Consider the following 72,089-nt stretch of genomic DNA (forward strand, 5'->3'; position numbering starts at 1 on the left):
TTTGATGGATAGAGTTGGGTTTAATAGCCTGGGGGGATAAAATAGGAGTTCATGATATCTACCATTGACATTGGAGGTTCCTAGAGCGGTGATATTTGCTTGCTGGGGCCTTAACTCTTTGCTCCAATTTTATGAATGAATATTATAGACTTTGTGGATAAAAGGCTGGCGTTCAAGAGACAACTTTGAGATTGCTGGGTGATAGTACTACTGGATGCATTGCTTTTCAAGGGCAATTCTCTCTTAAAAACTCTCAGGAGAAGGTATATATGTTTGGACTGCTCAACCTCCGGTGCTTGAAGCTTAATCGTGAGCTGCATAAATTTCTTCAGGAGTGGGGAGGGCGAGAAAGGTGAAAAGAAAGTGGCTGTTTTGGGGTGGAGCGGGGAGCTGAGTTTTCTTCCTATGGCTCGTCCTTGAGTTTTTTGTCTACTTTTTCCCCAGAGATGAGCAACTTTTGTGGACTTGTGCAGTTTGCTAGTAAAGAAGACATAAAGTGGAAATGGCTTAGCTTTTGCTCATTCATGGGGAACTATGGAGCAACAGGAAGTGTGTCTTACCTTCCTGGTCTGGGAGAGGACTGGCCTGGGAGCCCCCAAGGTATTTGGGAAAGCAAATACTCTCCGTAGTTACCACTGGAACAGTCAGCGGAGAGTAGCTGTAAAATCAGCCATACCTGCTTTTAGAAGATTGTGTGTGCACGCGCATGCGCCTACAGGTGTGCTGACAATTCTGTGAAAATATTCAGGGTATCTTCTCATGACTGACTTATTCCCAGTTACCTTATCCTTTGATTTCAAAGAGATACGTTTTTATATTTTGAAAATATTTTGCTATATCTATGTTTTTAACAGGTTAAATTTACTTGACAATAAGTGACCTATTAATATAGAATGTGAATATTTACCACAGCAAGCAATTGGAACATATTTTGTTCAGCATAAAGGAGCAAGGCGATTATTACTGAGGAAAATCTTCTTAAGCAACTTTTGTCATTGCCTTCTCTCTGGTAGGAAATTGGAGCAAATTTGCCTTGATTAACACACTTAAAAAGAAGAATTACAACTCATACCCCCAACATTCACCTACAGAATGAATTCATCATGAAATTGTGCTCATTGCCTTGGAAATATGAATTAAGATGGGTGGATGGACGAGAGTTGCATATCAGATAATTCAGTCCTAAGAAGAATGATTTTAAGGGGTTTAATACACCACTGGTTGGAAACCAGAATATTGTATCTGTCCAGCAAAGAGTTTGAACCAGTAGCCAAAGACCACATGACTTTTAAGAATCTTCTAAACCTTTTAATCTGGTTACTCAGCCATTTGAATGTGGTGTTTGTGTAGACAGCGAATCCACTGTACCAACTAGGGCTGGTTAGTATACCCACTTTAGTTGTGAGCCTATTCCTTATTTAAAAGCTATGAAGAAAGAATTGTATATTATAATGTTGATTAAAAAGAACGTTCCTCATTTGTTGGCAACAATATCTCTAATTATGACGCTTCAAAGAAGTGATACAAGATGAGAGCTCATTGGACCCTGATATAAAGGTTCCAATATAAACCTTATATAAACTGCAGAATTTGTTTTCACTTCTTTTCAAGGGACCTCTGAAAGCACTTCTTAGAAAGTATCTTCTATCTAGGAGACAGATTTTAGGCCAAATCCCATTCTAATAAACAACTGTTGCATTTTTACATGGATTTATGTTTCATAAGTAGTATTTTACATAAGAGAGCATTATCACTGTGTCTTAGATGTTATTTTAAAAACAGTTTAGTACAAACTTTTCCCATTATTTAGTCAATAAATATTTACTAAAATTTGCTATATGCTCATCACAAAGAATGCAATACTAAATTTTCAGAGAAAAATATCAATGATAAAAAACCTTTGGGCGAAAGATATGGCTCAGTGGGGGAATTGTTCATGTGCAAGCCTAGAAAAACAAAAATTATAAACAATATCCTTCTGAAGCCCAGCACGTGGGTACATCCTTGCAATCTCAGTGCCTAGGCAGTTGAGGCAGAAGATATGGTGCCTGAGGTCACTCCAGGTTACATACTGACTTTGAAACCCCCTCACAAGAACAAAACTAAAACCAAAATGTTGGAAGACCTAAAACTTTGGGCCAGCTTGCAGTGCAAACTTTTTTAAATCTTAAGTGTAACTTTCACTGTGGGAATAGAGAAGGAGGGCCACATGTTTTGTGGTGAATCAGAGGATAATACTCATTGCTAGAGACTGGATGCCTAAGGAGAATTTAATCCTACTACATAAGCCTTTATAAGGTCTGTTGCTTATACATTGTTTTCAATAATTCTTTGTGTCTTCTTGTCCTAATTAAATCAAGAGTTTTATCTTCTAGAGTTAGCTGGCTACAAGAAATGGAATCTCCTGTCATTTGGTTCTTGATCAGTGCCTGAGTAATTGGATAGAGCCTCGTGTTGGAGGCATCGACTCCCTTCTCTCCCTTGGATGCAAACTCCAAGAACGCATCCTCTGACATTAGTGGTGAGATTTGCCACAGTTGAATTAGCGGCACTTGAAATTGTAGACGCTCACTGGAAACAAATTCACTAATACCACAAGAGGCGACTTAGCTGTAAAGCCTTGTGGTTGTGTTGCCAAGCAGAGAAGACAGTGCCATCATCCCTCCATGCATTCAGGAGTTCACAGGAAAAGCAGTGTTCTGCCTTTGCGGGAGAGCCTCTGAGGCAGCCTTTGTCTGTTTCCTGAGAGGTGCTCCTGGCAGCCAGAAGCCTCACAAATCCAGGCTTTGGAATTCACAAGGGAAGATGAGGTCTGCTCTCTTGCGGCTCATCTGGGGGTTCTGTGGAAATTCTCCTTAAGACAAGTTACAGGCCTCTCAGGCCACCCAAGAGCAGCCAATCCACAGTACTTGTGTGGTACTAACACTGCGTTCCAGGTATGGTCGAAAGAGTTGTGTCGCTGTGATTTTTAATTAAAGACATTTAGGGTTTTAGCTTTGAGTGGCTGTTTTGTACACATATAATCAAGGAAGAGGAATATCAGGGGGTATATTTGACCATTTTCTGTCTTGTAGTGCCCCAAATCGCAGTTTTGGTCTTTACAACCCCCCCTTGCTTGCTTATATAAAATAAAGAAACAAGTACTTGGGTAATTAGAAAGGCTCAAAACAATTGCTTTGAAATTTGTAAGATCAAACCAATCTGACCTAGAGGGTGCTGGGAAGGGTGAACTAGTTCAAATTTGCAGAGTGCTTGGCACAGCAACTGTCCCATACAGAATAATTGATACAACACACTAGACTTAAACGTGCCAACCAGCTAGGCCCAATATCTTCCCAACTTGTTCTAGCTTATTTTTTATTATTTATTTGGATCTATGAGACTTAATAAAGTGTCTCTTTTATTGTTTTAGTATCAATATTTTATCATGTCTTTTCTCAATAAATACAAATTGGATCTCCTGCGGATGAGTTTCTGATGCTCAGCATCTTAAAAAATGGAAACAGTTAAAGGAAAAAGTTATACAGCCCTAATTTGTAAAGGAAAAAAATGAAATTGGATGGTTTTCAGTCCATTTGTCAGTAATATATGAGATATTGGATATGACTGATGCTTTGTATATGCTTACTTTAGAGAAAAATAAAAGTTTAATAAGGTTGTTTATAGGACAACCCAATCAAAATTTCAACTTTCGAAAAACTGACATGGTGGGTAATAGCCATAAAGTTGCCTTGCTGTGGAAACGCTATTCAATATGGAAATAAGACTGTTATTGTCTGGGTGGAAACACCGTAGTCCAGACTACAGGAGAGACTGTGAATTTCTTGCCTTGTTGTTGAAGAGAGCATGGTAATGGAGGAACTATATGGAGTGGCATTTTACTGGGAAAGGGGCAGTTAGAAGTGGACGGGAGTCAGTTACATCCAGAGTCTTTGAAAAATCGAAACTGATGCTGATTTCAAGGCCCCGGACTCTTTCCAGTGGCCGTTACCTTCCTCTGGGATGCTTCCATCCATTGGTAACTCTCAGCCTTTTGCTAAGGCTCAGTCATTGTGCTTGAATGTGACTTGAATGTGAACATATAGTGTGTGATTTTATGTTAGAGATTAAACTAAGAATATACACATATATATAATATACACTCTATTAGATACTTTTCTCTTTTTTGCTTCAGAAGAACTCTGTATGCTGAACTTTATTAATGTTCTCATTTTAGAGACAAAAACCTAAAAAAAATAAAGGGGTGCACAATTTTCTCAAGGCCACACATTTAAGGGAGTGCAGAAATCAGAAATGAAAACCGAGCCTCTCTAGTTTATCAATTCATGCATTAAACTGATGCCCCTCTTCTGGCCCACACAATATGAAATAACCAAGCATGATGAAAACCCAAATACATGAGTGAAAACAAGATTGCTTCTCTTTCCCCTTACATGCAAACACCAGCACCAGCAAATGTTTCTGAGATATACATTTATTTGGAAGAACACAGATTGAGAGAACTTGGTAGTACTGCATCTGGGGTGAATCTGACAGCGCTTCTTAGAAACGTTCATATTCTGTAAGAGAAATATAAAACAATGTATAAGTAAGATGTTATGTTGGGCTAGTGAGATGGCTTAGGAGGCAAAGGGGCATGCCACCGAGACTGACCATCTGAATTTGATCCCTGGGACCCAGAGGACAAAGGGATAAGGCCAACTCCCACGATTGTCTTTTGACCTCTATATGCATGTTACAGCTTATATGCCACCCTACTCAGCAAATAAAATGTAGGATTTTTTTTTTACAAGGATTAGCTATTGTTTGTAAAATCCCAATAAGAAAAGTGGTGCTGAACGCAGCCAGCATCTGGAAGCTAAGTTGCTGTGTCCATGATGTTCTGTGGCTGACAGAATATTTATTCTCAGAGGTAACTCTTGTAAATTGCATTTTGCCCCTTCAGTTGTGGTGAGCTTATGATGGAGAGGGGGTGGAGAGGACAACCTGGAATTCAGGATGCTTGGGAAGCTGGTTGCCTAGGAAACGGAGAGGAGCAGCAGAATGCCCACCAAAACCACCTGTCAACAAGAGGGGATTTTTTCTGTTCTGATCCAAGTTGTTTTTCTAATTTATTCCCTGGGTCTCCTGTGGTATCCAATTAGGACTATTTACCCTCAATGGCATTTTGTGCCAAATCGAGCCACATTATCTAGGAGAGGGTACAAAACTATTCATAAGCATCGTGTCAACTAAATATTTGGAAGGAAGATGATAGTACAGTTAAAAGGGGTTTATAAAGTTGTAATAAATATGAGAATATTTTAAATATTTATCATAAAGTATTTAAATTTTTTAAATGCTGTTTCTATGTGTACATGATGTGTATGCATGGGTGCGTGTACAGACATGTGTACCCATACTTACACACGCAGAGGTTGGAGGAAGATATAAGCTGTTTTCTTTTTTTTTAAATTTAATTTAAAAAAAAGAGAAAACAATCCTCTTTCATTTTACATACCAACCCCAGTTCCCACTCTCGCCCCTCCTCCATTCCCTTCACCTTCCCCCCCCCCCACCCACCCCTTCTGCTCCTCAGAGAGGGTAAGGCACATTGCCTTGAGGAAGGTCCAAGGCCCTCCCTACTGTGTCTAGACTATCCAAAGATAATGGGTTCCAAAAAGCCAGTACAAGCAGTAGGATTAAATCCTGGTGCCGCTCCCAGTGGCCCCTCAGCCTTCCCCAGCCATACAACTGTCACCCACATCCAGAGGATCTAGTTTGGTCCTATGCTGGTTCCTTCCCTGTCAGGTCAGAGTTGGTGAGCTCCCATTAGCTCAGGTAGTCTGTTTCAGTGGGTGTCCCCATTATGGTCTTGACCTCTTTACTCATATTCTCACTCTTCCCACTCTTCTACTGAATTTTGGGATCTCAGTCCAGTGCTCCTCTGTGGGTCTCTGCCTGTGTTTCCATCAGTTGCTGGAGAAAGATTCTATGTTGACATTTAAGATAGTCATCAATCTGACTACAGGGCAAGGCCAATTCGGGCACCCTCCCCACTATTGCTTAGGGTCTTAGCTGGGATCACCCTTGGGGATTTCTGGGAATTCTTCTAGTGCCAGGTTTCTCGCTAGCCCCAGAATGACTCCCTCAATCAAAATATCCCTTTTCTTGCTCTCCGTCTCTGTCCTTCCCCCATCTCGACTATCCCGTTCCCTCAAGTTTTCCTCCCCTCTCCTCTTGTAAGCTGTTTTCTTCTAACTCCCTCCACCATATTCATTGAGCCTTAAACTCACCCTTGAAGGTGGGCTGGCTGAACCTAGAGTTCCCAAGATCCACCCATCTCTGCCCTCCAATACTTAAAGTACAGGCAGGAATGCAGCCACACCTGACTTTGATTCAAGTTGTCTGGCTTGCACGGTGAGCACTCTTGGCAACTGAACCATCTTTTCCAGCCGCACATAAAGGCAACTCTTGATCATAACTTAGCTGTGCCTAAATTTATGGTCACAACACTTACTTCTGTTTCTAACACGGAAGTTTCATTTGCCGTTACCCACTTTTCTCTGCTCTTACTCTACTTACAAGAGATACTTTGGTGTACAGTAATTATCTTCAAGAATAACACTTAGAAACTCATAAATACTTGATGAAAATGGTATCTAATTTCTCAATCCTTTAAAAATATAGACATTTAATTTTTAATTTTAAATATATTATCTATGCCCATACATATTTTATAGCTATGCATATTTAATAAGATCCCAACATATGCAATTTCAGTACCGAGCCTAAGACCAGGGTAATTTCTTTTAGTTAAATTTATAATTAGATGGAATCAATCCATATTTTCTCGTCTTATTTTGTTTGAGTGCCCCGTTCCTGCTTTTTTCATCTCCGCTTCACCGCATTTTCTACCGTCACTACCTCCTGCCCCTGCTCTTTACCCATGGGCAACCCACGTGGCAAGGTATGTGACCACTGTACTCACAGAGCCATGAACACCTACAAATATGCCTGCACATCCATGTATTCTAATAGCAAAGCATATGGAACAGTCTCAAACTCACGGGTTGCTCCTTTCTGTTGACATCTACAGCCCACGTATTCCAGTGTCAGCGATCCTTCCTTCCTCTCGTCCTTAGTGAATTTCTGCTTGATTTGTATTTGCTTCCCTGTCTTTTCCACACTCGTCCTTCTAGGTTTGATTTCTCTCCTCTGTGCCAGAAACTGTACACCAATGATCCATGCCGCAGAGTAGAGTCTGGTGTCATCCAGATGGATTAGTGGCCGCTTTCTGCTGTTTCCTAATTTGTCTCTACAGACAAACTTGATAGTTTTCTCAGGTAACTTAGGGTACGTGAGAAGGAAATACTTTGGTTTTTATTCTACCGACATTAGCTTCTGAGATCTATGCCATCTCCAACAAGGGCAGATTGCCTCCCTGGAGCTATTTTTTTTTTTTACCCTTCACTGTCAGAGTAAAGTTAATAGTCAGACAATAGTGTTCTATACAGAGCCTGTAGAATTAATATTATGAATGAGAATATTTGAAGTCTTGTGGTTTGCTGGATGCGTGGCTCCCCACAGACTAGGGAGGTTTCTTTCTCATGGTCGACTCCCAGTGCCACCAACATCCTACTCTCCTCGTAAAGGAGAACATTGATCCTATCAGAGCGTAGAGAGTCATCTGTGCTCAACCAAATGGCATACTCCCATCACCCTAAGCTTAGAGGCTATTCTGGAGTCAAAGCCCTTTGACTTTCCAGCAGATGGAATAAAAAGGGAGACAGCCCCAAGGACTCAGTGGTTTGGGGCCCTTTCTTCTCTGCTCTGCCTCAGTTTCCCCCACTAAGTCTTTATAGATCATTGGTCTGTATTCAAATGACTGCTGTTGGAGCAGGCTCTTGATTCTGATCATCGGTGGAAAGAAAAGTAGTTTGCAATTAAACAATTTGTTAATCCTTGGAATTTTGTGACTTCTTCTTTTGGGAGCAACGCAGAAGGCTCCATTCCTAACCAACTGTGACTGCTGTGACAGACGGCGCTGCCTGGCTGGGTTTTCCCCACCCAGCTGAGGGCGGGACAGCCAAGGAAGATGTGCTTTATTGTGAAGGGTGTTATTTACCTAGCAGGGAGCTTGTCAAGGAGTTTCAAAGATGCCATATCCAGAAAGGTTCAGATCTTAGACCTCGGTGACTAATGACCTTTGCTCCCCATTTCAGGAGGAAAATTCTGAAATGGTCCTAAAAGAGGAGAGGTAAAATCCTGACAGCCGTTTATAGGTGGTCTCTGAACTAACCCCCAGGAGACATGCTTGTGAGGAGAAACCAAGCAAAAAGAAAATAAAATGAGGCTAATGTAGAGAAGACAGCAGGGTGTTTATTTGCAGCTCATTCAGGTGTGCTCTGAAGGTCAGTGAGCTACAACAGCATTACCAGGTAATCCCTGAGCAGCTCCACCCCTTAGAAAGCCCAGCAAGACCACACATTATATGCATCTGTACACACACACATGCACACACGCACGCACGCGCAAGCACACATGCAAGCACTCATACACATGCACACAGCCATCTTATGGTTCCACCTTCAAGGCTCCCAGAAAAACAGTTTCTGTGGCTGATGGATGGAGTCCAGGTGATCTTCGAAGAAGATTAATTGTCACAGACCTACTAACAACACTGATATAGGAGGCCTGTGAATGCAATAGTGAAAGCTTCTTCCCCTCCTATTGCGTGAATATAGGAATCCCAGGGCTCCTTTGCTTCCAAACTGGACAGTGAATCAAACAACAACAGCAACAGCTCCTGTTCTGGATGCCATGGAGTTTCTCGAGAGAACTTCCCTAGTGAATGACCAAGCTACTAAGATGTACACCTTCCCTCTAAACAGGTAACAACACTCATGGTTGTGTTGTCATTTCTGTGGCTGGAGCACACAGCAGCTAACATATATTATTACTTTAGAATGGTACACTCCCGCTTTACAAATTGGGATCATTTTGGAGCATCTCAGAAGAGTTGTCCGATTTGTATGATTCATACTCTGAAACATACTGTAGTCTATATAGTTGTTTCGATTGCTTAAATATTATACGTTCATAAAAGAAACAGTCATTCAGGCATTTTTATTCGTTTGCTTTTGTTACAGAAAGCATGCAAGAGCAATCTAATTGTTTACTGTTGCTTTATTCAAATTTTCCTATTTTTAAGTTAAAGAGTAAACTGTCAAAATTATATTTAGGAAAAAATAATACTTTTCAATGATGGCTCAAAACCAGAGTTACATGTATCTTAAGATTAACTAATGAATGGATTATTTTTTTATCAGGTAGATGTACCTGTAATAAATGTAGCTAGATTTAATGTTTCCATAGTTCCAGTTTTTTTAAGGTCTTCAATGGTAGCATGTGTAATATATTCTTTGATTTTCATTTAAAGCAGTTATTGACTTAACATATCTATCTTATGTGCTGTATATATAATTGAAAAGAAAAATCTTTCTAATCCTAGATGTCTGCTTATTTAAAACAAAAAGGCTAATATGAATTGTGAATGGGAATGATTACAGAATAGGTACAGAATAATGCTAGAGACATTTAATGAGAATTTTAGGAGAAAACATTAAGAGAAGCTATGGTTTACCTGGGCTTGAGGATGAGAACAAAAATTCATCCCAGAAATGATAGAGTAACGATTCAACAAAGCAAAATAGAATCACAACAGATTTGAGGGAAATTTATACAGACAGTGAGGAAATGGGTGTAAGGATGTAGCTCGGAGACAGAGTGTGTGTCTAGCCAAAGGCCCTGGGTTCAATTCTAAGCCCTGAAAAAACAAAAGAAAAGAAGAGGTAAGAAAAATTTGATCATAATAAGACCATTGCAAAATAAGTAAAGATGTATGTATACCTTGTAAAGAAAGACATACGTCAGAAAAAGAACTAGGTATATATGGGGAGATCATGCCAATGAGGAGTTAAGAGGCTAAGCAAAAACTTGAAATAGACTCAGGTAGAGCAGATTTTAAGAGAAAATGTACTTATTAAAACTATATGTAATATTTTCATTTATTTTGTAGAACCAAATTCATAATCTAAAAATAATGTTATATTTGATCACATCACATATATTAAAACTGCAAAGAGAACTTTCCCTAAGGAGTTTCTAAAACTTAGTTTTACAAATGAATGGCATACATCATGGACATTCATTATCAAATATTAAAGAAATAATTTTCTTAGAAATTTTGAGGTGCCAATTATTGATCTCATAAGTACTGAAAAGCAAAGCCTCATATGAACTCAGGTAGAAACACTGGGCAACATGTTGTTGGCCCTAGGAATGCCTCTATATTATTGAAATAACAATAATTCCTATTAAAATTGATTATTAGAATTCTGTAATACAAGCAGTCAACAGTTTATAGTAATGGTCTTGTTTACCTCATAGGGTGAATGAGGTATGGCTTTCAAGCCATAGTACTTCTAAGAGCCATAAAATCAGTGTTGTCTTTTCAAATATAAAGATTAAATCTTGAACAGATTTTTCTTTTAAAAAAAAATCCTGATTTTTTAAAAAAATCCTGAAGAAAATGAATGTCAAAAAGAGAGTACGCCTTTGTAAGGTCAGATGGCTGAGTTGAAAGTTGACCTCGTTAGTCAGTTTAATGTCTTAGCCTCTCCTGCACCTACACTCTGTATGGCCTCAGCACCTAGTCTAACTGCTCCCAGGACAGTCTGTATCTTTGCAGATCTTTTAGACCTTCCCCACCTCTTCCAGCCCCCTTTCTCATGCATTTTCTTTCATTTCTGAGCCTTCCCTCTTAGCAATCTTTTTCTCCTCTCTCCCTGAGGCTTTCTCTTACCCATCATGAGCTCCCTATTTAAACTGTTATGTGCTGTTGAGATACTTAATCTTGAAAGAAGCCTTGTCGAATTCCACAGAGGCATTGTTTCCAACAGCTGCTGGTTTGCAAAGAACTAATCCCAGAGCTGGTGACTTATCGCACACAGTTCTACGAGTGAAAACTTAGGCATGGCTTTCTCCTGGTTTGCTCAAGAGCCCGTTTCCTTCTGGTGTCTGGAGTAGGAGATCCAAGTTGCCTTTCCTCACATGCCTGGGGTCTTCATGCTGATGTTTGCCTAGAGTCTTTGTTACTTTTCTCTATGTTTGCATCAGCCTGAGATTTTTTGAAATGGAAGTTCAGGACAGAAAAAGTACAAGACTGGAAGTTGGCAGCTGTCACCTCGCTCAAGCCCACAGTAGCATCACTGTTCCCACGTTAACAGGCTATATCAAGCCTCAAGGCCAGATTTTAACATGACAAGCATTGCTGGGTGCCATCTTTGTACATACTTCAGCATAAGAAAAAGGCATACTGAGTTCTGTGTGTGCCATGTTCACTAGGGTGTACCCTCTCCTTCTGCGATTCTTGATCCATTGCTAAGAAGTGCAGTGGAGCTGGGCGGTGGTGGCACGTGCCTTTGATACCAGCGCTTGGGAGGCAGAGGCAGGCGAATCTCTGACTTCCCGGACAACCAGGACTACACAGAGAAACCCTGTCTCAAAACCAAACCCAAACCCAAAAGAAAGGCAGTGGAAGCAAGATAAGGTGCTAGAATCTTTTCAACAGTGTGTGTGTGTGTGTGTGTGTGTGTGTGTGTGTGTGTGTGTGGTGTACTGCTGTGTGTGAATGCGAATGCGGAGGACATCCCTCACGTGATTCCCACCATTTTCACTGGCCTGCAACTTGTTAAGTAGGTTAGGCTGGCTGGTCACATCCATTTGTTTCTGCTTATCCAGTGTTGAGATTACAAGCACGTGCCACACAATTGGCTTTATATATTGTTTCTGAGGATCAAACTGAGGCCCTTCTCCTTGCCAGGCGGGCGCTTTACTGACTGAGCTATCTCTCCAGTGCTTAGCAAACACTTAACTGGCAAGTTTTATGTGTTCGCTATCTCTGGAGTTGTCCTAAGGGCACACACAGACAACCAAGAGCAAAATGTTCACAAAACTTACTGAGTCTCAGTAAGGAGTGAGAAATTGCCTGTTTCCAGCAGAACAACATTGATGAAAACAATAGAGGATTTTTTCTTATTTCTGTGAGAAATGAAGCCTGGCCCTGATGCTTCTGGAGAGCAATAAAGTAGTGAAAGGGCAGCTAAAGCTGAGCAGCAGCGGCCGGGGATGTCAGATGCGTAAACCCTTCTGGAGTGGATGCTGACCGCGGACGGGCATCACACAGTAACCCCGCCGAGGGTGTGTGATGAGTTGGATGTCTGGATTCCCCACGCTCCAAATTCACGTTTTCGCCCTTGACAGCCCAATGTGGGTTTCTTAAAAATACATGACTTCTAAGGATGTAACCAAGTTTAAAGGTCGTTACAGGAAGGGGTGCTTTATATGACAAGCCATAAGAGCTCGTTTTCTCTATTTTTGTGTGAGCAACTAGGAAAAGCCACGAGAGGATATATGAAGACAGTCATGATTAAGCCAAGAAGAATGTGACTGGTGTCGATATTTACTAGCAAACTGACCATGAAGGTCTAAGCCCCAGACCTGTGGGAAGATACACTTCTGTTGTGTTAAGTTATCCATACTGTCAGGCATTCTTACAGCTCAAGCAGAATAACAGAAACCCCAAATTTAACGGAACCGCCTACATCGTGGAGTAATTTATATCTTAGAGCAGTTTTGAAAGCAGCAGAGTAATTGGGAGTCAATTAAAGAGCCCAAACTCTGGGTGAGAAACTAGCAGAGACAGAACACCCTTAGGCTTAATAGTGAGGATGTGGAAAGAGACGAATAAAGAAAGGGCAATTAAAAGGACCACCATACTTGGAAGGTGGGGAGGGGGTGAAGATACACATGTGCAAAGATGGGGCTCCTCAAGGAACACAGGGGATTCACGGGCATGGGAAACCGGAGGAAATGGTTGCTGCTAAACCACATAAGCCAAGTCACCAAATGAGAAATAATAATACTAGTAATTAAAAAACTAAAAAAAATCCACATAGGATCAGTATCTAGCATCATGACAATATATATTCTAAATATTTTGACTTTCACCAAAATCACAAGGCACAAAGAAACAGGGAAAAATGTACAAATAGTAAAAAAAAAATCCCTTAATAGGAAGTGCCTTTAAAAGATTCTAAATGTTGGCCTTAAAGTTCTAATGTTTTAATAGCAGCTACTATAATATATCAAAAGAACAAGCTGTAATTATATTTACAGAATTAATGAGAGCCTGGATGGCAATCCACAAATAGAAGATACTAATACAGAAATAGAAATTGTAACATCAAAATGTAACTTGTAGGGTGGAAAGGATTAATAAGTAAAATAAAAGAAATCACTCAAAGGACCTAATAACAGATCCTTGATATTGACTTAGCTGACAGAACAAAAATTCAGTGTTCTCGAACTGAATAAATAAAGCAATAATTATGTACTTACTGCAATGAAAGTAAGGAAAAAAGGGGAATGAACAGGACAGTAGAAAATTGTGGCACATAGCCAAATTCACTAATTTGGTGATAGTAGTATGAGAGAGTGAGAGAGAGAGAGAGAGAGAGAGAGAGAGAGAGAGAGAGAGAGAGAGAGAAATAAATGCAAATGTCTTTAAGCAATGCCCCTCCAAAATTTGGTGTATATTCATTGGTATTTCCTTTGTACTTAGTTGTTGGGAGGCCTTGATGGTCAGAGGTGACAGTCTATCAAGGCCTGGCAGCTCTCTACAAAGCTTGGCAACAGAGGGACTCCCTTCCCAGCAAAACCTACTACATTCTACCTTACCTATCTGGAGAATGTCTCTAAGCCCGAAAGAATGACCTTATTTGAAAGCTGTCCCAGGGGCTGGAGGCCTGATTTATCTCTAGCATGACCTTTGCTTGGCACAGTTTCCTGTTAGAAGCCCCTCCCCCATTCATGGTGACAAAGACCTGTACTACAAGCTTTGCTATAGTACCCTACTGCCACATACAAAGCCTTACGATAGAAGTCTGCCACTTAATGCAAATTAGGGTTTGTCCCCAGGCTCCCCAGTCCTGTATATTTCCTATACTTTGGAACGAAGTTGAGCTGCTTCACTGACATCTTATCCTAGAGAGCTGTCTCCATCATATCCACGGGCATCCAAACTGTGTCCCCAACTTTTGCTCTCCCCACCCTCGTGGACCTCGGGGTCAGTGATCCTGAGGGAAGAAGGAGACCCACACTTAGTGAAGTATAAGAAGAAGCAAGCCAGAGGGGCGTGGTGGTGCACACCTTTAATGCCAGCACTTGGGAGGCAGAAGGAGGTGGATTTCTATGAGTTTGAGGCCAGCCTGGTCTACATAGTAAGTTCTGGGACACCTAGGGCTACATAGCGAGACCCTGTCTCAAAAAAAAAAAAAACCCAAAATGAATTAACTAATGAAAAAAGAAGACACAAGCAATCAGATTTATAACTTGACATTTCAGACTAAAATACTTATTTGACTTTTGTGTGTGCCTATGTGTGTGCATGTACACACATGCACGCACACATGTACACTTGAGTGTACATAACTGGAGAGGTCAGAAGAGGGTACTGAGGTCCTCTGGGACTGGAATTACAGGTAGTTGGGAGCTGACTGACTTGGTAGGTAGTTGTGAGTCCTCACGTATGTTCTCAGAACTGTAACCCAGTTCTTCTGCCAAAGTGCTAAGCACTCACACCCTGAACCATCTCTTCAGTCCCAAAGAGAATCTCCTGTCGACCCTAAGATGGAGTGTAATAATTATGAAGAAAGTCTGACAGTATTCCAGACCAGGTCGAAGATAACAATGCCCAGGTTCGCCGCTTCCAGTCAGCATTGCACTGTGTATTCTCGCCAGAACTTTGATGCAAGAAAACAAAACGAGAGGCATCAGGTTAGAAAGGAAAACCGAAAACTCTATTTGCAAATGATAACATATTTTACATATAAAAATGTCAAAGAATACACTGACAAACTTTGGATCTAGTAAGTTCTGTAAAGCAGTAGTAAACAATAAATAATAAAAGTAATTGTATTTTTGTATAGGAATAGCAAGAGCACTAAATATTCACAGGCTGAATAATTAATCTGTGTATATTTCTGACACCATACTAAAAAAAACTTCACTAAAATGGATCATAGGCATTAAGGTAGGTGCTAACATTATGCAGTTATAAATCTTCTAAAAGAAAACGCAGGCATAAACCTATGAATTTTGGATTAGGCATACCTTTTTGATAAGGTACTTAAGGCAGAAATGTTAAAATTGTATAAATTAAAAGGCCAAAAGTAAACATGTTGTTTTTCACACAATAGTATAGAGACAATACCCGCACTGCGCCAAGTTGGTGTGTGTATGTGTAGAATTTGTTTTCTTCTCAGCTCTAGGAGTCAGCGTGGTTGGTTTTAGGCAGCTAAATGTAGTGAGGTCTGAGCTAATAGCCCTCTGGATATAGTAAGCAGCTCTCATTTGACACAATTGGTTTACCTCCAGACTCTTGGGGGCAGTTTTGAGAAAGAATATTATATTAGTTTTCTCATTTCTGTGACAAACACCCAACAGAAGCAACTTAAGGGAGGAAAGATTTAGCTGTGGAAAAGATTTCCTGAGCTTTCAGTCTTCTGTGACATGGTAAAGTAGCTCCCTTGTGATGGGAGCCTGCACCTGGGGCTCTCATAATTTTACCAGAAGCACAGAGGAGACCAAAATCAAGGAGTGGTTACAAAACTCATAGGTTGGTCCTAGAGCCCACGTATGCAGTCAGTTCCCATACTTGAAACCTCCAAAACAGTTGCGGAGGCTGGAGATCAAGAGTTGAAACTCATGAGCTCATGGTGGGGGGCATGACAGATAACTTCTCCACTTGCACAATGAAAACTCAGGAATATAGCTGATAAACTCTGACAACCCTTCCAGGCCAGGAAGAAAACCATTCTGAGTATCAGAAATGGCCAAGAAGGAAAGAAAAGGCTCTGGGGCCCTGTGCAGGCAGCTTTATGCCTGGGTTCCTCTAGGTGTTTTCAGTAGCAGAACCAATAATTTTCATGCATTAACTTTTCCACACGATTTTTGTTTTCTGTACATACTTCATGCCATTCTAGCTAATATTGATTCCCACTGTATAAAATATCTATTCATGTGTTATAACACTCTCTAGTAAGATATCAGTAATTGTATTTTGGGGGTATGATTACCAGTGATTTTTTTTCTCTGCTTTGTCCTCTTTTTTATAATTCCACATTTTCTATAATGATATGTAAATTCTATTTTCAGAAAAATTCAAATATGACCATAATTAGAGTGATCCTAATACTTATTAGACAAGCCCAGATCATCAAACTTTTAATTCCAGATGGTGATAATCCAAATGAAATAAGCCCTCAAATAAAAGCTAATTTAAAATTTTTAACTTTTAGAGCTCTAATTGTAAAGGCCTCAGTTCTGAGAACCCAATTAGTGTTTTCAAATAAAATTATGAATTTAAAAATCCTATTAGTTCAAGATCCGTGGACGTTGTCATGTGTACCAGCAGATTAAGTACACTGATATTGAGACAGCAGCTAGTCTGTGGAGGGAGAACAGTGGGGTTTCGTCGTCTTGTTTTGGCATATTTGACCTTAGAGAGTCACATTGCCTCTATGAAACTCACTTACCCCACCTAAGAAACTATACATTTGAGTTAAATTTTATCAAAAGCCCCCCCCCATCTATGATTCCAGGGGAGTCCCTAAATTAAGCTTTGTGTTGGAGCAGGAGCAATAGTTACTGTTTTGGGAAGCAGAAGAAGGATCTAGTTTTCACCATGGCAGTGAGTGGGTATTTAGTAGAGGTAAAGAATGGTGAGGTGTCTGAGGGTCCCCAGGCCCCTCAATACTGAACAGGTATTGCGGCCTACTGATGCCTATTTGCTTATGCCTTACAATCTAACCTGATGATGGTGGTGGCAGGATCTGTCCATATGCAGAATCTTTTTCATAATGAAACAATCAGAGCCCATTTTCTACGGTGGGATGTAATGTTCAGTCTTAATGCAGCGGGGAGGGGCTTGATCCTGCCCCAACTTAATGTGACAGACTTTGTTGGCTCCTCATGGGAGTCCCTACCCGTTGGGAGGAGTGGATGGAAGGTGGGTTGGGAGGGGAAGGCAAAGGGGGTCAGGAGGAGGGGTCGAGGGAGAACTGTGACTGGAATGTAAAATGAAATTAAAAAAACAAAGAAAGACTGGCCCTTAAGTATTTCTGTTTCTTTCCTTCTGTTTCCTTCTGTTCCCTTAGCTCCACAAAAGTAGTGGCTGAGAGCAGTTGTGAACCCAGAAGGAAATGTAAGGAGAACTCTGAATTATAACTCCTTTGCTAGTTTGCCAGTGTCCTTAGAGCCACGTTGAGAGTGAGTAGGGCTGTCAGGGAGGTGCGTGCTTGCTACCGTGTTCACCTCTTGCTCCTGTCAAAATCATCCTCAGCAGAGAACTTCCACAGAAACCTGTGAATAAAGATCGGTGTCCTGGAGACAGGCCAGAGCAGCCAGAGGCGGAAGGCATCTATCACTGCCACAGCAACGCCAAGGCCACAGAGAACGGGTCGAGCAAGCAAGTGCATGCCAAGAGGAGACTCTGGGCTGCTTCAGCAATATGCTTCATCTTCATGGTGGCAGAAGTGGTCGGTGAGTACCACCCAGGAAAACTCGGGCAGGACCCTGCATCGTGACGGGAAGGACAACTAAGTTGTTCTTGAAGAGAAATAGTTAATATTTTCAGCACGTATAGAATGACAGTAGGTCCATAGTAGTCGAGCTGCAAAATAGAAGAAAAACAATATTCATTATTATGCCACATTCAAATGATCACCTCTTATAGTACCACAGGTATTTCCTATAGTTCATCTGTGCATAGCTCTTGGGGGTTTTTTGTTTGTTTGTTTGTTTACATAACTGGGACCAGGCTGAATGTTCTTGTCCATCCTCTTAAACACTGTTTAAAAATATGTTTATTCCCAAACAATACATTCCACTCTAATTCACATTTCTCTCTTGATAGAAATTTGGGGAGATTCTTCCTGCTTCTGAACTGTACAATGAAGAAAATCTTAATAAAATTCTGCCTACTCTTCTAGTTAATCCCTTGAAAGGGATTCTAAAAATGGAAATAATGGATTGAAAGACATGGATATTTTTTCTTAATCTTGAATCATTTTGTCAAACCTACATTCAGACACTTGAAATGATTCACCAGTATGGAAGCCCGTAATGAAAATGATTTTCCTTCCAACTCCTCAAAAATCTTTGCTGGGACTAGAGGGATAGTTCCACGATTAAAAGCAATCCTGTTCCCTCTGCTACCCGTCACACTGCTACTGACATCTTAGGTGCTTCCTTTCTATCCTGTGTTACAGGGGACGGCTTGTTCATCCCGGCCGCCTGGCTAGCTTAGCCTTAAAATAACCACACAGAAACTGTATTAATTAAATCACTGCTTGGCTCATTAGTTCTAGCTTTTCATTGGCTAACTCTTACATCTTAATTTAACCGATTTCTATTAATCTGTGTATCGTCATGTGGCAGTGGCTTACTGGGTAAAATTCCCAGTGTCTCTCTGTGGTGGATCCATGGCATCTCTCTGATTCCGCCTCCTTCCTTCCAACATGTTGTTTAGTTTTCCCCACCTACCTAAATTCTGTTCTATCCTATCAGGCCAAGCCAGTTTCTTTATTCATTAACCAATGAAAGCAAAACATAGACATTGGACCTCGTACACCAATCCTGTTACCAAAACAGAAGCCTAAATAAGTAAGGAACAGAATAGAGGAAAAAAGGCTCTATCAATTTCGTTTTTGCATGGTATTTTCTAGCTTCCAGAATGAGTCGTGTTGCTTCTAGCTGTGGAATCTTCTTCAGACTTTCATAGTTTTTAAAAATCAGATAAAACCTCAGAACAAATCTAAAACAACCACAGATTTGATGTATAGCATTTTAGTCAAAATTTATAAAAATAATCAGTATCACACAATTTCTATACCAAATGCTATATATTTTGAGGAAAGAGATTGAAAGCTTGATGGAGTTGCAAAATAATTTGACAAAGCAATAGGTAGTTCCAATCCTCTTTAAATCCACCAACATCTCCCAAAAATGCACACACACAGACAGCATATATACAAACATGTATGCACATACATATACACATGCACATATATCCCTAGAGTATATTTAGATGTAGAAATCGAAGAAGGATTCTACAAATAAAAAAAAATTCACTCCTTTCTTTCCTATTGGAATACTTTCTTTTCCTTTGTTTTGTTCATCTGGTTAAGGTCTCCAGAGCATGCCAAATAGAAGTGGCTAAAAAGAATTCCTTGCTTTGCTCTTGAGATCTCAGAGGAAGGCCGTTCCCCTCTTCCATCTTGTGTAGCGTGAAACTGTGTCACGTGGGGCCTTCGTTTCCTTCAGCTGTGCTTCTACGATTCCTCCTTTGCTCTTTCAAATGTTTTGCGTTAAAATCAAAATGTTTTGAGTGCGGTAGGCATGGGCAGCTATCCACATGGAGTCCCCCTTCCTCTCTGATTCCCGGGCGTCCAACTGTGTGAGCTCTACCTTCAGTGTCAGAAGTGATTGCACCAGGTAAGGGATATAATGGATACTGAAGGATCCTTGCTGAGTTTTGAGCTGCATCGATATCAAGCTGATTGTTCTAAGCGTACCTCTTATCATCCTACATCTGTCTTTAAAATTCTCAGCGTTCTTCTTTGGCTTGAAATGCTATTGACCATGGGGCTAAAATAACAAGAGCGTGTGCCGCTGGAAGAGACTGGTTCAGACGCCGCTTCTGTGCTCGACCCCACTCTGCTCTCCCAAATGAAAAGTGATCAATATTTTGGAAGTTTCTGTTATCTAGGGGAAAAGAAAAGAAAATTCTATCATTGGATTTTCAGATACTCCATAATCAATCTGCCATATAAAGTATTAATACTTTTTCTCTCGCCGCATCCTTACGTAATTATTCAGTTCTAACTCAGACAGACTTTTCATTCCTTGCAAAATAATCCTCATCTTTTTAGGTTCCCAGTAGCTTTTTATTTAAATAGAAAAGTCTTCTCCATGTTCCATTCTCATCAAAGTCTGAGCCATCACTCAAGAGCCCAGTCCACAGCTTGCCTATTCCCCGAAGTCAGATAAAGAAACGATTATTATCAAGACTTTTCGAGGCCTTGCTCAGAATCCATATCCTGAAGAAGGACCTCCCAGATTCTTCTCAAGGTTCCCACATAAAATGAGAAAGTCCTTTTTGAGAGAAGTCCAAAAGTGATGCAATTATGGTTTGATTTAAAAATTTATAAATCAACAAATGAAACTAACAAAAGCACAATGCGATAGCTCATTGGCTATTCTTGGGGTCCAAGAGGTGGTAACTCTCAGGCCCTACCTTCAGATGTCGCTATGGGTCTGTCTGAAGCAAAACAGGGCATAATGCTCTTAGAGACACCGGCACAGTAGCTGAAGGGGGACTGACTTCCGTTCAGCTTGGTTTCTCACTGTCCACCATGGCTGCAAGCCTGGGTCCGCCTGGCCTGAGGACCCGACACTCGGAGTCTCTGGTCTTTATATAAGGGGGCTAATACAAACTCTCCTTCTAAAATATTAATGTGGAATGATACAGTCCCAGAGCCCCTCCTATATCTTACCTGCCTTCAATAATCTGCCTTAGTAACATCGTTTGATCCTCAGACTTAAGACACACCTGCTCAATTATCCCCATATTCACTTGTATTTATTCGAGCCAATAACTAAAAATCTGTTGTTTAAGCTAATTTAGTTTAAGCTTTTATGGCTTAGAACCAAAAGAGAATCCCTAAAGTAGATTTTTGTCAAAGACACAGCTAGAATGGCAATTGGGGGTTCATCTGGGGGAACAGGTCCTTTCATAGAGCTTGTTTTTAGAAGAGGAGCGAATCAGGCCATTGGGCTGCGTTTAGGGAGACGACTGCTCCGTGTGCTCAGAAGAGTGGAGGAAGAACTAAGGAATGACTGACAGAGCTAGGCACAGCATGCCCACTCTTGGGCCTTCGGAGCTGTCAAACTCGGACTGTTTTGGCATCTTGTAAAGATTCTTCTTTGTGTGGCGGCCATAAAGGAGAGTTATGTTGCAGATATGAGCACACATCTCTATTTGAAAAGATGAAATGCAGATACCGAGCACTCAGGAAAGAGGCTCAAGTGTGTCACCGCTAGACGCAATTGAGAGGAGGCAGCAAGAGGCATCCGAGGTACCATATTCAGGGTTATGTAAGGATGGGAGGGATGATATTGCCTAGCAGTGATGGGGAACTGGAGCAAGCTGAAGAGGACAGGTGTGTGAGAGTGAGAACCTTCTGTCTTACTAAGAGAAAGATGGAGCTGTAATGTGTGATACCCACATGTTTGATTACTAATTTTTTACCTGCTTTGTTCTGTAGTTATATATTTTTTACAAGGACAGGGGAACTGTGTACAGGCTGCCCTGAGGAGGGAAGGGACACTTTCATTCTTTGTTAGTTATTTTTTAATTGTGTTTATTGAGCTATATACTTCTTCTCCGCTCCCTTCCTTTCCTCTCCCCTCCCCTTCTACCCTCTCTCACCGTCCCCATGCTCCCAAATTACTCAGGAGATCTTGTCTTTTTCTACTTTCCATGTGGATTAGATCCATATATGTCTCTCTTAGTGCCCTCATTTTTGCTTATGTTTCCTGGGATTGTGAATTATAGGCTGGTTTTTCTTTGCTTTATGTCTAAAAGTCACTTATGAGTAAGTACATATGATATTTGTCGTTTTGGGTCTGGGTTACCTCACTCAATATGATGTTTTGATCCATCCATTTGCCTGAAAATTTCAAGATGTTATTTTTTTTTCCTGCTGTGTAGTACTCTTTGGTACCACATTTTCCTTATCCAGTTTTTGGTCGAGAGGCATTTAGGTTGTTTCCAGGTTCTGGCTATGACAAACAATGCTGTTATGAACATAGTTGAGCACATGTCCTTGTGGTATGATTGAGCATCATTTGAGTATATACCAAAAAGTGGTACTGCTGGTTCTTGAGGTAGTCTGTCTCCTAATTTTCTGAGAAATCAGCATATTCATATCCAAAGGGAATGTATCAGTTTCATTCCCCACAAATATTTTTGGTTTAACTATTTTACCCTTTGAGAACTTTATACATGAGCACAAAATTTACATCACACTGCCACTTCCATTTTCCCTTCGAACCCCTCCTATGCGTACCACTTCAATTCAGGTCACAGATATATTTTGAGGTTCCTGCTAATAGGAAAATTTTAAAACAGGGCCATAAAAACTGTGGTATGTTTTAAATACTTGCCAAATAATAACTCAAGTATTTGGCATATCATGCTAAATAGTATAGTATACTAAAAAGCCACCCATACGATAGCTAAATAATTCTTAAATATGAATTATCATTATACAGTGGTGTAGCCCAGTAGGGGATGAAAGGCTGTTTGGAGTACTTTTTTATTGCCAGGATAATACACCATGGCCAAGACAATTTGTAGAGCAATGGATTTCCTCGGAACTGACAGTTTCAGAGGGTTTTAATCTATGATCATCATGGCAAAGAATATGGCAACAGGCAAGAAGGGGATGCTGGAGCAGTGGTTGAGAGTTCACATCTTCAGATACATATATGAGGCCAGAGAGAGCTAACCAGAAATGTTGTGGACATTTGAAACCTTAAAGCTCACCTTCAATGACACACCTCCTCCAAGAAAGCCGCACCTCCTAATCCTTCCCTAACAGTTCCACTAACTGGGAAGCAAACATTCCAATACATAAACCTTTGAGGGCCATTCTCAAACCCCCACAAATGCTAATATCATCAGGTGAACAGTTATTTTCTCAGTACTGCCAATGTATCTCATCTTCCACGGAAAAATCCCATGGTAGTTTAAACTGTTTAGATCTGGGGGAGCCTGTGACTAGGAGGTTCAGGCTCAGTGTTCTATTGTCGTCTTCACTGTATGGGGCTCAAACAATCCGTTTCCAGGCCTGTGGCCTGACTGTGCCTAAGTCTCCTTGATCTGAGCTCATTCTGCATCCATCTTGCCATGACTAGGAATAGAAAGGACACACTCTGCACCTTGCATTCACTGGAGTTTCCCTTCAGCAGTTACTGTTACGTGCTTTTTAATTAGCATAAAATTATTAAGTTTCTTTATGGCAGTCTGAAGCATTTCTGTTGTTGTTTTTGATCTCCGGTGCCCTCTTCACCTGTTTCTGTTCCCCACGTTGACTTTTCCATCTCTACATCATCCTCTCAATGTCTTGTGTTGTTGTATTGCTCTCTTCCTCAATAATTCTTTGTCTGTAATCTCATGTGTTCTTTCTAGTTTCATAGCTTCTGCATATTTACATCCATTGTGACAGACAGACACATGCACACACATGTGTGCGTGCACACACACAGTAAAAACTAGGATCCACATATGGGAAAGGTCATGTGATGTCTGTCTTTCTGAGTTTACATCATATAATGGTTTCAGACCCATGTGCAGTAACCACCAGCTTCATGTCCCTCCAAGTCAGTCCCTATATTGCTGGCAAAGATCTTCTCAAACACAAATCTAAATATGCCTTGGGTTTGCCTAAAAATTCTAAGTAGATTTCCTTAGCTCATTAGTGAACCTTCAACTTCTGCTTGGCACAGAATACATCCCAGTTGTCTCTAGTCCACCACTGAGGTCTCATTTCCCATAGTTCTCTGATATACCGTGGCTCCTATTTTTACAGAAAAATGGTGCATTCTTTTATTTCTGTTTCCATGTTCCTGTTTATTCGTGAAAGCCCACTACTTTCTCGCCAATTCTCAGGACATCTTTGAAAAGTTCCAGAATACTGCAGTGATCTCCGTTCCCAGCCCAGTAGCACGTCTTCAGTGCAGCGTTAGGAGACCACTGGAGAAAGGGATTGTAATTTGTTTATCTTTGTGTACTTTGCTCATGCTCCCACGCGCAGCAAGGGCTCAATAAATGCTGACTGGATAGTTGGATTAATGGTCAATAATACCCCATGCTTTTCGAAGTAAGTGCACACGCTCCCTTTGGCCAACTGTTTGCTGTGTAGCCTTCAGGAGCGCCCACGGTTTTCTGGATAGTTCTTATTACCAGTCGTGATGGCCGGAAAATGATTGTGGGGTCCCAGGTCTCCACATTAGCATGCTTCTTCTAAAGCAAGCCTCTTTGCTTCTCAGCTGCCTCCAGACCGGCTGAGCCTGCTTAAGGAATCCCTCCAAGACGTTCTTCCTTTGACTTAGTGGGCAATTTCAGTGTGGCGCATAGACTCCTCATCACTCACGGCTGAAACTGCAGCACGCTGCTTATCTGCGTGTAGTCGTTCTCCAGGCAAGAAATAATGCATTATTAACACAGCTTTATTATCAGGACCGCGCTGGGCAGATAGAGGAACATTAGAGGATAATTGGAAGGACAGCTGATTTGTTAGCAAAATGTTGCCTTTTGGCTAATGAATCATTCCGATTTTGGCCCCGACAGCTCAGTAACAAGCTTGAAGACTCCTTTGCTTCAGACCATTAAACTCTGACAAACCAGTTATTAAGTATAGCTTGAGCCACCGGTCTGTGGGGAGTACTGCAATTACGAGCCATCTAGGTAATTTTTTTTTAATCATTAGGCGAGACAAGGTGAGTCTGATGATGGAGAGTCTGGTGACTGACAGCCTCCGCCGCTCTGCGGTACACAAGGCAGTAAACAGCTGCGGTAGGACTCATCAGTCAGCACACGCTCTTCGCTGGGAAGAGGTGGCAAGAGTAATAAAGGTTATTGCTCTCAAACAAGAAGCCCTGTTCGGGAAGGAAAGGGCACGTTTTTTCTTTATTTCTCATCTGGAGGCTGGAGGTCTTTGCAGGGGAGAAACAGGGATGTTACCAATGCCCAGAAAAGCAAGGTGGGCTCATGTGCTTTGGCTTCCCTATCCTATGGTTGTTAGATTGTTTCTGCTCTTGGTAGGCCCACGGCACTGGGCCTCCGTTTCTCCTTTCTGCTCTGCTTTCTCGTTATATTTATAACATGACTCTCCAGGGCAGCTAGGTCGCATAGCTCAGCAGAACAAAGGGGGCAGTAAAGACGACGCTAAAACTGTGAAATAGATAACAAGGCTGTGGGCAGATCCAACACTGTTTTCCAGATAGGAGGGCAAGTCTACAGTCTGGATTATGAGACCCCGTGAATCTAGCCAACACCTCGGCAGCCATATGTTCTTGGAGACTTATTCCTGAGGCTTCCTGCCTAGTGTAGTCGAGATGCCGTCTCTATTTGCCTCATAATTCCTGTCTCTGTGTTTCCACAGTCTCAGAAATGGCCCCCTTAACATTCATTTTTATATTTTTAATTTTATTTACTTTTTAAGGTCCCAGTTATTTTTCAGATTGGGGAAAAGGTGGGTTAATTTGACTTGGATCGCTTCTTTTTCTTCTTCCCAAGTTGTGTAAGCCAACAATGTGTAATAAGCATTTGAGCCGACCACTTGTAAGCCAGCAATGTGTTATAAGCATTTGAGCCGAACTGCACTCTGGGCCTTCAACCGTGTGCAATATTGTGCATCTCACAGGTGGACACGTTGCTGGGAGCCTTGCTGTCATCACCGATGCCGCCCATCTCTTAATTGACCTGACCAGTTTTCTGCTCAGCCTCTTTTCTTTGTGGTTGTCCTCACGGCCTCCCTGCAAGCGGCTGACCTTTGGGTGGTACCGAGCAGGTAAAGTTCTGTGTTTGTGCGATAATGAATGCATAGTGCTACAGACAAAACAGAGGGGAAAAAAAATAACCATGGAAGGTAAAGAGCAAAGCATTGTTCAAAAATTCCCACCGGGCCACACAGTTTGGTGCTCAGGCTAAAATAACCATGTGGGAATGTGTGCTCTCAACATTAATTCACCTGACAGTGAGATTAATAGAAGTAGCTCCTGTCCCGTGGGATTGCGAGAGTGTGTGGCTCACGTTAGCAGCTACCCCATCCCCAGGGTCTCTGCCTAGTAACAACGAGGAAATGTTCCCTTAGTTACTCTGAATCCATGAGAGAGATGTTGACGGCAAAGCTTCTGCCACATTGCAAACTAAAGCCCCAGAGTCCAAGAGAGTGGCGGGAGTGAAGGATTTCTCTCCAGGGATTCGGGCCTGAGATGCGGGGCTTTCTCAGTCACACACGGCCTTTAATCATTCCTGTAGCTAGAATGTTACTGTGGATCTGATGCTGGCCTTTAATGACTGTTGGCACGGTGTCGGGGCGGGACTTCATTATGTCATGAGAGCTGTGCTCTTGTTAGTAGGTCAATCTTGTTATCGTGGGAGTGGAATCCACATAAGAAGGGTGAGGTCAGCATAATTCCTTCCCCTTGCCTCACGCACACACACTTGCTTGCTTTTCTATCACGCCATGATGTGGCATAGAAACGCTTGCCAACTTCAAGAACCTTGGTCTGGTACTTCCCAGCATCAAGAACTGTGAGCAAAAAAAAAAATAAAATTAAATTAAAGATAAAATCCTTTCATTATAAATTACCTAGTCTGTAGTACTTTGTTAGAGCAACAGAAAATGCACCAAGACAACCAGTCAGCGAAGGCATGGCCCAGCTGAATACTTGTTCACTAAATCACCACCAACAATAGAGAGGAAGAAAATGCTGACAACGAGAAGGAAGAGGAGGCATAAAATCCACCGTTTCATCATTTCTCAGAGCTGCTTCTTTCGCTGAGCGACTGCCTGCTCTTGCCCAGGAAGAGGCCAGTCTCTGGGAAATGTCGGCTATGGTTCTCCTTACTGCATCCCCTCACCCATCCACATGGGGCCCAGCTCTATGTTCCCCCTCTGCTGGGGGAGCTTATCTGTTAGCTGGAAGAGTTTCTGTAGGAAACTCTTAGTACCAGTCTGGAAAAATACATAGTTACAGTTCTTTGATTTCACACTGCCTGAGAAGTCAAGGCCGAGGAGACTGGGCAAGAACGCATGGGCAATTCAAGGATAACCTTCACAGTGAAAGATGTGGGTGGCCACAGACCACAGCTTGTTCACTGACAAGGTGAACTATCGGTGTTTGAGGCTTGGATACTAGCGAGCTTGTCTTCAGCAATTTATGGGTGCAGGTGTTCGGGGTTGGCTTACCTTCCACATCCAGAGAGAAATAAATAGCCACCAAGCTCATGAGAAGAAGTTTAGAGAACACTTCAGCTGTCGCTGCATGCTTGGGAGCCTTGTGAGTTTTGTCACGCTCTCAGCATTTATCAACACAATTTTTGATTGTTGTTCAACACTTTCTGCTATTATTGGAACTGTTTGTTTCTCTAGAATGGTTTCTTTTTAAGGGAAAGTAGGTTCAGAATTTTACATCACTGTTTATACCAGTCATTCTCAACTCCTTTGTGTGTGTGTGTGGGGGGGCGGTGTCGAAGTATCCTTTCATGGGGATTACATATCAGATAACCTGCAAAGAAGATATTTACAGTACAGTAGAAAACGTACAGTTGTGCAGTACCAATGAAAATAATTTTATGACTGGGAGTCACTACAACACGAAGAACTGTATTAAAGGGTCACATCATTAGGAAGGTTGAAAACCACTGGCTTAGCCTATGTTCTTTTGACTGTGGAAATCTATGAGCCCTAATAGTCTGAAAGATCAAGAATATTCGATAAGACTCTTGCTATTAGGTAAAACATTTTGAAATAAGGTGTATGATATAAATATTGAGAACTCTAAATGTGACTAGTATGACATAATCACAACATTTTAAATTTTATCTAATGTTTAGTTAAATGGCTGTGCATTATTGGTGGGTACCATGTGAAGCACTGCCTAGATACATAGGTGGGCCCTGTGAATGCTTACTAGTTGCTAGTCTTCCTGTTAATGCTTGACTTTGGTATGAGGGCTTTATTGGCCAAGCTCTTGTCTCACTAGATGTTTGCAAACAGGGGCTTAGGGTAGGGCATACTCAACTTGAACATTCCGATTTAGATGCCCCAGGGATGGGAACTATACTAGTTACCATCTGTGAATTCGCTCTCTGTTTCTGGCTAAGCAGAAACATTTTAGCCTGCGTCTCATTAATTTCAGCAAAGGGAGCTTTAAACAATCTCACTAATTAAATCGTAATTCTTGAGAGTTTGTTCAATGGTGTGTGTTTCCCTGAGCTGCTTTAGCACCATGGTTCCAACTGGACAGCTCAGAGAGCCACTGTCTTAGAGTCTAGAGGAACAGAAGTGGGGGATAAAGGTGTGAGTGAAGCTGCTTTCTTCTGAGGTCTGTCAGGGAAAACATGTTTCCTAACTCAGAACTGCTAGTCTTTGTCATTTATTGGCTTAAATATCTCAGCTTTGATCTTGATATCATCTTGCCCTCTGTCTTTATTCGTGTCTATTTTCACACTTCCCCTTAGAATAAGCAAACCAGTCTTATTTGATTATAGAAACACCCTATACCACAATGATGGCATCTTAACTAGTCAGGTGCAAAGACACCATTTTCAAATGAGTTCACAATATGAGTTGCTAAAGAATAACATTTTTACACGCAAATCTATCTTTGAGGGGGTAAAATTCAAGCCACAACATATACCAACTTGCCTCCGTATGTTGCTTTAAAAATCTATCTTATAGATAAAGAAACTCTTACCTGTATAAAGCAAGGTAAGTGTCATTGGTATGCCATATGGCTGTGATACTTGAAATCAAATCCTAAATATCAGCATCAGTGCTTCCTATAGTGTGAAAATGTTGCATGGAGGAACCATCAGAGGTCTTGACTGTTGCATGGGCAGTAATCACATATGCATTCTATTATGGATGAAACAGAAACTTATGATTTATGGATAACTTTTTTTAGAAAGAGGCTAAGTCTAAATATGAGTTGATGTGAGAAGACACAAAATGACTAAGGTAAGTGGTACATGAATGTGGCAAAATAATTAAGATTGTATATGAATGACTACAAAGGTCAGGGAAGCAGTAGCCATATAGTGAGTAATAGTACATAATTCTGCATTTGCAGGACCTAATATATAGGAATAATGGAAAGGGAGCGTCATAGTTGGTGTTAACTATCATCTGACACAATCTAGAGCCACCGGAGAAGGGACTCCCAACCGAGGGATTGCCCAGACCAGATTGGTCTGTGGGCATGTCTGTGGAGGATGCCTTTGATTGCTCTAGTTGGGCCCTGCCTAACGTGGGTGACACCATTCCCTAGGCTGGTGGTCATGTGTTGTCTAAGAAAGCCAGCTAAACACAAGTCATCAAGTAGCATTCCTCCACTGTTCCTAGTTCAAGTTCTTGTTTGAGTTCTGGACTTGATTTCCTTCAGTGAGAGCCTGTGGCCTGGAAGTTATGCCAAATGAACCCATTCCTCCTCTAAATTGGGTGCTTGTCACAGCAATAGACTGAGGTAGGATCGAGAGTACAGACTAGCATAATGAACATTTGCCCAACCAGTGGCTCACAGCGTATTTCTAGACACTTGTGGGTTTTAAAATCTCTCGACAAGGCTGAATGAAAGAACATGGGGAGGTATTAAGGAAGGCTCGCATGAGCCAAAGGACTTTGTTTCTTAAACAAGCACATTGAGATGGCTCTTATCTTCAAATATTAATGCAAATGTCTCCATTTTGATGTTTCTTTTCCTTGCAGTTGCTCTTAAAAAGCTGTTGGAGTGTAGATAAACCCTTGAGTTCGCCTCTGTGTTTACAATATGTCCGGTTGGCAAATGAAAGCCATTTGCGTAAAGCACACTCTGAAGCCTTCCCTTTTTACTCGCTTATTCCTCTAAACGTGCCGGTGCTGGCAAGTTGTAAATGTTTTAGGGTGAAATTAAGAGTTTCTAAACACATTTTACTCATTGTATCTCATTATTTCATTCCCTAATAAGCTTCTATCATTTTAGCACCTGCGTAAATTAAAATCCCCAAGGAGAACAAGGGAGGGCAGGCAGCAATTAATATGTTCTAAAAATTTGCTGGAAATTACTCAGTAATAGGGAGCATAATGAATTCTGATGCTCGTGCTTTATGGATGGAACGCTAAAGTGTCTCATCTCAGTTCTCAAATCCATTCATACTTCTGCTTCATGAATCACGGAACAAAGCAGTATGAAGCCATTTTCACAGGCAGGAGGATCAAAGAATCTATGGTCCTCTGGTGGGGAGTGGGGGATGTGAAGGTGATACTCACACTGCTTCCCATGAATTTGACTCCCAGAGATCCTTGGGGCCCTGCTGTCTGTCCTCTGCATCTGGTTGGTGACTGGCGTCCTGGTATACCTTGCCTGTGAGCGCCTACTGTATCCTGACTACCAGATCCAAGCAAGCATCATGATCATCGTTTCAGGCTGTGCCGTGGCGGCCAACATTGTGTAAGTCACTCCATGCCGAGAGTCTACTGGGCTTATCTTCAGTCCTACTGTGAGACATATTATTAAAAATAAAAAAATTCTCCTGGGTCTGTGAAGATGCTAAAGTTCTGACATGGTATTCGGATGTCATTAAGACTTAAAATAGTATTGGTCACTATGGATTAAGGCATTTTAAGCACTGACTTTCACAAGCTACCACATTTGAAAGCTTCCAACACGCCAGAGAGTGGGAAAGGATCTCGCGATACACACATCAAATTCAATTTTGCGGTCTTCCAACCCCATCGAGTATGAAAGGGTACTCGATGGTTATGAGTAACAAAGCTCAGCTATGTTAAATAGGTAGTGAGACATTAGGATTTGAACCTAGATCCATGCATTTGGAGTAGAGGTTCCCTCCACACTCTACTTTCTCGTGTGTGTTAATGACCCCATGGGATAAGGCTTCCAAATGGTTCAGCTTTATTAGGTAAGTAGATAATGAATCCTCAGACTGCTGAGTTGACAGAGACCTTAGGGATGATTTACTGTAGTGTGCTTTCTGTGTTGAAGGTCACTTTACTATATCTTTGTAAATGGGCCATCACCTTCATCTATTCAACCAAAACAAAAGAGGAGGTTATTCTTCCATCAAATTCTACTTTGTCCTTAAAACATACTGCGGCATGAAAAGCTGGTGGGAAAAGGAAATCCCTCCCACAATTGCCTTCAGAAAGAATTCAGTCTTTCAAACCTACTTCAGACTTCTCACCTCCAGAACTGTAAGATAATGAATTCATGTCATTTTAAACTCCTAAAGCATTGTAGTAGTTTATTAATTCAGTAAATTGAAAATAATATACAGATTGAGCATTCCTGATCCAAAATCTAAAATGTTCTGAAACCTGAAGCTTTGGAGTATGCTTCAGGCTCAAAATACAGGACCTTGGAGCATTTTGAACATTTTGAATCATCAAATCAGGAATATTTAACTGTTAATTTTTATGTAAAAATTCACACACACATTTAACTGGTAATTTTATGTAAAAATTTACATCTATACAAAACTTCAAAATTTTATACCCTTCTGGTACCAAGCATGTCACCTTCCAGTCTTCCAGCACAAATGGATGCATATTATAAGGTAGATTTGATATCAAAACTTGACAGTGGTTGAAGAAATAAAAATGGTACTTACAGCATTGTTTTTAAGAGAGAGTGTGATGGAATCGTTGCAACTTATAAGTATACTAACTTGTACAGTATGAAAATGTTTCCTCAGGTTGTTGTAAGTGTCTTACATTTAGACACCTCCATTTTTCACGTCCTAGTATGTACCCAATATAACTGAGCTGAAAGTTAAAGACAGCGATCTGCTGTCATTGCCTAGATCCCACCTACAGTGAGCTCTCTTGAAGCTATGTTTCACATGGGAAGAAAGAAGGCAGACAGATGAATGTGCATCTCTCTTCTCCAGAAGATAAACCCTCAGAACATGTGTCCTGATCACTGGGGGTAAATGCATAAGGAGAAAAATATGTCTTGAAGGCAGTAGGAAGAATGGAAGCTTTATTTCCAGAGTCCTACGTCATGTAGGTTGCGTCAATCCCATGCAAAGATGGTGGATACTGTAGCCAACTGCTACATTAACCTGGGGCCTGAAGGTAGATCTTGATCTTCGTAAAAGATACCATTCGGATTTTCCTTTTATTGCAGCTGCTTGTGAACGTTGACCTGACCATGGCTAGTGCTTCCCATCCTTAGAAAGACAGCCTACTTGGTTGCTCTGCCTTCCCCAAGCAAGTGAGCAGGTGGTTGTTTATGGAGAAAGGGACAGAGTGACTAGAATGTTTCCTCCAGGAGCAGAGTAGGTAGGTTTCAAGGGATGCTAGATACTGGATTGTTGGAATATGTAGAGATATCTGAACTGATATTTGGGGGTAAATCTTCTCCTTGGGAACCCCAAACCAGGACAGAAAGCTCCAGTAGCAACTGTAAAGAGCCTTCGATAAAAGTTGTAGACAGAGCCCCAAAGCAAACATTTTTCAGCCCAGTTGCTGTGTGTATCTAAACAAGACCCTCTTCTGGTACCAATTTTAGTGTTTATTTTAGTAGATACGAACATAAATGTGTGTGTGAGATCCCTGCTATCTCTGCCACCAATATATGCTAGGGAGATATCATGCCCAGTTTATGGTACAAACATTTAACAGTGCCTCAATATGTGTTCCCCATCATCTTAAAATAAAACGAGAAAAAAATGAATGACAATGTGGTGAGTATAAATAACAGATCTAGAAGATCTATAGACTGCCAGCCTATCAGGCCATCTGGGGCATGTGGCATGGTAACTCACAGTTGACAGTGAATTTCTATCCAGATACTGACAATCTGAAAACTGCATTATGAAATGATCAAAACTGGATAGGTATCTTGATTCTGCTTTTGGTGATGGCCTGAGATTTAGCAGATACGTTGCCCAAACATATTTCTTTCAGGTTGCTTGGAAGTGTCATGCTAAACTTTGCAATACATTGCAATATGTGTGTATATATACAAGATCTCTAGACTAGATCAGATAATTTTATTCTCTGTATGAATAGGCAGACACAGCATTCTCTTTTTTGGCCATTAGAAAATTACTCATATTTTAAATAACCTTGCAAATGAACCAAATTAAATACAATGTAAGATTCTAATTTTAGAAGGAGTATAGATAACTCCGTCAGTAATATGCTTGCATCACACGCATGAGAACCTGAGTTTGACCCCCCAGAAGCCACAGAAAAATACTTGGTATAGTGGTTTGTAATCTCAATGCTGGGGAAACAAAGACAGCAGTTTGCTGGTCAACTTGCCTAGCCAAATCAGTGAGTCTCAAGCTAATGAGACTCTCTCTCAAAAAACAGGGTAAATAGCTCCTGAACCAAGGTGGTTCTCTGGTATCCACGTGCACATGTACACAAATAGATTGATAAATTCCCTCCAAAAGCCATAGACCATATAACAAAACATCAGTATCAGACAGAAGAAACCTCCTTCTGAGTGTTGGTCAAGGGAGACATAGAGATTCCTCAAGAATTTCAACTAATGCTGTCCTCACTTGCCTCCCAGAACTTGAAGGTAAAAACTTATTGCTGAAGTACCACATGCTTTGTACAAAGGAAGAATTGATCTAGAATTGACCTGGCAGCTTCCTCCCTGTGGACTAAACCTCATGGAATTTGAAGGTTCTATGTAAGCTGCCAAGGGAGATAAACAGCCAATAATCCGGGAGAGCTATAATGCCTGAGAACCAGAATGACAAGCACAGCAAGATATACTCAGGGCTGCAATAGTGGTACATTGGCGACAACCAACAGTCCTCTAATTGGACCAAGATTTGGGTTTCATGAAAGCAATAATGCTTCCCACTTTTACTGTGGAACAGAATCGCATTATGTTGGTAAATTACTCAGAAAATGGAGGTGAATTTTTGAAATATTTCCTTTTGAGAGTTTTTTAAAGTTCTAAGATAGACTAACAATCAAATATAACTCCAACATGATGCACCTTGAAACTCTGATATTTTAGCTACCTAACAGTTTGAATAATGAATGCTACCAGTCACTCCTCCATTGTGCTGTGCAGACTTTTAAAGACCTTTTGATTGTGTGTCAAAACATTGTGATCTCTTTCAGACTAACTGCAATTTTGCACCAACGGCACCTTGGCCACAACCACAAGAATGCACAAGCTAATGCCAGTGTCAGGGCAGCCTTTGTGCATGCCCTTGGGGATGTATTTCAGAGCATCAGTGTGCTAATTAGTGCTCTCATTATCTACTTCAAGGTATGTTTAAGTAATGATAGCAATTCTATGAATGCAGTAGCATTAGCAGCCTGTGTTTGCCAGCGCAAACCACTTTACAAAGTTAAAACTAACAAATTCTGAAACCTTAATATTCCCTATAGTCCAAAGAGCTGTCTTTTTCTGTTGGGCTTTGAGTCTTTCAAGAAAATTCAGTTTGACATGGTGTTAAGACGAAACCGTGAACATCTTGCGTTTTTAGATGTAAGCAGTGGATAGGAGCTCTGGTTTGTTTACATTATACTAATGGGCTAAAATTTACAGAAAAAACTCAGAGATAGAAATCAAGGTAGAAGTAAGGGCACATTTTAGTATCTATGGGTATCATGCTGAAATAAATATGTCAACACAAGTATGTTTTTCTGTCATATTTCTTAAAGATTTATTTGTGTTTGTTTTATAAATTAGTCCAATAGTGAATGAGTATGTGCACATGAGTGCAGGTGCCTGACCCAGAGAGGTCGGAGGAGTTGGATTCTCTGGAGCCTGATATGAATGTTGGGAAGTGACCTTGGGTTCTCTGCAAGAACAATCCTCACTCCTAACCACTGAGCTATCTCTTTAGCCCTCTGAGAAAATCACATTTCTTGGGAGGGTGTCCAATTGACTGAGATTGGGACTTGTGTCCACCCACTACTTGGCTGGGAAAGGGTAGAGCACTTGATTCATGGACCTGCTTATATTGTCCTCAGTGTGGGAGGAGCTTCTTTTCCCCAAAGCAGAGATCTCAGGCAAAATGAGAATGGAGAAAGGTCTCCCGCACTAAACATGTAAGTGCTCACCGACAGAGATGTGTGTTTGGGACAGAGAGAGTGGAGCAAGAAATAGCGTTCAGCTCCACCTTTACCTATCATGCTATTATGAGTTTCCAATTTGGAGAGAACTGTGTTTTTTTTCCTCCTAAAGTGTAGCAAAACATAAGTCAAAGTGAAAGAATTCTGAACTCAGTTGGAGAAAATGCACCTTGAAAGCTTCAAGTCAGTAAATAAATAAAAACTTTTAAAGTGAAATAAAAGCTTCAAGTCAAAAGCAAAGACAGTTTAAAGTCATCAATACTAGTAGTTTGAGTTTGCCAGAGGGGATGGAGACTACCCATGAAACAAGGCCTTCTAAGCCCAGGAGGACCCGTGTACATGGCCTGCTCAGATCTGGGCCTGATATGGTCCCAGTGCTGAGAGGGGACATGGACACAAGCCCACATCCCTAACGCAGAAGTTATTTCCCGTTGATAACCACTCACAAATGAAAAGTTAGTGTTCTCCAATGGAGTCTCAGCATTCTTGAGGACGGGCCCCTGCCAACAGTAGATACCACGACGCAATGAAATCGGTGGCATTTGTGAGGTTCTTTGTCTCCTAATGCTTTGTCACGGAACTTTTAATCTTACAGGTCCTTTGCATATAAAAGATATGCATATATTTATGGGATTTCTGTGTGAATGTGTATGCCTCTGCATCTATTTATGTTTCTTAACAGACCACAAGCGTTCACTGATGCAAAAGCTAAGAATGTCATTAGATAGTATCTGAGATCTATAGTAGGATTTTCCTAGCTTTGCCGGAACCACCTAGCCATGGCCCACACAGTGTAATTGGTAAATACTTTGATTTATGACTTTCGTTGCTGTGTAATTAATAAAATCTCCTGTAACAACTTCAAAAAAATATTAACTCGAGTTAGGTTACTGCTGCATTTCCCAAAAGTGGAACATTGGCTTTTCTGTGCCCCTGAGCTTCACTGCAACACTAGCATCAGAATGGCGTGTATTTCACTCTGATATCAAGGTTATCAACCAATGGAGGGAGGGAGAGAGGGAGATAGGGAGGGAGAGGGAAAGAGAGGAGGAGAGCTAGAGATGTATAGAGAGAAATAGGGAGAGAGATAGATAAAGAGATAGAGAGAGGGCTCAAAAATCAAATCATGCCTTGGTTTGTGCTTTAATGTCCGAAATAAATGACATTCCCCTTTCCTCCCTCACCATAATTAAGGTTGAAAAGTGTTGGCGCATTTGACCATCTTTTTACACATTTCCATGACTACAGCGTTCTCATATTAATTAGAGAAAATTAAATCAGATATGTTTTTTAGAGCATACTTAAGAATATGTTTGAGTTTAATTCCTAAGTTATGGGGAGCATATTTAGAAGCCTCTATTCCTTAGTCTCTAGAAATTTAAAACTTCTTTGGTGACTGAGTCTTTAGGAACAGCATTCTTCCATTGAGTTGAATGCCAAGGGTCGGGAAGGATAATGGGAAACAGAGAAAGAAACGTTCTGAGAGGTTTACTTAGCTTATTAACCAGACTTCTTGACAGAAAGGTTGAAGTCAGCTAACCAAAGCTGCTGTGTTTTTCCAGCCAGACTACAAAATTGCAGATCCAGTGTGTACATTTATCTTTTCCATCCTGGTTTTGGTCAGTACCATCATGATCTTAAAAGACTTCTCCATCTTACTCCTGGAAGGTAGGAGGGCTTTCATCATTATTCCTAGGATTGATGCTTCTTTCCCCCTCTGGTCATAAAGGGATGACTTCATGGCATGTTCTCTGCTATTTGTGTTATAGGGCAAAATTAGAGTAATAAGGACTTTTAATATTTGATTTTGCTTGTATGAAACAAATAGAAATGGTATATATGTACACCATTTTTATTTGTATATCTGTATATATACATATACACCATTTCTGTTTGTATATTTATATAAATGCGCATGTATATATGTTAAATTATGTCTCACAATGTAAAGATATCAATATAAACACTAAATACAACATTAGAGGCAAATATTGCAAAAGTTATAAATATGTCCCCAGGCATACCATAAAATATCTAAAAAAAATACAAGAAGAGTCTTCCTCTTAGGCAACATTATAATTGAACACTTAGGTCTCACGTGTCTCAAAGTACAAGGACACTGTAATGACTTTTATTTGTTCAGTAAGTCCTTTCTCAACCCTGCTAGATCATGTCCTTAAAATTAGACTTAGAAAGACAAGCAGAGCAGTGATTGACACTCTCCTAATGGAGGGAGCTACGTGTGAGTGAAAGGAGAGACTGTTTAAACCTTGAATAAGAAAGAATAGAGCAACATGCCTAGCGGGGGTGGTGCACGCCTTTAATCCTAGCACTTGGGATGCAGAGGCGGGTGGATCTCTGTGAGTTCGAAGCCAGCCTGGCCTACAAGAGCTAGTTCCAGGACAGGCTCTAAAGCTACAAAGAAACCCCGTCTGGAAAAACAACAACAATAGCAAAAAAGAATAGAACAATACATGCTACCAAAGAAGTGGAATGGGACTTTAACATGGCTGAGAAAGAGGGACCAGTGGGCAGCAGGGAAAATGATGCTTCCAGCTTGTTCTTAGCCCAAAGTTGAATCTTTTGCTAATTAAACACATGGCCCATAACAGTGCCACCCATATATTCTTCTGCTTTTCCTGACTCCACGGGTCTTCCAGTCGATCAGAAATAGATGGCAGAAGTAACTCTCCCCATCAAGAAAGTAGCTCAGCACTCAAGCTTGTTGGGCACGTCTCCTCCCTCTAGCCTGTATTTTGGTGATTTTCTTTTCATTTGTCATAACACAGTTGAAGCACTGCTGTCTTCTGAGCTTCCCAGACTGTACCTATGTAGTTAGGTGGGACATATATGCTTCCAGGTGCAGTGGCAGATGCCGATAATCTCAGCAGTGGGCAGGTGCAGGCAGGAGAACCACTGTAAGTCCAAGGCCAGCCTGGACTTTATAATAAAATTAGGCCATCTAGGGTTACACAGCAAGAGACTCAAAAATAAATAAAAAACAAAAGTTAAGCTGATTGGCTGGTGGTCTTCTCATCTTCCCACATGTTCTTCATGATTCATTTAGAACGAAGAGAATGACAGGAAACCGTGATCGTCTGAGATGCAGAAATTGTTTCCTGACTTGGGCAGCTAAAACAGCGGGAACGTTTCAAGCCAAATGATAAGATAGCATTGCAATGTTAGTACTTCCTCTTAGCACAGTCCCTGGAGAGACTTATTGGACAGTCAACATTGCATAGCATTTTAATTTACAAAGAACAGGCTTGTTCCACGAAGCCTCCATATCATTCATGATCTAGCATTGCTCGTATTGGCCATATTTTACTCTGTATATGATCAGAGAAGCCTCATGATTTGAGAAAATTTGCAGAATTAATTGTAGTCAGAAAGCAAACCCAAGATTTATGATGTCAACCTTATGTTGTTCATCATGTATCATAGAGCGTGTGCAAAGATGAAAGCCCTGTTAGTTAAATGTTGTTTTGGAATGATTACGATTGCTAGGATGCTGCCTAGTAAATCTGTGAGTCTTTTGTCTGTGGACTGGAGATTGGTGACAAACCCTTTGACAGAGTCGGGTTTATAAACACTTGAAGTACAAAAGCAAAGAAGGGACTGATGGCAAGTTGGTGTTCCGGTGAGGATTGCAGCCGAGTTGGCCTTCATAGCAAGCGCGTTCACGTTAGTAACACGAGGGCCCTACTCTTCCTGTCTCAGGTGTTCCAAAGGGCCTGAGCTACAGCAGCGTGAAAGAGCTTGTCCTCGCAGTTGATGGCGTGGTGTCTTTGCACAATCTGCACATCTGGTCGCTGACAGTGAACCAAGTGATTATCTCTGTTCATGTTGTTACAGGTCAGTGAGCTCTGGAAGCACCCCAGGCAAGATGCTCTCAATACCCTGAGAACTCAGTCATTTTTCTTCCTTTTAGAGCTGCCCTTACTATCTATTGTCTGTCAAAACAACTGTAAAATGTGTTGCTCTAGCCAGCGCCTCTGAAAACCAACCCACTTATCAATGTTGTCATAGCAACAAGGATCCCAATGGCATCCTCTGGGCTGATTGCATAGGGGAGAGAGATGGTACAAACGGCTAAAATATCTTCCCAACTTCAAGCCCTTGGCTTCGGGAAAAAAAAATGACTTTAACTGTTTGTCTGGGTGCCTCCTCATTCTAAATAATAGGAATGAATTCGACAACAACAACAACAAAATTCAATGGAGTATCTCCTGTGTAAAAGATAGTTTTCTGACCCTGAAGACAAACGAAGGGAAATGGAAGGTCAGCTTTGAAATTCCTACAGGCTAATATGCTGAAAGACGGTCAGAGATCCTGTGGTCATGTAAGACACTTCATAGACTAGAGTCAAACCTGCTTCTTTCAAGTAGATGGGGATTATGTCCATGATAAGTTTTCAGACTGAGGGAAGGGGAGGTAGGAGATTTTTCTTCCTCTTAAGAGAAAGCTCGGGCTAGGGAGAGTATGTCAGGTTGTTTAAAAATGACTCAAAAAGGTACTTAGAGGCAGGGGACGGGATCAGCAGTGACAGTCTGTATTTTGTCACTTGTCCTCATCTTCTCCAAGGGGTGCAGATAAGACTCCAGGAAATTTACAGCAACCTCTGTACAAATATTTCACCCTAAGTGGAAGAATATAGTAAACAATCAGGTTATGATGGGGGAACTTTGCAGCCTCCTGTTATGACTTAAGACAAGAAAAAGGACGGCCACGAGGGTGGATGCTCTAGGGGAGGCCTGTGGAGAGCTCTAAATGCCTTCTTGTTCCTGCCGCTTGTCTTGATATAAATTCTGAGTAAATCCAAGGGTTACAAAAGGAAGCTTCCTGGGGGCTGGTGACCAGGGCTCTGTAAGACACAATAGCTCAGCCTGGTCGTGCTTCTTAGCAAGTCTTGTCTCTCCTTCCCTACGAAGCTCATATGAGTGCTAGACTACAGAGGTAACTGAGTAGGTAGAGTATGCATAGTAAGGGGTACTGTGTGCTTAAGTTCCCCCCACCTTGACTGTGTGGACAGAGTTCAACGTTGGAGCCAAAAGCTTCTTTAGAGGGCTCTGCCCTCACCTCACCCATCAGGCAGGACCTAACACTTGAAGCTGAAATCAGTCAGTTCCTGCCTCCTCTCTCTCTCTCTCTCTCTCTGTCTGTCTCTGTCTCTTTCTTTCTCATACACACACACACACACACACACACACACACACACTGAGAGAGAGAGAGAGAGAGGGAGAGAGAGAGAGAGAGAGAGAGAGAGAGAGAATACATTATCTGTGTTAATCTCTCCGTGTTTCTTTATCCACAGCCTCCAGCCAAGACAGCCAGTCCCTGCAGACAAGGATTGCTTGTGCCCTCCACAGTAGCTTTGATCTGCACTCCCTCACCATTCAGATAGAATCTGCAGCAGCCCAGGACCCCAGCTGCCTTTTCTGTGTAGAGCCACAGGACTAGCTGGGTCATACTGCCAGCTTCCTGTGCTTCACAGGCTGTGACAAGCTGCTGCAAAGTCTCTGTAACACACAATTAAGCACCCGATGGAACAGATATGAGCAAGTCATGACAGTGTAACGTGCTCATTCTTCCTTTTTATTTATCTCCATCTACCATGAATGAAGACTCACGAGATCCATCAGTTTCTTGGATTCTTTCATAATCAGTAGTTGTGTCCAATTATAGGAATGCATGTATAGATTACTCCTAACCGGGAGGCTGAAATAGCAGATGCTTGCAACCACAGATAATAAATGATTCGCTTCCCTGCAATAATGGGTATAGCTGAATTCAGGAATGCCTTTCCTGGAGTCCTCAGCATGAGAAACAAATATTTGAAGAGAATCTTGAGGCATTAGAACTCGACTCTTCCCCCATCCCCAGTGAGACATACATTATTTGTGAAATGGTGGAATTCCCACTTTTAATATTGCATGTAAATTACGGTGTGGTGTGTGTAAGCTATTGAATTATATTTTACATGACTACAGTGCTCTATGTTAAGCTACTGAATTATGTTTTAGTTCTTGGTGCAAAGGTTATGGGAGAAGGAAAAAATTCTGAAATGGCTAACTTTTGAATGCTTTCATAAATTGTAAATTAATAATGCATGAGGAGTCATGGAACAGGCTGTTTCTTATCCAGGTCTCATGGAAAGAAATTCAAAGGATTAAGATGAATGTCAAATATTGCACAATATTTATGGATCACTGTTGTTCAATAGCTGTACTGCATTTTCTAATGACATAATTTTTAGAATTTCATCTTAATACTTAATAATAGTATCTATTATCATGTAGATAAAATAAAAAATCAAAGAGGATAAAGTAATTTAAAAATCTTATTTATTCACTCATTCAAAGATATTATTTGATGCCAGACTTGGAATGAGGATTGGGGAATAGCTTTATTTTTTATTTCTGTAACTAAATTGCACTAGGTAATTAAAAAGGAAAGAAATTTTATGTGACTCATGGGTCTATAGACTGGGAAGCGACACAGGAGTGGTGGCTTTTCGGGGTGGTAATGGAAATTTGCAGAGTCCTTAGAAAAGGCAGGGCTTCACAGGATCTGAGGACTGAGCATCCAGGGTTACTTCTTGGCTCCTCTTCACTTCAAGCCACTGTCGCACTGAATTAGGACCCCATCTTTGTGTTCTCATTGCGTATTATTTCCCAAGGGTGCCACCTCCTGCCAAACCACAGTTAGACTAGGATTCTAGCCTCTTATGTGCCCACCAGGGGCATTAACTTTTAGTGTTAGTTTTAGTGGGGTTGTTCATACCGTGATCAGTGAATGAAGCTGATATCAAGCTTGCCCTCACGGAGCTCTTTATGTTTTCTATTGAGGTAGAAACAGACTCTGCACTGATGAAGATAGCTGAGCAATGCTAGAGGAACTAGCCAGTGATGCGAAGGAAAAGAGACTGTGAGATTGAGGCAGCTGAATGAAGAATGTCTCAGTGAAAGCGGCATCTAAGCTGAGAAGAAAAACCATGTGCTAGCTAGGTGAGATGTAGGATAGGAGGAGCCAGCTTCCAAAAGAATCAAGTCAGGGAGTGAGCACCCTGAAGAACTTGTACGTTTGAGAAGCTGAGGAGGGCCCTTGGTGCCAATGGTGCACCAAACAGACGAATTAAAGACTGTGAAATAAATGAAGCTAGAGGGAGATGTTGACTCACAATGCAAGATCTACCCCATGCTTAAGCTCACTTATGCTTTCTCTTTGAACATATTTTCATGTGCTCTCCGTTCTCTCTCCCTCAGCCTCCCCTCTCTTATTTTGACAAAATAATCTGAGCAGTTGGTCATTGTTGCAGGAGGGCGCTTGTTTGTTCCCGGCTGCTCAGTCCCGAAATAATCACACAGAAACCATATTATTTGCAATGCTGTTTGACCAATAGCTTCAGTGTATTTCTGGCTAACGCATATCTCAAATTAACTCATCTCCATTAATCTGTGTATTGCCACAAGGCTGTGGTTTATCGGGTAAAGTTCCAGCGTCCTGCCTCTGGTGGGGCTACTTGGCTTTTCTTTGACTCCGCCTTTTTTCTTCCAGCAGTCAGTATAGCTTTTCCCCGCCTACTTCTACACTGCCCTATCAACAGGCCAAGGCAGTTTCTTTATTCATTAGCCAATAAAAGCAATACATAGACAGAAGGACCTCCCATACCGGGTCATTACTGCAGAAGAGTGTACAGATTATTATTAGTTTGCATTCTTCATGAGGATAGAATGAATAAAATGTGGCCTTTAAAAACAAAACTCCAACATTGGCTCCTTGATGTATCCTATCCGTTACTGAACATGCCCTGCTATTCACAGACAGCACTGAGCCTGACTCTGAACAAAAGTCTGGCTATGGGAAAAGAAACGAGAGAACTGAAAAGATTGTGATTTGATAAAAGATGGATCTGAGTTATGCCATTAACAGCAGATCTGTGGGAGAGAGGAGCTACAATGGCATCTGTGGAAGGAGACACACTAGTGGGGCAAAGGTCATGAGAGAGGTAGAAAAGATGGCTTCCATCTCTTTCCGCTATCTTCCACATCTCTAATTTTGAACTGGTCCTCTTTCTCTGAACTTCAAACTCCCCATTGGAAAATGAAGTTTCTATTGTTATGAAGACATTTATACCTGAGCTTCATGGACTAATAAATGTAAAAAACAGGGTTCTTTCTGTGGTCAGTAGTCTAAGTCATGGTCTCTGAACCTCAACAGTGCAAGAAATATTAAATACGAGTTTTTTTTATATCAACTACTATTAAACTTGTGTTTTTGACAAGGAATTAAACTATTTTTATCTCCCCACCTTGTAAGCCTTTAATGCAAATGTTTTAACCTCCTCCCAAATCTGCTAAAATCTTTGTATATACAAAGGCCCTGTTAAGATCTTTGATTAAAATGGTAGATCCTCCACCCTTCATTTCTTCTGTGCTAAGTTTTAAAGGGGGAAAGATTGTGATATTAGATGCCAGCCAATGAGGAAAAGACACAGTGACCACCTGCTTTGGAATTAAAAATTAAATTTACTATGTGCTTGTTTCTCTGCTTTGGTGAGCAGGGCACCCTCTGGATCAAGAGTAAGGTTTGCCTTGTTGAGAGACTTTGATTGGAATAATAGTCTCTTTCTTTGTAAAGTCAAATATCTTTTTAACAGCATTGTTCTTATTTGAGGCTGAATCATTCTTTGTTGTGGGGAAATGTGCTGTCCTGTGCTTGACAGTGTATTTAGTTCCATTCCCAGGACTTAGTTGCACTTGTCAGTTGTAGATGTAGTACACACACACACACACACACACACACACACACACACACACACACACAGAGAGAGAGAGAGAGAGAGAGAGAGAGAGAGAGAGAGAGGTGGGGCAGTCAGATCATCAGGTGAAAGAGGTTGGAGGTTGTGGAGATTTGGAGCTTGAATGGCTGCCTTTGAACAAGAAGTCAAGAATCAGAAGGGAAACATGAGGGTGCCTTTCATGTTGGCCTATTTCTATCTACTTATTTTATTTTCTAGATCCTTCATTAAGGAGGCAGGACATTTAATACAATTCACCTGAAACTAGAACATACATTGGCTAACTTTAGACACTTTCCAAGGTTAGGATGTATTAAAGCCAGAGAAACTCAGGCTCATATTGTCCTCTCTGTTCCCCTTGGTATATAAGGTAGATGGAGTATGTCTCTGAGAGCCAGCGCAGGTACGACTCTCTCCGTTCTCTCCAACTTTGGTGAGCATGGGGTTGAGTAGCTAAGAACAGGTCCTCTGCAAATGTGCCTATTCATCTCTCTCTCATTCCATTGTTTTCATAGGAAGATTGAATGAGCCGGTCTCAAGACTTAAATTGAAACCACAGAAAAATGGATGGCTTATTTTTTATATTATTTTATATTCTAGCACCCAAAACATTTCATGACATTATAGGAAACTGACTCAGGAAATAATCAAGTGGCATTTTGATTTGTAATCTGTTATTTGTAGGTTTTCTCCCAGGACCTCCTCAGAAAGAAGGACAATTGGCAAGACAGGTCTATATCATTCCAAGTTCTTGACCATATAATAATCATATAATTCTAAACACTGGAGTTTATTCTAATAAGAAGAGGAAAACTGTTCCATTTGAATATGTTAATTATGAAGGTATAAATGTTATTAGAAATTGGTCACAGTCCTTAGGGTTTTTTTTTCTAGTCTGAATTTGGACATGGGTATAAATATACAAAATATTTTCAAGTCATTATTCCTTTATCATCTTAGCCATAAATCCCTTCTAGTTTTAAATTCTAACCAATTTATTAACAGGCTAATAATTCATGAAAATTTTAAAGAGATGCTATTCAAAAAAGAGTATTTTTGTCTATCAGAGTGTTTATATCTTGGGACCCACCAAAGAAAGTATTTGCTGAAACCCAGAGAGCTCCAAGAAGAGCACATAAAAACTTTGAAGTTGATTCTCCACATTGTTGAAATGATAATTAACCTAAAAGGAGAAATCAAGATTCAATGACTTCATTGATTCCATGTATGCTTTGAGCGCTTGCTTTGCAACAGGCATTGTGCTTGACAGTTGGGTTATAAAGAAGAATTAAGCATAGTATATGCTTCTAACCCACAGTGGTAACTCACTCTTTGTCTGGTAATTTAATTAAAATAAAACTGTGCAGGCCGATGTCTAGGAAATCACAAGTCAGTAGCCGTGGTTTATAACCTCTACTTCTGCATTTATGTAAATACTTCAAGAGGACTCTAAAGGAGAGGCACAAACTGGAAGCCACAGAGGAGTGTCAGATACATAGATAACTACATCAGATTCTCACATTATAGCATGAAGGAAGGCATGAAAGGGAATGGCGAGAGTTGCCTGGCAAGCGTCAGGATTTATGTCATCTTGGTAACAGCCAGGCTAGACTTGATTTTTATAACAGGGTTCCAAGTAGCTAAGAACAAGCCATTCTAGATAAAAACACAAAAGTGAGAAAGACACCTATGTCATTCTGTTAGCCTTCCATTTAAAAAGCATTGAACATAGGGGAAAGGACTCTTTCAACTCTGTGATTCTTAACACCATATAATTGTGCAGCCTTATGGATTCAAGTCTATAGATCATTGCCAGGCTCCAGCAGGATGCTAGAAACCCGAAAGCCATTAATGATGGTTGGGGCAATGCCTCTAAGGCTAGAGGTGGGCCTTGTCACGGCTTTTTCATTTATATTCGTATTTTTCTGGAATCCTGAAGGCCAAGAACACAATGATTTTGACATAGACTGTCACATCTCTTCGGCTCAGTCAGCTCCACTGACATGCTGCTTCGCATTCTGCTGACAGCTGGTCCTTCTCCATGGCCACAAATCGATGTGTTCCTCTCTTCAATGAGCACATCCAGGCAACTGCTTGGGTTTCTCATGTCTCAGACACATCTGGCTTCCCCAACGTCTCAGATCATGCCTACTTGCTTGCTATGTCTGAAGAGCCATGGGATGATGTTTTATTTTCATATTCTGTGCAGGTCAGAGTGCTAATGATGAGATGACCTGGCAAACACCCTGGTTCTACTGCAATTTCAAATCATGGACATATTTTATTTTATATAAAATGCACCACGTGCAAGGCAACCATAGAGGTGAGAGAGTGATATGTTTACCAAAGGACTGTCTCATGGCTTCTACTTAACCCTCAAAAATGTTTATTTCTTGGAAATTCCAAATCTTTAAATAAACTCACTCCAATGATCCAGATGGTAAGTTGCAAGACAACTTAAAATGACGATTTTAAAGATCTTAAGATGAAGAATCAAATGTTGCCAAGCATGTTTCCATGCTGTCTGTCAGTTTTGAAGTTTTGTCTACTCACCCTTTGCCCCTTCCTTCACATGGTCAGAATTCTGAGCCGTTGAAGGGAGTGGAACAGTATAGGCCTCTTTGCTTCGAGACATTCTATTCCCCCAGCTCTCAAAACATCATTTCTCTCACAGCAACACATCTCATTCTTCTGAGTGCTGAAATCAGGTCAACGTCTCTGCCATCTCCATCCTTAATATGCTTCTCCATCATCCAGCACAGGGTGGAGACTCAGCTAAGGCTCTATGGTGATGTTAGGGCTCATAAAAGAGATTTATGTGTTCCATCTGTTTGGTTGCAGATGGAAAATGGGAATTCTGAAGGACATGACCGAGGGAATGTTTCTGCCTTAAGCCTCGATCTGGAAACGAGATTGCCTAAGTTTGGATCTTAGCTCTTTATCTCATTAGCCCTGTCACCCTTCAAGATGGTTACTTAAAGACTCTGAGCCTCCATTTCATGAGTGGCAAAACCTTTCTATCTAGGTGTCTGAGTAGCTAAAACATTGGGACAGTTAGATGTAGATCTGTGTGAAATGTTTTGTCATCATTCAGGACATATTAGCTATTATCACTTATATATGAAGGTGAGTACGTGAGAATGCATGCACACACATGCACGCACACACACACACACACACACAAACACACACACACACACACACACACACAGCTTTAAATCATCCATCACTTTAGAAGCTCTTAAGTCATCACCACAAATACCCCCACAGACAGGTAAAATGGCTGGTGAAAATTAAACAGCTTTTCCATACGAAGGAGTAATTGAGACTTGCTGAGATAAAGGCGTTTACTGAGACAGTGTTTCCTGCTGAGGAAGTCATGGACTAATTAAATCAGCCTGACATCTTCCTGTCAGCCTCTGAAAATTTCTACTCTCATCTTTGAAGTAGAAGCTGAATTAGTCTCTCCAGGTACATTTATTAACAAAAGGTGTAAGTGTCTAGCTCCAAGAGGACAGTCATAACTTTCTAAAGTCTTACGCAGTTCCTAACATACTCTGTCCTCTCTCTGTCTGCCAACCTCTCTGTCCCAACTCATCTCCTATGAATGTTTATTTATTTATATTTTGTAGTGTGTGTATGTGTGTGAGTGTATGTATGACCACTGTATGTGCTTGTGTGAATGCTACTGTGCTTGCCCTTGCGTGCTTTTTGGAAGCTAAGCGAGGAGACTGTGCCTCTGACTCAATTACTCTTTGCCTTACTCATTTGAGACAGGTTCTCCCAGTGAACCTGGACCTGGATTGGCATTCAGCAAATCCACAGAGATCCTCCATGGTGCTGGGGTTGTAAGGACAGGCAGCCACATCTTGCTTTACATGTGGGTTTTAAATCAGATCCTCATGCTTGCACGCTTCATCTCTCTTTCAATTCGTTCTCTTCAGGTACATCGTCTAGTTTCTTCCTAACCAATTGTAAAATGAGATCACTTGAGAGCCTCATGCCAACAAAACCCTTCATAGCGCTCTGATGTCAAAAAGAAAGAGGTCTATTCTCAGGCACATATATTTTATAGAGTCCTGGTTGCTCTCTAGCTCCGTTCCCAACTAATGAAACATGATCTGAAGACCCCTTCACAGAGAAAAGCCTTGTCTTCCATATTAAGCTCAAGAAAAGCTTTCAGGATATTATTTTCTCAGTTCATCTCCCTGGCTCCCCCAGTTCTGGATCACAGGGCAATCTGTTTAAATGACTAATTACAGACATCATTAAAATCACCAAGCAAATGTTGTCTGTGAATACCCACCTCCCAAGTTTTACAAGTCTTTTTTGGCTTGACAGTGATGAGGCCACTTAACAGGCCATCACAGGCGGATGTTTTAAAGAAAAAAACGTTGACCATATGTGGTTTCGTTTCCTAACTTTCAAATTTCACACTTCACGCTTGTCACTCTGTTACTGGGCACCTGTTTAAAATCTATTTTAAAATGTTAATATATGTTGTTTAGAATAAACTCAGGAAGAAGAGTGTTCAGGTTAATTTGTCTTTTTTTTTTTCAATAACCAAAATCACGGTGGAAATACTTTCCATTACAGCAAGGAAGCCTGCTAGGAAAGTTTCTTTTCAGCACTCAGTCTCTTATTGACTGGTAAGATGTCGATTTGGTAAACAGATTGGCTTAGGGAAATGGACACTGATCTAAGAATGGGAGTCATTTTAAAACTCATCCTGGTCAAAGACATCAAAATCCAGTTGGAAAGGAAGATGGGGGTCGGGGTAATGTGGTAATATTTGACAGTTGTTAGAAACAACTTCAAACGTAAAAGCTGGGGAGAGACAAGAGATGTCTAAGTGTACCCCTTTTAGGAGCATCAGACAAACCCTGGAGATGACACATCAACAGAATTGTCCAATATTTACTTTCTTCAAAAGCATAGATGACTGCTAGTGACATAATTGTTCTATTTACAGCCACCAAAATGATATGGACACGGCTCACAGTCCAATGGTACCATCAAATATTTTTCTCCTAGATTTATAGTGGTTAGAGATATTATAGATAAAGGACATTAGTTATTAGTAGCTCATAAACAAGAAGCAGCCCCTCCCCACTGGACCTAGAATCCTTGCTACACAAGCGTGCCCAGAATATATTTTCAACATCTCATTGCATCATCTTTCACAAGGGCTACAAAGAGAGTTCAGATGGAGACCCTGGGACAAGAGGACATACAATTATTTGTCTTCCTTTCCTTATTATTGCTATCAGTTCAGTACTTTTTTGAGTGTCCTAGAATTTGTTCCTCATCCTTTGAATGTGATTGTCATTTGCCTCCATAGAAACATTTGGACAGCATGCTAGTAATGTGGAGTTTGAAAAACAATAATCTAACGCTGTGTCCGGGTAGTCTTCATTTACTCGATTCATTTTTTCACCTGACCTTTCCAATACAGATAAACGGCAAGCCAATCCCAGTGGCAGGGATCACAGTAGTGCTTTAGAAAAATTGATATTCATCCGAAAGATCCCTTTTCACACCCAAGATTAGAAACTACTGAGTATCTAAACTCTTGGGGTCTTCAAAAAAAAAACCTTCATATTTGCGTGCGAGGCATCAACTCTGAGAAACGAGCACACCTGCACTGATTCTCCACTGGGAAATAGATTACCCAACAGAATTGCTCAGGTGCAATCAAATCATGGGACCAACCGCATGCATTTCCTGATATCTTCCTGTTTATCCCCAAACAGGGAAGTGTTTCGCTGCGTTTTCCCTCTTCAGTTACTAGAATTCAGTGTCTGCATCGTTAGGAGCAAACGTGGGCAGTGATATGAGTGTTTAGTTTTGAATGTTAGTGCTTGGATACAGCTCAGGAGTAGAGCTGAGAAAGTCAAGAGGTGTGTGTGTTTGTGTGTGTGTGTGTGTGTGTGTGTTTAGTTTAGACAAGATGAGGTGTTTAGTCAGAGACAAGAAGCTTAACCCAACAGCTGAGAAATTAAAGAGATTCACTTATGTGAGTCTGAGCTGAAGCAAAAAAAAAAAAAAATAGCATTCTTGATGTACTCACACAATCAAGGATAAACAGGCAGGAATTCCGCTCTCTTAAATTGAAGCATCAGGTCAGAGGGAAGGCAATTGAAGAAACACTGGTTTTAACTCTGCCTTACACTTTTAAATTATATTATCTTCAAACTGACCTTTCTCAAGTCTGCTGAGTCCACTGGCCACACTACCTACACGGTGCCATCCTAACCAACCATTAACTGGTAGATATAAGGAAGCTCATGACTTATGAGCTAAGTGAGAGAGGAGAGAATTGCTGAACTAGCATGCACCAGTAAGGAAGGAAAGCCCAAATCTGAGGAATAAAAGTGAATTTAGTTCTTAACGAGCATCTCCGCACAAAACAGTCTCCATGATGTGAATTCTGCTAGCAGATGGGGAGTTTGGTGGACTCAATCCAACACTTTCTTTGGATCGATTCATATTTTTCCTTATAAAACAGGAACTAAGTTTGTCATTTGGGTGTGTCAATGAAGGAGAAGACACTGAGAATTTGAAATAGAAAGAACAAGAATGAAACAGTCATCTGGAAGAGTAGCTAATGAAGAGACGTAATGACAACATGATTGCCCGGTGTGCCTGGTGCTAAACTGATGTTCCTCAACTCCCTACGTGTTCATCTATGCTTGGCTTCAAGACACTGGGGTGATTTTGGCTAACTGCATTCCTCCTTAGCTGGTCGTTCCTTGCTAGCAGGCCCTAGGGCAAGACATAAACCCGAAGCCTGGACTGAAAAAGAGAGCTTTTTTCTGATTTAGGTTCCTACTTGGGCCTCTCTCGACAGAGCCAGTCCAGCAAAGAATGTTCTCCGTGGCAGCAGAGTTCTTTCTTATCCTCTCTCTATTTCCATTCTGAAGTTTGCCCAACATTCAGAGAGCCAGTCTCAAGCATCTTCTCCAGAGAAGAGCACCAAGTTGCTGCTAGCTCTCTTGAGAGAGCTGGGCGGTAGCTCCATGGCAGTCCCTTGCAGACTGAGACACGATGATGCCTCTCCTCAGAGGACTGTCGTCCCTTGGGGTTTAATACTTGAAGCTCCTGAGCCCTCTTCATTCTTTAACCATAGCAATGTTGCCTCCCGCCTAGACTGCTTCAGTGTTGCTTCCTCACCTCTTTGCTTTTCAATTCTTCAGTTTACACGTAATATTTTACATAAAAAATAAAATAGTTGGCATGTTCTTGTGAGGAACCCACAGAAACTGAGGCTCTATGAAGACCAGCAAACCATTCAATCTGTCTCTGTTTCTGTTTCCATTTTATTCTTAACAAAAGAACTAAAAATAGTCAGTTTTTGTGTAGCTGTGACTGTTAAATGAGATATTGTGTGTAAATCATTCAGCAAACAGCATCTCTTCCCGTAAGTTCTCAATAAACCCTAACTATCCAATTTCAATTTACTCTGTTGCTGACTTCTGGTCCAATGCTAGTCATCACTAGTCATCACAGAACAATTGATGCTAGTCATCACTAGTCATCACAGAACAATTGATGCTAGTCATCGCCAGCTTCTGTGTTTGTTGTCACTATCTTGGAAGAAATTCTGGGTTTTTTTTAATCTTTTTTTTCTTTAACTATGTATTTTTATTTTGTTTTGTGCTTTAGCCCTTAGCACAAGCCCTTGGCAGAAAGTAGCGTTCCGTGAATTGCCTTATTCAAAGTGAAATAATCTTGCCTGGGAGGTTATTCTCTTTTGAATCAAACAGTGCGTCACTTTAATTCTTTCATGTTTAATTGTAAACACAGATATCCGAATTTGGTTTCTAGCCTTAGATTCATTCACTCTGCCCTGAGTGAGATGTAAATTTTTATTTCAAGCTGCAAGATTTTGGACAGATTCTGAAACAGGGTTTAGTTCCTCAGAATTAAATTGGGATAATGGCATCTATGACACAATTTTGTTATAATCATTAGGTAACTAATGTGGCTGGAACATAGCATAGCCCAAGGATATGATTGCTTGTTTCTGTTTGAAATATATCCCTGCTTGCGAATGTGAATGTGTGGATGGCAAGGATAGAAAGTATTGAAGATATATATTATGAAATTGAGAGATTTATGGTCTTGTTTGAAGAATCAAATGATCAAATAATGAAAAAATGATCACTCCTATCATAGAACCTTAACAAGTAGGTTGGATACAAGCAGTACTGTAGCCCATTGATTCCCCACAGTGTGTTCAATGAACTATTCAGGAAAAGTTAAACAAGGAGAGTGAACTGAATGTAGAACTGCGTTAAGGAATTGATATAAATAACCAAGAGATTGAGAAAATAGAAATAAAATGTTTAAAAAGAGAGTGATGGAATTATTATGCAAATTTTATCGGTGTGTATAAGAAATTTCACTCAGAGATCATATTTAGGAGATGCTTAGCGTGGAGCCTTGTAGACGCCCAGATATTATCCTAGATAATGGGACGAGAGTATGTGCTTTCCCTTCCGTTCACAGAGTGCACAGGGAGAGCAGAGCTGTGGAATGGAGAAGGTGGTGGAGTTGGAGGCAGGCCAGGGGGATGAGGAGAAGGTGGTGGAGTTGGAGGCAGGCCAGGGGGATGAGGATAAGGTGGTACAACTGACTCCCAGTTACTATATCCTGAAGTGAAATGGAAATGGTTCTGTATATGACCATTTCCTCCTCCACCTGGAAAAGTCCCATAGAGACTCAGGTGCCAGTGTAGAGCAGATCTTAACTTATCTTCATTATGTCTCTTTTTTTTCTCACGAATATGTTCATTTAGTGAACATTTAATGAGTGCCAGTTTTGCAGACAGCCCTGTGGTAAGTTTGAGTATCCAGGCAATACACTCAATACACTCGCAATCTGCAGTCTAGTGAGGGACGCTTTGGTAGTTTGAATGAGATATTCCCCATACTCTTGGCTATTTGAATACTTGTTCTCCAGTTGGTAGCACCGTTTGGGAGGCTTCCGTGTGATCTTGTTGGGGGCAGAGGTATGAAACTGAATGATTTGGGTGTTAAATTCAGATATTTTAGTTCCCAGCTTCTAGCTACAACCGCTGTACCTCCACTCTGCCATTGTGGCCTCTCATCCCCCTGAAACTGTAAGTCCAAATAAATGTTTCTAAAAGTTTCCTTGGACGTGGTGTTTTATCACATCTATAAACATGAAACCAACACAGATAATAATAGTAAATAAATGAAGATATGAAAGAAGCATTTGGGGACAGTGACAAAAAAAATAAAATGGAGCCGTCTGATATGATAATAATTAGGGGTACGGCAGAGGAGGGCAGCTGCATAGATAGCAAGGTAAAGGAAGTTCTACTGACAAAAGGCGACATTTGGGCTGAACCTGTACAGCAGGAAGGTCTAGTCATGTAAAGAGATTGAGGAAAAGAAGCAAGCCTTCAGGAATCTTGAGGGAAAGAGTAACTAGCATGCATAAAAGCCAAAGTAAGAATATCATGATATCCAAGAGAAAAGACAATGAAGACAGCACGTTTGAGCATTGTGAGCAAAGGCTGCACAAGTACAGTCATCTGAATAGACAGGTGAGAGCCAGGAGGCAGAGACGGGCACCGAGATCTTACTGTAAGTGAAGACCCTTTCTCTGATGGACGGAAACCACAGCAAGACCTGGCCAGGCTGCGAGTCTTTAAGGTACAGTAGCTTGGAAAAATATGTCTTCAAATAAATCCATTAAATATTTACCAAGGCCCACAAACCTCTTGTAAAGAGATGTTTCACTAGTATGTATTGTTTAATGTTTATAATTAAAAGAAACGTGGAAAAATAAAGCAGGGCACATGGGAATGACCCACAGGAAGTCATGAGGAGAGTTGAAAAGTAGGAGGGATGCCTGGTGATCCCGTCCTCACATCTCAGAGAAGTTGTTCCTCAGGAAAGCTCTCTGGCAATCTGTCGTCACCAGCATTAAAACAGAATTACGGTCCAGGAAGTCCACACATAGCTTGGGGTTCTTCATTTTTGCTTTGTTTTTCCTTTTTTGACTTGACTTTTTATCCTGGGTCTTCAGGGGCAATCCGTTTTCTTCGTGTGGTCATTAAGGAAGAACTGTGGGGTCCAGTTACTGTGTATCTGGCCACAAGGCTTGTATTTTATCTGTATCTGCCATGGAACAAGCTTGGGCCTCCGGAGAATCTCAACATTGATTCAGATGCGATACTTATTTTGACCTGTTGTCTTCTGAAAATTTATTTTTTTAGAAAGGGAATAGGAGTTTACTTGGAAGCCATTTTGAGTGACTCTGGGCCTGGGGAGCATAGATTTAGGTTACCTCAAGGTCCATGTTCCAACATGGAGGCAGTTTCATGAAGGCGTTATAAAGAACAGAGAAAGCCATAAATTGCAGCTGCCAGATGAAATGATTACCTAATTTGTTCTAGTATAATAAAAACTCAGGAGTCAGAAATTGAGATAAAGACCTGAAAAATACAAGGAAAGCTGAATTATTGGCTGACCCTCTCTCCACATTCTCTGGAACGTCCAGTACTGGAAAAATCCCACAAACTTCCCATGAGTCTCTTCCTGTCCTCTCTAGCTGCCCTACAAAGTCCTCCAAGAACTTTATGGATAATCCTGGTCAGTAAATCACTGACTCTGTTCTAGATTCAAGGTTGCTTTAGTGACAGTCAATTGACTGTACGGACACATTTCCTGCAACAAAAATGAAGGCAAGTTTAAAGTACATAGATGCTGTGGTGGTATGAATAGGAATGACTGCATAGACTCATGTGTTTGAATTTCTTGGCCTATAGGAAGTGGCACTATTAGGAGGTGTGGCTTTACTGAAGTAGATGTGGCATTGTATGAGGAAGTGTCACTGTGGAGGAAGGCTTTGAAGCCTCATATGCTCAAGCTACACCCAGTGTGGAACACAGTTACCTCTGCTGCCAGTGAATCAAGATGTAGAACTCTCAGCTCCCTCTCCAGCATCATGCCTGCCCGCCTGCTGCCATTTTTCTCACTATGATGATAATGGACTAAACCTCTGAAATTGTAAGCCAGTGCCAATTAAAGATTTTCCTTTATAAGCGTTTCCGTGGTCATTGTGTCTCTGCGCAGCAACACAAACCCTAACTAAGACAGGTGGGTATATCAGAGAGGCAGTTATAGAGTGATGGGGAAACTTGCCTGCATGCTGCCACATGTCTCCCCATGATGGTAATAGACTAAACCTCCAAAACTGTAAGTCAGCGCCAATTAAATGGTTTCCTTTATAGGAGCTTCCGTGATCATGGTGTCTCTTCACAGCAACACAAACCCTAACTAAAACAGGTGGGTATATCTGAGAGACAGTTACAGAGAGGTGGGGGAAGCTTTCCCATGGTGCTATCTGAACTTTTGTGTTGATGGAAGTTAGTTGTCTCCTATGTTAATAGATTCCAAAAGGTGTTCATTCTGTCAGTCACAGGATATTAGTTCTGACACACAGGTAGGCAAGGAATGGCTGGTCTAGGGGCTAGAACTGGCCCAAGATAAGGCAATTAGCTTCTGAACCCGCAACATTCCAATGTCTCCACAGCACTGAGATTCTCATCAGTCAACCTGTCCCTGCAGACACAGCTTCTTTTCAGGAGTTTTGTTCACACGCATCACATAATATGTGACATGCAGGGAAGTCATATTGCTGATATTATTATTATTATATATTATTATATTAATATCATGAGGTCCTTCATAGACTGGATGGCTCATTCGCAGGATTTGATGCAGATGAGGTTTAGTAGCAGAATCTACATAACAGATTGGATTGAAACTAGATTTCTCTTTGCGGGTCATCATCTGTCTGTCACGTCACTCTCCGTCTGTCACGTCACTCTCCTCTCATCTCTAAGGCACCGAGCTGCCTCATTTTCACCAGCTGCCAATGCTTGTTCCCAGCTCGGTGCCTTTGATCATTTTCTCTCCCCGGAATACACTCTCATCTCTTTCTTGCCTTTTGTGGCTTAAAATCTCCATTAACCTTTTAAGGCCCTGCTAAAGATCAACTATTTCTGTATCTGGGTTCTGGCCTCTTCCTTCTGTAACATTTAATAGGTACTTTATCAAATTTATTTTCTTGACTCTTTCAACTAGAGTTTGAGTTCTTCAAAAGCAATGATATCTTTTTTTACTTTGTCAACTAGATTGGTATTTCTAAGAAATCAGTGATTTTTCTCTTACTTATTTTTTCCTCTCACAGAACCTATCATGGCTCCTGGGTTCCAAGTTATCATTGGAGGGTTTTCTGAATGATAAATTATACAATATGTCAACTCTTAAAGTATAGACTGGATATACTAATCTTTGATTAAACTCTTCGGGGAATGGTGTAGCTGGAGCATGTGAGGACAGGGGACAGGAAGTACAACAGGATGGGCACCAATGTAACCAGTTCTGTCACGACAAATTCTTCCTCTGCAAAAGTATATTGCAAATAAGAATCTGCATCTTCATTATTTTCTTTAATTTCTATGGAGACCAATGAGATTATCATAGGTGAAAGCCCTTTGTGACTTGCCAATCATCACATAATGAGGAGGTAATATTCTTATTTTAGCAGTGATGCTGTGCGTGGTAATATATTATAGAAACTATACAACTAGTCTACCTCTTACTTTGGCAGATAGATGTCCCTCCTCCCTTGTAGCCACCAACATATAGAAAACATACACTTGACTGCTTGCTTGGCTGAAGACAATTTTCTATTCATTGATTTGACTGTGAGGAGCTGCCTCCTGAGAACTTCCTGTGACACTATTCGATCTCAATGTTTGGAAGAAAATTTCAGTGGAAATAAGGGAGAAAATACAAATTCATGGGAGAGGAGAAGTGAACACAGCGGCTGTAACCAGAACCGTGCCTACAAAGTCAGGGTAATTGCAGTGTGAAGCATGGGGTCAGGGCTGAACTTTTACCCTGCATTAAATAAACTAGTTCAAGTTTGTAGTACAGCATTTTGGTAGGATGATCTTGCTTCCCTTACGATAGGAGCATGGACACAATCAGACTTCTCCAAATGCCATTTGCCTGGGCTGGAGTCATGTAATAAAATAAAGAAAGCAATTACAAAGTGTGTTTCCTGGCTTAAGATATAATCCTAGTTAACCTGTGGGGGCAATAGCCTCTCGCTAATGTTTATTCCATAATGCTGAACATCTTTGTCCTTTGAACAAATTTTAAGAAGGCAAGAGGTCAAGGGCTAAGTGATTTTAGAAGGTGTAATTGGCTTGGAAAATCCTGCCAACTTTTTCTTTCTTTTTTTTTTTTTTGCAAAGAAGGAACTGGCATGAATTCTAAGAGTAGTATTATCGGGGTAGCTAAGCCATAAGCTCCAAATTGTGTTGAAGGCTCTTAAAGTGAGAGCTTGGCAGGGAGTGTTTATTCAAATTAGGTTCTTCCTTATTTAGAAAGAAGTGTCTCTTGTTTTCTAGTTTATCAATCCAGCTGACAAAAGTGAGACGAGGCAGAAGAAAACAACAGCCTGATTGATGTGGGCTTCTGTACCTCACATGACTCCTCAGGAGAAACGAGCATCCCAGACAGGAGGACTTGAGCATTTAATATTAAACTGATTGCAATCCAAATAATGTGGTCTAGCCACAAGCCCCAGATTCCCTTGGAGCTGGGACTGAGATGGTGAACGCCGGCTTTTTGCCTGTACAGGTCTCAGTTCTGTCTGACTAGCTTCAGGCTTTCTGCTCCACTGAGGGTAGGAGAGACGGCCCCTGTCTCTGTTTGTGTTCCCACAGCGCTGTGCCGCCTCAGCATTCAGTAACTGCTGAATAATCTATATGTCAGTAACAGCTTGAGCTTGGTATACCTATTCAATAGCCTTGGACAAGGGACAGGAGATACTGAGCTAGCTGCGGGAGGGGAAGAATGGCGTCCAACCTTCCTTTATCATAAATGACAATCTTAACAACAAAATGTTAATAATACAAAAGCAATAATATCAAAAACACCAATCAGTAAGGTGGACTTGACAAATACATTTCTCATTTAGCTCTCAGTAAAACGTGATGTATGTATAATGACTTCCATATGAAAGATGGGAAACAGAGATTATGACTTACCCAAAGCTGATACATAATGAAAGTAAGACTCAAGCCTAGTTGAGTATTATTCTACAAGACGGGCTCTAGCACTATCCTATGCTCCTTCTTAGCCCTTCTCACGTATGGCTGCATGAATCGTATGGCAGGTGATGTGGAAGGACAGGCAAGCTTTGAACGCCACACTTGGAGGCACAGGAGTGAAATCCCTCAGTAGTGTGAAATTACAGGATGATGGCCTGGAGGCTGCTGGGAACACATTGGAAAGAAAGCAATATCAGGTGCTTCCCCCCACATGTCTCCTAACCGAACTGCCCCCAAGAAACCCTGAATTGTGCCTCATTTGAGAAATTCAATTATGTTATTCACATCCCATTCACATAATGGTAATGATGATGGCCACGTAGCTTTAGGAGAAAACCTCCCAGCTGTTGAAGAATGCAATATTATCAAGGTTCATTAGCTATAGAAATGAAAGTGCAACCCCTACATGCTATGTTCCGTAACCATTAAGCATCCTAAAAAATACCTTTCAGTTTTGGAATATGCCTCAACATCTTCTGCTTAATAAATAAGAAATTCAAATTTTGTACAGCTCATTATTGAAAATGATGAAATGCCTTTGTTTGACAAAGTCAACCTCATATATATTCTTTTTTAAATTATGAAGGAAAACAAATGGAGTGGAGAAGATTCAGCCCTCATATACTCCACTTTCAATCACACTGGGGATGAGATATAGTCCATTGATTCTATTACATACATAAGGCTTTTGACATTAGATAGAAAGGGGAAGAATTTGACAATCACACAGAGGTATCCAGTAGAATTAGAATTTAGGTTCCAAAAATACAGATTCGAAAACTTTACTTCAATTAAGTTGGAGATCATTTCAATATCGCAGAAAGATGATTTGACAAAATTGACACATTTTCATGAAGAAGACTATTCAGCAAACCAAAATTCTAGGTAAATTCCTCAAAATGATGAATTTCATGTGTGTAAAATCTAAGTTACCTTTGCGGTAAAAGTGGAAGACTGAATGCTTTCCCTCTAAGATTTAGAATAATACAAGAATACCTAATTTTATTATTCATTAAGCATATTACTGTGTACTGTTGCTCATACAAGAGAAAAGATTTGGAAGTCATACATCTGATAAGGAATGGTTATACAGAATATATAAAGAGTTCTTAAAATTTAATAATAAAAGCATGTGTGTATGGGTAGCACAAATCAGACTCAGGCCGTGTCACTCTCTCTTCCTACTGCCTGTGGATCTGGATGTAGAACTCTTGGCTCCCTTCCCCCACCATTGATTGCCTGTGCACTGTCCTTCCCCATATTATGATGATAGTGGACTAAACCTCTGAACCTGTAAGCCAACTCCAATTAAGTATTTTCCTTTATAAGAGTTGGCATGGTCATGGTGTCTCTTTGTAGCCGTAGTAACCCTACGTTACTACGTTAAGAGCGTAAAGATTTACATTTGAGTCATGGTGTCAGATCAAGGCAGGCTGGCTCTGTTGCTGCCCACCTATGACCAAACAGGAAGAAGGCACGACAGAGAAAAATCATTCACCCCATGGCATCAAGGGTCCAGATGCAGGAAAGGGCTAGAGATCAACCACAACCTACAGAGATGGCCCCCTGTGACTTGCCTCCTTCATTTTCCCCAAACAGGGTCACCAGCACAAAGCTTTAGTGCCTGTGTATATGGGGGACAACTCATGTTAAAATCATAACACAGTCTATATACTCAGCAGTTAATGAAAGAAGGCATCAAACTCTGGAATATCACTCCTCAATAGAAAGAATATGCTGGCGCATGCAGAGATGAGGCTTGAGTATAAGAATAACCATAAGTGGAAGGATCTAGTCACAAAGGACACAGAGCATGAGCCCAGCTTAAGCTGAAGGTGAAGAACAGGCAACTCTCTGGAAATGGTGCCTCCCTTAGTGTTTCCTGTAGCCGAGGAGGGGAAGCTGGGGGGGGGGGGGCAAATGGGGAGCGAGTATTAAGGTGTTTTCGGTCTTTCTTGAGATGATTAAAATTTGAAAAAAATTAAACTATGGTAGATTTTATGGTTAAAACAAATGCTAAGTTTAAAATTAATAACAGGATTAAACCCCAAAAGGTTCAGAACACTGGAGAAGTTTCGTGACTAGGTGTGAGGTGGCTGGGCGGACCACATTAGAAGAAGGGCAGGATTCTGGTAACACAACTAAACAGTCCCAGGAGCATGTGCAAGTATTATTGCCTTACTCTTAGTCAGCTTCTCAGTTTTATGGGTAGCTGCTCACACACACACACACACACACACACACACACACACAAATGCACGTACATACACACGCATGCACACGCACACACACACTCACACGCTCCATGACTTTTCCATATGTAGGGATGTATGATTAGCACCTTACAAAGCTTTCTCTATTTTCCCTCTTGTTTCTCCTACTGTGAAATTGGGTGCAGCTATGTGCTATGCAGAATTTCCAGAAAGGGTCCTCTGCATGAGGATGCTTCTCACCATTCGGCTGCTAGAAAGCTGTGGGTGGTCCAAGGGAAGCAAACCGCAGCATGTTTCTGCCCTCATTAAAGGTTGACTGCAGTCGCTGAATGATTCAAAACCACCCAAGGGGCCAAGATCTGGGTTTGACCTTGTACGTCTCATGTTAAAATGATTTGATTGTGAGATCAGGAGCAGAATACAGGATGCATGGGGAGGTGAGAGGAGAAAACGTTCACTGAGTAAAGGTTTTATTAATCCTCCACTCATCATATGGGAGGAAATGCGAAGAAGGCATACGACAGCTTAATGGAATGTGCTGAAATATGGACCATTCCCCATCTTTGTAGGGCCTCGTAAGTGCAAAATGTCCATATGTGCTGGAAGTGCTTCTGGTGACGGCATTCACATTTGTCAAAAGGCCTCTGCTTACTGTTATGGATCAATGGCAGATGGATGCCCAACGATTTCTCGTTGCCCTTAGTCTACTGTCGATTGTTGACAGCCAACTGAAGAAATACAAATGGTTTGTACTTCCCAGGCCACTCTCTTCTGAAACACAGAGGTGCTCAACAGAGAACAGTTCACCTGGGTACTGGGGACAGACTGCCTGGGTAGGAACCCAAGCCCAGTGTCTTCCTGGATGTCTGACATCAGCTACTAAATTTTTCCAGGGCTGAATGTTTGCCTCTGTAAAACAGGGGTCATCTAATCGCCCTGCTCCGACGATTGTACCATTGATGTATGGACAGCGCTGCTGAGAAGTCCTGGATTTTTATTAGTACATTACACCCCGTATTTAACGCCCTTCCTGTGACTTCTCAGTGCCCTAGTACAGTCTTAAAGTAAGAGTAGAGTTGGCAATGCCTGCCTCATAATCCACCTCCCTTCCTTCTGTTTTCACCCCAATGACCTTCTCATCCATTAGAGTCCCCAACTTTTCTCCCATCATGAACTTTGCACCTACTGTTTCTCTGCCTGTAAATGTTTTACTTTTTCCTTACAGAACAAGTCCTGAATGGCAGTTTAAGTCTTGGGCTAAATGACATATGGTCAGGTCTGGCTTCCCCTCTCTTGTATTGTGTCCTCATGATATCCCAAACCTCTGTGTAGCTTTCTTCACATAATTAAACATCTATTTATGCTTCTTAAAAATATCTGATTGTACTGGTGATACTTAATAGCACTGTAGAAGCATTGGCTGAATAAGTAGATGAATGAATGAATAAACGAATTAATATAAAGCTATCTTGCTGCTATTAAGAATCTATGGTACAAAATAAAAAGTATACTCCTCAGTTTATCAATATGGAGCTGATAACATGTATCTTTGGGGGCTACCAGAAGGAGTTATTCGCATGTGTTAACTCCAATATTTACTTTAAAACCCACCTAACAAGATTTCATAGTCCTCCAAGACAGAGCCAATGGTTTAAACATACCAATTTTAACAAAAAGTCTATCTAAATAAATTTAAAAGGGATGCCTATGCTGTATTCTATGCAGCTCCTTGGCCTGGTGAGCCCCAAATATTGACTAGTGTAACTATGTATGTAGTATAAATGAACCCACCTAGGGGTTGACACATAAGGCCACTGTTACAAAGAATTATCTGAGCGATGACAATGTCCAGGGTTATGAACGCAGCATCTGACCTATCTGTGCTACACTACAGATAAGCTGTTTTGCCGTCCACTGGATGCCATCTGTCACGTTGGTTTGCTCTTTTGTCCTGCCACTGCCAAAGTGCTTTCTGCTCAGAATCAGTCTGAGTCTAGTTATAACACATGTCACTGTGTCCCTGTGTCCCTGTGTCAGCGTGCCTCCTCAGATGCCACATGCAGCTTCAGGTTGGGTGTGTGTTTCTTCTGTATCAGTGTTTCAGTACATGCTGTCTGCTGTTTGCTTCTTACAAGCCATGGCTTAAATGTCTTCATGTAAAGCCACCTATAATCTTAGCTTTATCCTGTCTTCTTTTTTTATTGAGCTCTACATTTTTTTATGATTTTCTCCTTGCCTCTCCCCTCTCCCCTTCAACCCTCCTCCAAGGTCTCCATGCTCTCAATTTACTCAGGAGATCTTGTATTCAATATACAATTTAGGATCCTTTTAGTTGCTCTATGAACAACACAGAGAGGGAACTAAGGACATAGACTTTGGAGCAGAAAGGATCGAGGTTTGATTATACGTTTGCCCAAAATCTGTGGTGTTGATAATGTTGAACAGTTTCTGCAGCTTTTCAAAGAGTAGCTAACAGGTTGTCAATCTTTTAGTGAAATAATGAATATATAGTGATCAACATAGTGAGTATTCCAGCCACTGTTAATAAATGTTGCCTGATTGCTACCATTGGTACGGTTACTATGATTACTAGTGATTATTGTTAGTATAGTTACTATGATTACTAATGGTGTTACTTTAATATCAGGGTAAGCAGAGATGACTGAATGTCGCCGATGCATGCGACTTATGGTAGGCGTCCAGACACCTGTCCGACATTTTGCAATTACTGAATACACCTAAGTAGACTGTTCGGTACTCTCATCTGGGAAGCGTTTGAACATTTGAGAATCCTCATGCTGATGCAACTGCTGGGATTCAAATGATGTCGAAGGCAAGAAGGGAAGATGAAAAGTGGGGCAGATAAAAGACCTGCAAATTGAAAGTTATACTCGAGGATCACATGAAAGTCCTTGCTATCTGTTTTGCAAATTAGTTTCCTTTGCAAGATTCCAAAGTGTTCAGCTTTGCTAGCTAGCAAGCCAGAAGGAGGCAAGAGGTTAGTGAGAGTTTCTTATGTATGCTGCATGTTCGTAATAACTATTCCACTACATATATACACATATATGAATATATATGTCTCAAGACATATGTAATTTGGAGGGAGGGGGGAGGAACTTGAACTTCCCACAGGGCAGGAAACCCTGACTGCTCTTAGGGATGGAGAGGGAGGAGGAGAGGGAGTGGGGGGAGTTGGAGGGTGTTGGGAGGAGGGGCGGAAATGGAAACTTTTATAATTTAATAAAATTACTTTCTAAAAAAAAGGTATAAGCATGTTCATAGATACATAGTTATACAATTTAAATAAAATGACTTACTTGTGCTTAGAATGATAAAAAAGGACATATGTAATTTATGATATAAAAGTTCCTAGCGTCCTTTGGGGGGGCTTAACCTTCAAAATTACTCTTAGCACTAGACAACTTCACCCCCAAGCTATTTGGGGTGGTGGTGAACAGGACAGAGATAAAGACTCCTCTGCAGGTGGTAGTTTTCCCTACCTTTCCATATCCTATGGTCATGCTTGCCCATAGGATACAGGTTGTTATCTACAACAGTGAGAAAGTAAAGGGAGGTTTTTGATTCATCGCCAGATGAGACAACAGTGAAGGTAGCTTATGAAGAATTTCTGGGAGAAATGTCACATGTGTGTCTTTCATTTGGGGTGGATCCTTGCAGGTTTTAATCCCCTCAGTGAGGCATCATTGTGATGATGAAGAGATTGTCTCAAGTCTTCGGTTCCAGACTGTCTTACGTCTGGAGCTCCAGAAAGGTTGCACGTCCCTGTCAACCTATGAGGCTTTCTTTCTTGCATTCTTTGGACTTGGAAGCCACCACCATAATAATTTTTACTCAGGTTTGAATGCAGTATGTCCCTCAGGAAAGCGTCAGTGGATCCTTATGTTTGGCAGTGTTCGCCGCCGTCTGCTACAGTGCTAATTTGCAGTAGCAACCATGTGACAGAAGCACGGTAATTACATACGCATGTGTGAACATACCTGTCCTTATTTGTGTGACACAGGCATCCATACATGCATCCATGTTAGTTTGTATATTTATATTGCCCTACGTACTTAGTTCATAGTCTTTATAAAGGTATTTTATAAATTTTATAATTGAAAATTATACTTGCCAGATCAGTGATAGGTGGAGTCACTGATCCCCTCCTATGCCACACCCACCCAAAGGTAGAATTTGTGTTTTTACATAAATGTATTGCATAGTTATATATATATATATATAACTATGCAATACATATGTATTATATATATAAATATATATATAATCTGCCTGTTTGTTGTCTTTTAGCCTGATTATAGTCTTGCTACCTCACATCATAGGTAAGAAGATGCAGGTTTACACTTAACCGCATTCTTCAGGTGCTCTGTCTAGGACCTGACCTTGCTGCAGACTGGGGGAAAACACAGCTTTTCCAGCTCTCCGTGGGGATGAGGTACCCTAGGCTGCACGCTGAGTTCTCTGTTTCCTTCTTCCTTCAGGCTCTCTAGCCCTTTCCAGGCCCCAAAGCTATTCAGGACTCTTGGGATTAAGCTTTCTCAACCTCAGGGTTGTCGTTTTGTGGTAGGAGCTGTTGACATTTCTGTCACACTGCATACGGCTTCTGCTGCCTTTGCTCTTTTGACATCCGGCAAAGTCAACAGTTTCGGGCCAGATGGTGTCAGGTTAATCGTTGGCGCCTAATGTAGCATGATACACCAGTGTTGACCCAATATGCATTATGGGCAATTTTCTGAGATTTTCTTTTTGACAAGAGAATAAAGCATTTGGGGAAAAGACGTATTTGTAGTAATACGAAAAATCTCCACATAAGAAAGAAATATCTCTTAGCCTGGTGGAAAATACATGAATATTACTATTCTGATAGGATTGCGAGACATTAATTAAAGGCCAGAAGTGTGCCATTGAGTGTAATGAGTTCTTTCTTATGTGCTGACAGTCGTTAAAACTCTGAGTCCGTTTTTATGTCCCGTGAATCCCCGAGTGGTCTGGCATCTGAGGATCTCTGCAGCATCGTCAGACAGAAGAGAAAATTCAACAGGGGTTCAGAAAAGGAAGGATCAACACTTTCCATATGACAGTTTCCCAAATGCAGGAAGTCCTGTCAGTGGATGAAGAATACCTAGGCTCCCCCTAGGCTTCACCCAGGTTCTTCCTTGGTTTCTTTTATGCTCCCTTCCCCAGAGAGTCCTTGTCCTGATGGCTGCGAGATGACTACTGTGGGTCCAGAAAGGGATAGGCTTATTGTCTGGAAATGTGGTCCTCTTTTTAAGTTATGGATAAATTCTCTTCATGGGGGAAATCTTACCATCTCTCATTGGATATCCTGTCCAAAAGAGTCAGCCACCATTTCAAACCAAATCAAAATACTCATCGGGAGCAAAGGAGGGCCGAATGGGAAGCAACCACAGTCCGTCTCAATGACTGCGGACTTTCACCACGCCTTCTTCTTCCTTGTACCCCAGCCACAGGAGTTTTTGCCCCCCCCCCCCTGGCGTCACCACGCTCACCACAATTTGGATCAGAACTGGAGCTGTAACTTCCTGGTCCATTGCTTGTCTCAATACTGGAAAAAGCGCCCCCCTCCCCAACAGCTGCTTCTCCATAGCTGATCTTACACCGTGTAAAGTGTCACCCCTGCTGCCTCTCAATGCTTATCACAGGATACTTTCTGCTCTTTTCTAGATTTTCTGTTGTTCCCCACCGTGTTTCTGGCATCAACCTCGTCACGCCAGACAAATGTAAAGTCAGGAAATGAATGCTTAGCTCTGTTTGATATGTTCAACGGCTCTCTGGAATACAGGTAGTCAGTCATTTAAATGGATGGCTGAATGTATCAGAGAAAGAATTCAGAACTATGTCTGCTTGGTTCCTTTCAAACACACTGGTTCTTCTTCTTCTTCTTCTTGATTTATTTACTTATTTTGTTTACAGTGTTCTGTCTGCATGTGTGCCTGCAGGCCAGAAGAGGGCACCAGATCTCATTACAGATGGTTGTGAGCCACCATGTGGTTGCTGGGAACTGAACTCAGGACCTCTGGAAGAACAATCAGTGCCCTTAACTCCTGAGCCATCTCTAGTGCCCCCAACACACTGGTTCTTAACAGAAGGCGGTTTATTGGATAGTTCATATAAGTCTCTCTCTATTTTAGGGCATGGAAGCCATGCTCTACACTCGCTAATTTATTTGCCATTTCCACAGCAGCCCAAGTGACTGGAACTAGCACTACTTTATCAAACAAAAGTACTTTTTACATTTGGTTCATCCAAGAAGTCTGGAATCTAGAGTCTTTGTTGTCCCCATGAATTGGCTCCGTCCTTGATGGTCAGCACGTGGGAATGGCCAGTCTGTACTGTACTTATTAACAAATTTTTTTTTTGACTCAGGCATAAGAGTTTTTTTTTCTGTTCAGAGGGATAATCCCTTTTTAATTTACATTAGTTGTTTCCATGTATTTTTCTAGAATTTAAGAATAAATGTTTTTACTTGATATTGTTTAATTGGATTTTTTTGTCAAACTATTGACAGTTAAAAACAACTTGACAATTATGTAGGGATCAGGTTTAAGATCTCGTGTGAAACATAGAGAATGTAGTTGGGAATACTGTGTTATATCCTTGATCTTATGGGTTCATACCTCCTCCCCACTTTCTGCCTCTGTGAGGTGTCAACTGTGTTTACTACCTCAGCTGTGGTAATCATTTCATGCCTGTATCCCATCAAAACATCGTATTAGCCCACAAAAATATACATATTTTTCTTTCTTGCTAAGTATACCCTGATAACGCTGAGGATAAAAAGAAATGGATCACTCTCATTAGCTGACTGCCTGTTCCCCTCAGCAATTCAAAAATCTCTCCCTGTTGCACAGTTGGAATTTGTTCTGTCTCATTTGGAGAGTTCTGAATGTCACCCTGTTCCCACTCTGGAAGTTTCCCGGCACCTCAGGATTGCTTCTGTTGCTGTTATGATTGTTGCTGTTTGCTTGCTGGTTTGTCTGTCAACCATGCCTTTGGCCTGGATTACCCCCAGAACGTAGATCTTTAAAACTTTTTTCCCTACTTGATTCTGTTTCTTTATTCTATTCGATTACATTGGAAGTAACATTATCCCCAGTACAAAACGTTTTATACCCAACAGCTTTGTAAGCCTTTTTATTGTGGGAAACTTAATTCTGTCTTCTTTTCCAGAATTTTCTCACAAATTGGTGTTCATCCAGCAATTGCTTACTGCAAATTTTATCACACATTTGTTGTTCTTGCTGAACAAAGATACAGTAGTGAAAAAAACGGGGAAAACAAAATGTGGTGTGACGCCTTAGAATTAACCTAGTGACTGGGGGAACCCAGAGAAAGGTAAGGACAGGCCAAGATATGAGCCGTACTGGTGGCAAAACATCACCGAGGCGAAGTCATGGAGATGAGGTCTCAGAACAGTGGTTCTCAACCCGTGGATCCCGACCCCTCTGACCAACCTCTATCTCCAAAACTATATACACTGTGATTCCTAAGGGGAACAAAAATCACAGTTATGAATTAGCAACAAAAATAATTTTGTAGTTGGAGGTGGTCACCACAACATGAGGAACTGTATTAGAGAGTTACCGCTTTAGGAAGGTTGAGAGTCACTGGTTTAGATGTGCATTGTGCAGATGACAAACAAGTACAAAGTCATTGGTGTAGGATTACAGCTTTTTTTTTTCTTCAGTAAAAGAACAGAGCCAAGAGGCACCTGAATGAATAAAGTGAGAGGCATAGCATTAGGAGGTAAATTCAGAGAGGGAATGGTGTCAGGCGATGTTGGTTGTTTGATTCTATGATAATGATGTTGACTTGTCCCTTGCCTTAGGTGGGAAGCTCGGAAAAAGGTTTGCTCAACCAAGTGGAGTAATCAAATTAGGTTTCAAACACAACAACCTGGCTGATGTTTAAAGAGTAGATTACAAAGTAACCACAGGCAGAGGAGAGCAGAGAGGGACTGTAATCCCAGGTGAGTGGTGGTAACAGAAGCAAATGACCGCAGTTCAGGTTATGAGAGGTGGGGCATCTGTATATATTGTGGAGCTAAAGGGGGATTTCCCGACCGGGTGTGGGGTACTGAAAAATGAAATAAATCTGTAAAACTACAGGTTTTAAAGAGTCTAAATCCATGGAAAGTTGAAGTTGCCTCAGACAGAATCAGAGAAGATATTAGGTGAAGAAGCTGGGGTAATCTAGATCCTGCTTGGAGCTGGGTAGGGTTCTAAGGCATCATTGGGCATTTAAATGGAAATATGAAATAGGGGTTGGGCATATGTGTCTAATGTTTGGCAGAACTGCAGGGTTTCGCCCACATATTAAGGACAGAAACATACTAACGGCACTTTGAAGCAGGCTTTCTTTTTTACCACCTTTTGCTCATAAACCATATCAATATATTAAAAAATTAAAGTGCATAAAGTTTGATGAAAACAGAGAGCATAGATGTGATTGTAATACTGTTTTCACACTCAAAAACAATATAATGTCCCATCTATCCAGTTCTTTTTAGTACCTCAATCTGCTTTTTATATTTTATTCACATAGCTTGTGTACCATTTTTGTTAGATCTGTTCCTAGAACTTCATCATTTCTGTCACAGAATAAGAACACCATCTGAATCAGTGGTTGACAAAGTGTTTCATCAGGGACCGGACAGTAACTCTCTCCCTCTCCCTCTGTCTGCATCCCACCACATTGTGAGAAAGACTCTACTTGGATATTGAAAAGCTTCTTTTTTGTGTATATAGGTGATGTGTGTGTGTGTCTCTGTGTGTGCGTGCGTGCACCACATGCATGCATGATTGCCTAATACCTGCAGATACCAGAAGACATCAGATCCTCTGAGACTGGAGTTGCAGTTAGTTGTGAGCTGCCCTGTGGCTGCCAGGCTCCCGTGGAAGAGCCGCCAATACTCTTAACCACTGAGCTATCTCTCCAGATCCTCAACAATTTTTTAAAATGAGGCTTTTATATCATCGCTTGTCATTGCTTGTCAATCTGCATAAAGAAAATCCTTGTTTACTTTTAGTTGCTGATGTACAGGAAATCTCATAGCTTACTATTAGTATCATAATGAGTATTACTTAATTTTTAAATTAATGAATTAAATTGACATTTTAATTTATTTTTGAGTTGATTCTTTTTGTAGAAGGAGAGAGTGGCGGGCCACATTCCTGCCACCCGGCTCCTGGCTAGCTTTACCCAAAATAATTACACGGAAACTGTATTCTTTTAAACACTGCTTGGCCCATTAGTTTCAGCCTCTTATTGGCTAACTCACACATATTGATTAACCCATTTCTAATAATCTGTGTAGCACCACGAGGTGGTGGCTTACCGGGAGGACTCTAACCTGCGGCTGTCTTGGAGAGGAGAGTCATGGCGACTGCCTGCCTCTGCTTTCTTTCTCCCAAAATTCTATTCTGTCTACTCCACCCACCTAAGGGCTGGCCTATCAAAAAGGCCAAGGCAGTCTCTTTATTAACCAATGAAAGTAACAATAGACAGATAACCCTCCTCCATCATTTCCCCTTTTTCTGTTTAAACAAAAAAGAAAGGCTTTCATTTTAACACAGTAAAATTGCATATAACAAAATAGTTATCAAGCAAGAATTACAGTTACAATATTTATATCTACTTTATCTTTTATCATCACTAAGGAAAACTATAACTATAACCAATCATTCTTCAACTCCATCAGAGACTCCAGAAGGATATAATATTACCTAAACAAACAAGAAATAAACAACTTCCAATCTCTAGAAATGACAGAGACATCTTGCTGCCTGGACAGTCACCCAAAGTTCTTTTGTACCAGTGGGGCATCAATCTTCAGCCTTCAGGCCCATAGTATCCAGCAGACTTTTCCATGAAGCAGGAAATTTCAAAAAGACAATTCAGTCACTATCTGTTGTGTCCTGCAGAATGTCTTGCAGACTCTTTCATGAGTCAGGAACCCCAAAGAATCATCTCACCTTTAGGCAAATTCAGCAGTCCTCTTTTGGCAGGTTCTTTGTGTCCAGTTTATGCATCAGTCCAGGCAAGAGCAGTTTCTTGCCCAAATGGCTATCAAACTTCATAAGGAGCCTCTTTGATGCCCATCTTCCTCTTGAAGTAGATTGGTGCTGCCAGGAGCAGACGTGTCTCACTGAAAACTCATGAAAAACCCTAAGTTATTAAAACATTTAAAATGCCATATTCTGTAGTCTTTGAAAGATATGAAGAATACCTATCTAACTGAAATATATCTCTATATACCTAGAAAATCTAACATGACTGTAAGCTTGACTATTATTAATGATTATTCATTAACAACCTATATTTCCTAATTATACATTATTGTTAAATGCATTACAGAATCACAATACCTTAATCAATATCAGAAATACATATACATATAACAGAATTGACCTTAAAATCCATACCAATGCAAATTATTCTATCTATATCATATCCCCCTTTAAATGTAAAAGAACATTTATAAACAACATTTGGGAATATGGACGTAGTTATTTCTCTCCAAACTTCTTCCTGCTGAATGGGTCACTGTTATTCAGGTCTTTCATGGTATAACCTGTGTGCTAGATTCATCTCAGTTGGCAGTTGAGCTAAGTAATTTTTTTGAGGGTGTTCACAGCAACCTTTCAGGAGGACATGGTCTATCATACCATATTGGGATAGAAACAATCCACAAGGTCTCATCCTCTGTGAATACAAAAGAAGACCCTCTCCAAAGCATCATATCCTTAGACCCAAATTCTGAAGTCATAATACCCTTATGAAATCCATTCTGGTTCTGATTGACAGCCCATATAATGAAATGTCTCTCTGTACTTAGCTCCTTCACAGTCAAAAGATTCAAAGAAAACACAATAATACAAAGAATCCAGACTCTTTGTGAATTTTCCATTTTTACGTGGCTTATTTTCCTTTATTTCTTTTAATCTATAACTATCTGTACTCTGTCTCTTTAAAGACTTTACCCTTTTTTAAGAGATTAACTTTATTCTCTATATTGTTTTTCTTCTCTCTCCCAAGCCTATGTACAGTCATCCAACATTGTTACCCATTTCATTTATATAGGTCTTGTATGTCTGAATCTGTCCTATTGTGAATCTGTAATATTTTTAGTATCCAGGAGCACTTCTTAATATGCTAAGCAGTTCTTAAAAACTTAAGTTGCACCATGTAGTGGTAATACGGTACCGCCTATTTCCAGACTAAACCTTAACTGCACTTTTATTATGACAATTACGATAGTTCCTGCCTGAGGTCAGCACAGTTCAGCAAGGCAGAGCTGAGCCGGAGCTGCTCCTGCCTCAGCCATTTGGTGCCCCCGAGCCGCACACAGTTCCAGGCACACAGCAAGTTCACATTGCCATCAAGCAAGCAGGCATTTTACTCCAAATGCTCCATTCAAAAGCTCTGTCTCCCACAGGAGCCAGATAGAGATCGCAATGGCGGCACAGCCCAGGAAGCTGCGTTTTAAAATGGCGCAGCTTTTTTTCTACCGCTAATGTTGAAACAGGAAATCTCTCTACAGCACGCCCTAGTAAACAGCAAAATCTGTGTTAAACTCTCTTTCCCTTATTTTTAAGCTCTCTCAGGTTTTTTAAGTGGATTTAGTTACCACGTTGGGTGCCACTCTGTAGACGAAGCAGCAGGCCTCTTCCTGCTGCCTGGCTCCTGGCTAGCTTTATCTAAAATAATTACACGGAAACTGTATTCATTTAAACACTGCCTGACCCATTATCTGTAGCATCTTATTGGCTAACTCTCTCATATTGATTCAACCCATTTCTAGTAATCTGTATCTCACCACAAGGTGGTGGCTTACGGAGCAATATTCAGCATGTCTGACCTGG

The 72,089-nt window shown here is 41.0% G+C and overlaps 1 protein-coding gene across 1 annotated transcript; it reads left to right on the forward strand.

Annotated features, from left to right (window-relative positions):
• Positions 1-8,522: 8,522 nt before the first annotated feature.
• Positions 8,523-43,480, forward strand: Slc30a8 (solute carrier family 30 member 8). Its single transcript, XM_048457288.3, has 8 exons — positions 8,523-8,873; positions 17,447-17,646; positions 25,596-25,742; positions 30,234-30,387; positions 34,047-34,197; positions 36,572-36,677; positions 38,730-38,864; positions 40,324-43,480. The coding sequence occupies exons 1-8, from the start codon at positions 8,803-8,805 to the stop codon at positions 40,467-40,469; spliced, it is 1,110 nt and encodes a 369-aa protein (XP_048313245.2). The 5' UTR covers positions 8,523-8,802; the 3' UTR covers positions 40,470-43,480.
• Positions 43,481-72,089: the final 28,609 nt, after the last annotated feature.

This window comes from Myodes glareolus, chromosome 19 (genome assembly GCF_982192425.1).
Source record: "Myodes glareolus chromosome 19, mMyoGla1.1, whole genome shotgun sequence".
NCBI lineage: Eukaryota > Metazoa > Chordata > Mammalia > Rodentia > Cricetidae > Myodes > Myodes glareolus.

Coding starts and splice junctions, on each gene's coding strand:
- Slc30a8 (XM_048457288.3), top strand. CDS start 8,803: ATGGAGTTTCTCGAGAGAACTTCCCTAGTGAATGACCAAGCTACTAAG. Junction 25,743..30,233: donor CTTTGGGTGGTACCGAGCAG/GTAAAGTTCTGT, acceptor TTTGACTCCCAG/AGATCCTTGGGGCCCTGCTG. Junction 34,198..36,571: donor CTCTCATTATCTACTTCAAG/GTATGTTTAAGT, acceptor GTGTTTTTCCAG/CCAGACTACAAAATTGCAGA.